Source organism: Gymnogyps californianus, chromosome 2, assembly GCF_018139145.2.
Source record: "Gymnogyps californianus isolate 813 chromosome 2, ASM1813914v2, whole genome shotgun sequence".
Classification (NCBI taxonomy): Eukaryota; Metazoa; Chordata; class Aves; order Accipitriformes; family Cathartidae; genus Gymnogyps; species Gymnogyps californianus.
In genome coordinates, this window is record NC_059472.1 from 133,391,550 (window position 1) to 133,463,638 (window position 72,089).

At 40.1% G+C, this 72,089-nt stretch overlaps 1 protein-coding gene across 2 annotated transcripts; it reads right to left on the reverse strand.

Moving 5' to 3' along the window:
• Positions 1-24,560: 24,560 nt before the first annotated feature.
• ABCB5 (ATP binding cassette subfamily B member 5) lies at positions 24,561-60,193 on the reverse strand. Of its 2 annotated transcripts, XM_050892838.1 has the most exons (29): positions 60,135-60,193; positions 59,378-59,472; positions 58,217-58,304; positions 58,045-58,093; positions 56,834-56,987; positions 56,341-56,407; positions 55,915-56,106; positions 54,615-54,786; positions 53,466-53,590; positions 50,875-51,049; positions 49,783-49,896; positions 48,826-48,936; positions 46,320-46,445; positions 44,832-45,035; positions 43,420-43,590; positions 40,648-40,809; positions 39,933-40,172; positions 37,786-37,932; positions 37,222-37,326; positions 36,367-36,444; positions 35,164-35,247; positions 33,004-33,207; positions 32,051-32,151; positions 30,546-30,686; positions 29,929-30,085; positions 27,993-28,190; positions 26,862-27,068; positions 25,723-25,869; positions 24,561-25,189 (listed from the first exon to the last, which is right to left on the reverse strand). In XM_050892838.1, exons 2-29 carry the CDS (start codon positions 59,424-59,426, stop codon positions 24,992-24,994), a joined length of 3,966 nt encoding a protein of 1,321 aa, XP_050748795.1. In that variant the 5' UTR covers positions 59,427-59,472; positions 60,135-60,193; the 3' UTR covers positions 24,561-24,991. The 2 variants fall into 2 exon arrangements, with proteins under 2 accessions (XP_050748795.1, XP_050748796.1); XM_050892839.1 differs by lacking the exons at positions 56,834-56,987; positions 58,217-58,304; positions 59,378-59,472; positions 60,135-60,193 and having other exon boundaries at positions 58,045-58,066.
• Positions 60,194-72,089: the final 11,896 nt, after the last annotated feature.

Sequence of the window (72,089 nt, forward strand, 5' to 3'; positions counted from 1 at the left end):
CATAGCCGGGGCAGCTGACCTGAACTAGCCAAAGGGGTATTCCATACCATGGAACATCATGCCCAGTATATAAACAGGGGGGAGTTGGCCGGGAGGTGCGGATCGTGGTTCAGGAACTAACCGGGCATCGGTCAGCGGGTGGTGAGCAATTGCATTGTGCATCACTGGCTTTTTTTCCTTCCCCCCCTTCCTTTTTTTTTTTGTTGCATTCCTTTTCATTACTATTATTATTATATTTCATTATTACTATTGCTAGTATTATATTTTACTTTAGTTATTAAACTGTTCTTATCTCAACCCACAAGTTTTACTTTTTTTCCTTTCCTTTCCTCCTCCTCACCCCACTGTGAGGGGGAGGGGGAAATGGCTGCGTGGTGCTGAGTTGCTGACTGGGGTTAAACCATGACGATAACCAAAGAAGAGAGACAAAGACTTCTTCCAAAATGCCTCTGACTCAGCGTCCTTCTGAGTTAACTGTTGTGAGTTAAACACTCCGAACAGTTAAGCTGTCCGGAGTGTTACAGTGAGGGCTCATCCACTCAGACGGCTATTGCATGGTGCCAGCCCCTGGCTAGATGAGCCAAGTGGAAATCAGTTTCAGTGGTGGTGAGGCAGAAGATATGAGAATGTTGTCACAGAAGAACAGTGGGCAGCTTTTGCAGGGAATGGGGAAATAATCCATGTCCTCATTACAAATCTATCGTAGAAAATGATAACTGTCACTTGTGTCTTCTCCCTGAATTTAGATTAAATGCATGATTCGAGAAAAGAGAAAGGGTTACATCAAAGACAAAGCACTTACTTTTCTGAGTCCAATGTGAACTAGCATCTTGTTTTCTGTGTCTAGAGCAGATGCAGTGTCATCTAATATGAGAATTTTAAGACTGCACACTAAAGGTCAGTCAATAGCCATTCCTGGTTTCTGATCCCCTGACTTCTGCAGATTTCCTCTTTCAACCACAATGGTAGCACTTTTCAGAAAGAAGAGTATAAGATCTATCATTTTTTGCACTGTGAACAAATAATTTTTATTAGGATCCGACTGAGCGTAGAGATAAATGGGAAGATCCCTTCAATTTCTGTAGAGTTCAAGTTGCAAAGGAACGGGATCTAAAAGTAATGTTTCCTTCTTATGTGATATTTCCTCCTAGAAACTAAGTATCAGTGCAAATCCACCCTAATTCAGAGTGTTTGCCCACTGGCATAACTCAACACATGTGAGCAGGTCCCCTGGCAACAGCAGCGACATTTATGAGCCTCAAGTTATACTTGTGTCAAGCATCTTGCTGAAGCAGAGCGCTGTGTTTACAAAAACATTTTGGAAGCTGCAATTTCCATTTTCGACACAAGGTGGCTGCAGAAAATCAGTGTTTGGTTTAACCCCATCCCTGTGTTTTACTGGTTTTGCAGGGAGGCAGATGTGACCCACTTGGGACTGGCATATACTCCACCCCCACCCGCCCCCGCCGCTGTCAGTCTCACTTTTCAACTGCATTTACATTCACTCAGCCACCACGTACCTTTGGACTTTGTTCTTTGTGCTTATTACCCAGTTGATCTCCCTTTCTCTATTCTCAGTGTGCTTCTGCACCCCTTGGTTTTCATTTCAGTGAGTTTAGAGATAAGTTAAATTTTAGAGATAAACTGTTTTATAGATAAGCACACAAAACTCCAGTACATACATGAAAAAACCAGCTCCTATTCAATACTGAATTTTGTGTCAATTCATTTCCAAGGAAGAAAGACATTTGAATATCATAACAGGAAATCCACTAGGTTAACATACATATTTTCTTCCTTTGTTGCAGTTACTACTTCTTCATCAGTTATATTTTCTCTGCCATGTCTTACACCTGTTCTAATTGTCATCCTAAAAGGATGGTTGCCAGGCTGACCGTGCCCATGAATTCTCAGAAACCTCTTAAGTTAAATGATTTTTACGTCATGTTCCCCCAGGGTGATCTACAAAAAACGTCACACTCTCTGTCAGAGTGCAAGATTGCATTTTATGGCCTTTCGTCTCTGATTCAGGCTGACACATAGGGCAATCTGATACCAGATTAATGAGTCTTTAGGTAATGGTTTGTCTCCTTTAGGTGGGTGTGCAAACATGCCTGCAGGTAACAACTAGGAAGTGATTATATACATACACATACACATACATATTTGTATATGTCAAGTGGTCACAGAGTGAACAACTGCCTTGTGCTTTTTCATGGAAGAGCACCTGGCACTGGAGTTTAGGCTTGAGTGTATTTTGCCACAGATACATCTGGAGAGAACATGCATGCCTTAATGGCTTCAATTCTGTTAACTTTTCTTATGCTTAATCCCATCTACATAAGTGTTACCCCAAATGACAGCATTTTCCATTCTTTCATTTAGCCTTTCTGGAGGCATCTTTATCTTCCCACCATTGATTACAAAGGGAGCCTAGATGATTAGCTTAGGCTAGACGTCAAAATTCTAGATGGTTAAAGCCAGGTAAAATAATGCCCACATGAGATGTAAAGATGATTAAGTTTAAACTTAGAATGATTTATAGGCTGAAATGTTAGAAACTGATGAATAGGTTGTTTTCAATGTTACTCATCTCCTGTGGAGAAAAAGTGATTATCACAAAAAACCAAGAAGGTAATTCTCAAATATTCATCTGCTTAACATAAGTAGCTATTATTATAGCAAGTTTTACAGAAAACTTGCAGCCTCCTGCAGTCTGCACAGGGAGAACTTTTTATCTGGCTGCATTGTAAATGTCACTATTTAATCTGTAATCTTGCATCAAGTAGCAAATCAAGCTTCAATTATCTCTGTGTATTCAAAATGCTCAACTCTACCCAGCAGAATGCTGTTCAGAGGAAAGGCAACCTGAGCTTTGGTTAGGCCTTAGTAACCGCATGATGTTTAGATGAGTCAGTATTTTGTGACGAATACTCCAAGAATACTCTCCTCTACTGCTATTGGGATGTCCCTATATAGGTTATACATTCTGTATTTAGCTATTTGAAACTAGAAATTAAATTTTCCATGAAATCACATAATGTTGTTTATGTTCCCAGTTAAATAAATATCTCACAAGTCATATTTTTGGCATTAATGGGTCTAGAAAGTGAATTTTACTGTCGCTTCTCACACACATTTCAAGCCATTTCAATTCTACTAGCACCATAGTTACACCAGACTGGAAAATATATGTTTTGATATGGCTGAGATTGCTTTTCTTTCCTGTCATACTTCAGTTCTGTTTGGTAGCTGACTGAGGTAAGGACAGTTAAAGGTGCAGTGCCAGTGGTGCTGGTGGGGCCCTTCCCTGACCTTATTTAAACTGGGCAGTGAGTAATTGCAGTGGAATAAATGTGGCTACAGCAGCAGTAAAGCTTTTGCGAGAACACTAATACCATTAGGTGATCTCAGTATCAGCTCTGAAGATTTACTCTGAAAATGTTAGGGAGTGCTTTTCAGATGGCTGAGCTACTGAAGAAAAAAAGCCAATCAAAACAAGATAATAATAAACCTACTTACCACAGGCATCCATATGATCCTTGAATATTTTTGTGTGTTAGTGGTTTTCTTCCCCATCATCAGGTCTATAGACTATTTATCCTGCAAAAATATAGTAATATTGAGATTATTATTTACTGGAAAATCTTTTAATTGGTAAAGAACACACTTTCTGTTGGTGTGGCAGCTATAACAAATTGTTAAAAAATACAACTTTACATGTAATATCCTATGAGCTCTTGTATTATACCAGTTCTGACATCCCCATTGCTTGTACTGTCCCTACTCCCAGCTACACTTGCAGTGAAAGGAACAATTGTTGAAAACCAGGGGAAATCTATCACAGAAAGAGATGAAAAAAAGATTGGGAATATTTCACCTGGGAGAGACTAGAAAGGGCATGATTTGTATACAGGGTACACAGAAAAGAGATTGGAAATGTCTTCGTACCTCCCTGTGCAAGAGCAGTAGCATAATTTCAATATCTAGGAACAAAATAACTGTCCATCTAGAATCCAACAAGAACGTTATATCTATTTCCAAAAATGGTTTCAAGCCTTATGTCCAATATACTAACCTACACTGTACTGTACTGTATGTGTCCTTTTGTGTGATTTTGCCTCTCTTTATCTACTTAAAACATCTGAGACAGAAGAATTTACAAGCCTGGATGCAAGTTCCCTGTTTTGGGATACACTTCCTTTATTCTCTACTCAGAAAGGGGAAATACTATAAATGAGTCATCTGATACAATGTACGCTTTCTACAGCACTGCTGTAAAGACAAACATTTCTTCTGTACGAAAGAGCTACAAGCATGAGAAATCACACCGCCTCTCCATATACAGGCAGTGCAGCACGCAGCTTCAGAGGGTTCTCCAAAGGCATCCGGAATTGCCTGGGGATGTGCAGAAGCTGCGTAGCAAATAGCAGCTACAGATCATTTCAAGAGAAATATTAGTTCAACTGCAACCAATTTCCTACCCTTTGCCATGGGAGACTATTTTGCATGAGCGACTATTTTGCATGAGCCTATTTTTAACTTGGATTATTATTTCTTTACTATGTTGTGATATCTACAGGAGTACTGTTTTCAGTTTATCAAAGCAAATGTTAACTTGGAAAAATGGACTTATTCAGACTGTATGTAAAGGCAGAAATAATACTGCTGCCCTTTATTTTAGAAGCAAAAACCATAGCAAAAGATATATTGAAAGCACTGGTGCAAAACATTATGAAATTAAAGTCTCGGGGACTGATAAGAAAAACATAGAGAAAGACCATCTGCCTGCCAACTTCTATGGAAGATGTAGCCTGTTGTGTTAATCACTCCAGGAAATCCCAGCTTAAAACAAAGTCCTCCAGCCAAGCTGCTGACTTTGCGCATGGTGGACAAGGGGGCACTCACAATGATTGCTCCTTTGGCCCTGAGCCTTTGCTGCTGACAGTTGTCGAGGGTTCCACAAGCACTGCTGAGGCTGTCCTGTGACATTGTGTTTGAAGGTTGAAGGGTCCTCTGAAACCAACCTCTTGAGACCTCTTGTACCTTCAGATCTGCAGTTTCTTACCTCTGTGTTTTGTCTCTAGAAGCAAATAAAACTACAAAACAACTCTACAGCATTGTTTTACAGAGTACGTTTATCCAAACCATGCTAGGAGGCCAGGTGATGCCCCAGCTGATACACCTGTATGAATGCCAGTAGCAACCATAGCTTTCACAAAGAGCTTCCCAGTGTGCTGATAAGAACAGTCAGAGGTATGGGAGAGGGAAAGGGTGGCAGCATAAAAAATAGCAAGCATTGCGGAGTAAGAAAAGCTGGTACACCTATTTGCTTTCAGTTATACTGCAGGGCAATGGGAATGGAATGAAATCTCCAAGGTAGCGCTTAAAAAGTGGTTGAAAATGCTTTTAAAAATATATGAGCGTAACTAACCCATGAGTTACACTGTCTAAATACTGCAGAACCATAACAACAGAGCAAAGATTTTAGTCTTGAAAAACTCGCTTGAACCAATTTTAGGATGATTGACAACACAAAGTTAGCAATAGATGGGATACGTTTTTAAAATTGAAAGACAAATGGAACCCTTTACTAGCTATCACAGTCCATTCCTCCATTGAGTTCACTACTCATCAGGATCATAAGTATGTTAACTGAAAAAGTTTAGTATGAATTTTATTTAGCTGGATTGAATATCCAGTGAAGTCAATTGGGCTGTAGAGCTCAGGGACTGAACCTGAAAGGTTCTTCTATTTAGAAGGAGCAAAAGCTACCAGGAATTGAACAGCCTTAGGGCAAATACTCGTCTCAAAAAAGATGCTATCAGTGAGCAAAGAACCTACGAGAAAAATATATTTATCACCAAATTTAGTTGTATTTTAGACATCAGGATCATAAGGATGAAATGTGAATAACCTCAAATCAAGCAGGTTCGGATGCTGCAAAAAATTAAGACTAGTATCGGGTAGTTCTCAAGACACACAGATAGAAAATGAAAGAAGCAGCAAGGCCACCATGTATAATTGCTTCCACCATGACTGCGTAATGTAGGCACGACCTAAACTACTAAGTCAATACCTTGTCTCAGCTTTCCAGGAAGCTGATGATGTCACATATGTGGGAAAGGCAGAGTCACAAAGGGAGCAGACAGCACGGAAATGGAAATGACCACAGTCACGGAGCTCATGGGCTCAGCTTGGGTAACCTCTATTCCGGAAAGGAAGTGGCATCTGCAGTTCTGCCTGGAGGCAGCCAGTCTGAGACGTTCTGGGTGCATCAGAGGCATGTTGCGTGCTTTATTGGGTGGAAAATAGATATTATGAGTATTTTTGGATGTGAAGAAACTGATTAGAAATGACTCCATTATCTTCTAGACTTATGTGAATAGTTTAGGCAATCCTAAATTTATTTTGCTGAATCAATGGTATGTGTAAGAGGAATCAGGGGAAAGTGTAATTTGTATTTAATTTGATAATCAGTAATTTAATTTAATGAACTCTTCCAACATCAGCAAAAATTGAATTTTAAATCACCAGGTTAAATAAAGAGAGCCTTTCAATACATAACTGAGGACTTGTTTAAAGTTTCTGGTGCAAATTTTCCATGTTATCCCAGGGATGAATATGACCTGCAAATCCAGGAAAAAAAAATATTAACTGGTGTAATACAAAGCAACAGGGTCACCTCCACCAGCATATTCCATTTACAAGACATTTCAGAATTAAATCTGTAATTCCTTTAAACTCAGATAGTGTATTATAGTGTATGAAGTTCTTGTTTAAGACTGTTGATTCATGCCACTACTATTGCCTATAAAGCAGAAGCTCAGACCAGAAATGATTATTTCATTGGTGCCTTTACCTGGTATTAGAGCACTTCTAGGACGGTTAATTTATAAATTACACATATATAAATACATCATCATAAGTGACACAACGCACATGAGGTGTAGGGCACACAACCTGACCTGCAAATATTGAGCTATGCTTAGAAATACACTCTTCTGAAAAATGCTTCTGTTTGACAGATATCTTTCCCTTCACTTTCCTCTGTAGTTACACTCAGCAGATTTGGTATAATGTATAGATTTTTTAAATGCTTCTCTAAGGTTAGTATCTTTTGTATTACTTTCTTTAGGTTCTTCCAGCTAAGATGGTTGCTGTCTCCTCTCATTTCACCTAGCAGTGAAGAGAGCTGGCTTTGTGCAAAATTCCGCTCTCTGTATTCACAGAGGAAGGATGTGGGTGTCCAAGCAGCAAATAAAAGTGGCAATGGCTATGCAACCTGCAACCTCCGATGCATTCAAAGCAGTAAAAGACAACAGTCATCTGAAGCAAGGAAGTTTCTAATGAATTTCTTCTGCAACTGAATCTTTATCCTCTTCTGAGGGAGAAGCTGACAGTCAAAAAAGACAAATGAGAAACAAGAAAACTGAGAGAAAAAAAAAAAATCTCCTTTTTCCGCAAAATATACTAACTATACTCAACTCAAGACTGATGTCTGTCAGTTTTATGGGGATTAATGATGCCTTACACAGAGCAAAGTCTGCCATGGGGAGCAAAATTCTGTAAATGACTTCAAAATTTTTTTTTCAATTGAAGTGATGGACCTACTAGCACCCTTTTATGTATTTGCAATAAAATAAATACTACTACATATTTATAATGTATTTTGTGTATTAGATACTTATATCACATGTAATATAGTAAATGTATTAAATGTATCATTGCATGTGATATATACTTATACACTGTGTATATGTTATAAAATTCATATTTTCTTCCAGCTAGATATCTATGTGTTTCTGCAGAAAGAGTACAGAAATTTGGGTCAGTATATGATATTTTCTTCATGAATTAATTAAATCCTTGCTTTTAGAGTATAACTTGTTTAAAAAAATAGCTGTGATCAATTTTTCCATATTGTGTAATGCATGCTTACAGACTTACTTTAGGCTTATGAACATTATTGTCTTTTGGTATATTTCCTTTAAAATACCAACAAATGATATTTCTTTTCTCAACAGATTCCACCCAGACCTTTCCTTTCCCCAAGATTAATACTCTTGAATCCTACAGCATTTGAAAATTCTAGCAACTTTCCAATCGATATGTTGAAAGGATTTTCTTATTAGCATCTTACCCATCTTTCTTGGTGAGATGTTTGGCCCCGAGCATATAATCAATAGTTTGCCAAAAAGTAAGTTCAGTGGGATAGCCTCTCAATTTTATACAGAAGCCTTTCTGGATTCATGCCTTTTTTTTTTCTACGGCTTAGTGAATTTACAAGAAAACTCTGATGGAAATAAACATTCCCCTGCTGCCAAAAGTGAATATAAAACTTACAGCCATGCACCATAAATATCAGCTTCCTACTTTAACAGAAAGTTTTAGATGATGGGGAAAATATGCCTGAGGACAGCATGGAGCTCGGAGCAGGAAGACATTTTTCTGAAATAATATAATAATTTATTTTTAAATGACAAGCCTTTTCTCTCCAGAATCATGACAGTCACTGTACTTGGATTATGGAAAGACATGATGCATTTTGGAATAAGCTTTTTATTTAGGACATTTCTTCTGCAATTTGCTTTGATCTCAGCAAAACACATGGGTGAGCATTGCTAGAGTGGGACCTTGTGTTTCAGTCCTATCAAAGCACATTCTTTGCAGAACATATTGGAAAAAAGCTAAGGAATTAAAAAAAACCCCACAACTGCATGTCCATCTCTCCTTGCAATAATGTTGTCCATCTTCAAGCCATGAGTGTCCATGCCAGCTCTCCAAATTCATCACAAGTGTCAGTATCTGTCAGGACTTTGTATTAGGGATAAAACCACAGATAAAGACTTCTTCCCAAGTCCAAGCTCAAACTCGTTTTGATACCTCAGGAAAAGACACCAAGCTAAGTTTGCAGCAAAGTAGAAAAGCTGTTGGACTAGCCTTTTATTGTGTTTTGTTTTTTTTTTTTTTCCTTACATTTGTCTCCATGTTAATACTACTTTAACAATTCTTTCACTGTCTGGTCCCCCTAATCCGCATGCTGGTGACTGGATGCTTTAGTTGATGGCTCTGCATGCAATACTGTGCTAGCCAGCTTTATCAAGAAAGGACACATGGGTGAAAAAGAAGCTAGGGAGGAGACATGAAGTGTTTTTCTGAACCCCAGCAAATTGTCTTTGTAGCCAGACAATTGCAGAGACTTTAAAAAGCCATGGTTATCTGCAGAATTGATGAAGAAAGTATTGCAATTAGACTGACATATATACAGAAATACAGGTCGTTTGCAATGTACCCTTCTGACTCCGGCTTCTTCCCTTTGCTTTATGATGGTTGATCATCTAAGCTGTATGTATTATTTTAGCTCCTAAAACAGTGACTCAGTTTATAATCAGGATTGAATGCCTCCAGTTTGGAGATATCTTTTAAACCCGCATGTCTGGATTCACAATACAACCAATATATGAAAGCTGTAGAAAACACTCAGATGAAAGTGATATTTTAATTTTAAAAAGAAAAAAAAAGGAAGAAGAGAATGAAGCTTCGTGAAAACATCTGTGAATTTGCTTTCCCTTGTCTTCAGCTCTGGCTCCAGGGATTCCTTAGTGAGAATGACACCTAGGAGGATAATTACTCATGAAAAAGGGACAGCCTTGTAATCCCGGGGGCATTATCATGTAGTGCACGCATAAAACTGTTCACCCAGAATAGTTCTGATGCAACAGGTTTACTGACCTGATTGCTCACTGGGGATTTTCTTGTATTGCTATGTAGGAAAGCTACTCTCTTCTTCTAGAGGCAGCATTTGTCTCTGCTTGCACTCTATTTTCTTAGTCATTAGCAGTGAATGCATCACCTACCACTTCTCCCTGGGCAACAGCAACGACTGCGACCACAACGGAAATCCAGTCTCCTCGCAGTCCCTTCCTTCTCTGCTTTTGTTACACAAGATTTCATAATGTTTGTGATGTACGATCTTACTCAGCTTAGGTTTCTTTACAGATAGCTGATTTAGATGTGAGAAGGTTCAAAACTCATTCATACAATAAAACTTGACTAGACACCACTTTGTTAAAAGAAACAGGTAAAATAGAAATTAAAATCCACTTTAAAATCAATTTTATAGGATCTCTTCTGTTTTTCCCCAGGCTTCTCTGATGGGACAAGGAAAGCAAACCAATGTCGCTTCTTTAAAATACCTCGTCCTTTAAGCTTTTCCCTACATCTCTTCAGAGCCACATGGTGCTAGGTAAATTGCTTGCAACCGAAATAATCAGAAATAGTTTCACTGAAAGAAGGCTTAAAAAAAGTAACAAAACTAACAAAATTGGAGATTTAACTTGACTTAACAATGCTCCTGAAATACTTGAGCACATTGTATTCCAGGAACTCAGTTTATCCTCTTGCATTGAACTGCACAGTTTCGGGTACAATTACGGAAATAGGAAAAGATCACTGGGAGTTAATAATAGTTATTGAACCATATGCTCAGCTAGAACCATTATTTTGGCCATGCATAAGCAGGCAGCTTTAGTTAGAAGCAAACCTCAAAACACTTAAACCATCCTACCCCAGAAAAGATGAGAGCACAATGTAATGGCAAATAAAAAAGGGAGTAAACCCACCTGTTTATTGTTCACAGCCAGGCAAGGAGAAGGTGATAAAGTCTCTAATGCCTACGTGTTAACTATTTCCTTGACAGCATCTTACTTACCGTTCAATGCACAGGTTTATTGACAAATAGATGCAGCAGAGGAACTGACTGCAAAACTCTCTGGGGCTGCGAGGAGAACTAGTTATCTTCCTCAGGAAAGTTACTCCTGTGGTGTAAATTTTGTCACATTGAAAGAGATGGGTCTGGCAAGTCAAGTGATCTGAAAACACTAACCCAGGACTTCCAAAATTCATAACTCTGCTATTGCCTCATGGGCTGGGAAATCTGGAGCTTGAAGATCACTGCAGTTCCCTGGGGCTGGACTTAACACACAGCCTCAAGGACTTTGCAGCCAAAAAGAAGAAATAGTTTTACTGGCAGCCTTGCTTCTAACTGTCTGTGCCTTGGAGAACCACTGGGTTCCCAAGAGAGAACAAATTCTTGCACTGAAGCCTTCCCCCTTTCCCCCCAACCCAACATGTCTCAAGACAACATTTTTTGCTACAAATGAAGGTTTACACAAGTGGAAATGTCTTAAAAAAAGCCCCACACCAAAAAGAGGGAGTCCACTGTGAGTGGGGATTGCATAAGCATGAACTACCTGCAGTTTATGCTGTGCAAAGAGAATAGGCCGTTCATAGTCGAGACTAAATTTCTTTGCGTCCTAATGGCAAGTTATCCAAGAAGCTCTTTACCTAGCAGTCTTGCCAGCTCGCAGGGCTTGTGCCCGAGAGCAGCAGTGTGCTATCGCAACAGCATGGGATGCTCACTCATGGCATTGCTAACACAGCCAAAAATATTGCAGAAGAAACAAACAGGGATTTGTACAAAGTTTGTGTGCCAATAGATGTCACTGTTGCATATCTTATGTAGCTCTATAGTTCTGGCGAATGCTATCTGACCTAGCTGTGCTGGGAAAGGTCTGTATATGTGTCCTATTTTGTTTCATAGACTCTTTTCTATGCTTTTTTATATATAAGGCTATCCATATGACAAAAAGCAAGTAAACTAGGGCATCTGCTGGCTAGTGCTTCATCAGTTAGATAGTTAAAAATAAGTTTTATCTGTCATGTAACAGTAAAAGTAGACTTTTACCATTGATCTGTTTGAATTTGCAGGCCTGGCAATTAGCAATACCATCTGTAATACAGTTGATAATCAGACTTCACAGAGATAACAGAGGTGAAACCGAGGAGCTGCAGAGTTGCACATAGCAGCCCACAGCCACTCTGAGGTCTCTGTTGGCACTGAGATAGTATCTGCTCATGTGCCGTGTTGTTGTGGGCACATGTAACTGAGAGCAGGACTTGGCATGGCTTTTTGGCAACCCCTGCGTCTGACTCATGCTCTGAGAGAAATACCAGAACACTCCTCTGCTAAAGCACCGGGAAAAAGCGATTCTTCCATGCTGGACGCATCAGCTGGAGACTCCGCTCTGCAGGGAGGAGAATTTTTCAGGGGGTTTTATTCTCTTGCCAGGGGTTTGCTTTGCCTTTACTTCCTGGATCATTCATCCTGGCCATCTCCTTTCATGCTGCGGTCCCCACTCATGCTCCTGCGTTTCTGGTTACGTAGCAGGGGAATCACAGAACATGTTACTATAATTAATGTGCCACTGCAGGATCCTGTCCTGCCTGTGCTCTCATTCTTGGCTAATGAATCAGCCCCTCTTTTATTCCCCCTTATGGCAATCAATGTGCATCAGCGCCTTTACCCCAAATGGTAATGTTTTTATTAAGGACATCGAGCATATCCCTTGCTTGGCAATGCCAGGTAGAACACAAGCCGTTTTGATCCTACCAGCGTAACCAGAAAATCCAAAGAGGTTTTTTGGCCTCCTGAATTTCCTGCATCTCATTAGACTGTCCGGCGCACATCTGTAACAGCTCACAACCAGGCCTGTCAGCACATGGCTCATTAAAAAGCCATGGCTGCCAGCTTCTTTTGGCCTAAATCCTTTCCTTCACGGCGTAATACAAATACTGGTCTGTGCACTGAGTACCTTCATGGGAGCTTGAGGGAAACAAAAGCAATCTCTTATCAGACAGTTCAGTTCTCCGTGGGTGTCAGTGTGTGCTGAAGTGCAATAGCCTTTGCGTGCCTCAAGAGTGGGGAAGTGGAAAATCCCCATGGATGAGACTCTGACCTGAGGAATTTGCTTTGTAAATTACATGGAAAGGTCCAATGGGTGAGAAGGTTTTCTTTTGTCCTCCTGTATTTTTTTTCCATTTCCTCTCCTCCTCCAATCATATCATATCATATCATATCATATCATATCATATCATATCATATCATATGCAACTTGCAAGATATATACTTAAAAAAAAAAAGGGAAAAAATATATGAGGCTTTAAGTCAGGGCTGTTATTTCCAATTCCCTTTTACTCTGTCCTAATTAAAAAACATTTCTGGTAAATTATTAGAATTTAGTTCTTGGAGCATGTGAGCTACTAAACTTACGTGAAAAGGCAGAATACCTCAAACTTAAGCTGCTTTGAAACTTTTGTCATCCCAGTAGCAAAAGCTGGAGGTACAGACTGAGTATCATCACCTTGCTCTGCTAATACTGCTCTTCCTCAGGAATCTCAGACATTTCCTTCATTGGGGATCCAGAGAATTTCTCAGGAAAACATTGCTCAAGACCTATTTTGCCTGAAAACATATTGATTTATGGTGACTTAAAAATATTTGATTGTCTGTTGAAGCATTAAAAAGCACTGAGAGTTTTGTGGGCATGTATTTAGGAAGGAGGAAGAGTGGCTTTTTAATACTAGCAAGTTGGGTGTTGGGTTTTTTTAAATAGTAAAAATGTTAAAATCAGGTAATCAAACCAAATATGGATAAAAACTTAGGTGACACCTCTTCTTTCTCCTCCAGACCCAGTTTGTCCCATGAGTGAGAATGTCAGAGGGGTAAGGCTTGCTCAGAAAGCCCATACAGGGCACTACCAGCAGCCCTGCACCCCAGCTGTCACCCATGGGAGAAGGGGGGTGGAAGGGGTGTCCCATCTGGGACAGCGCTTCAGGGGGTCCGCTGGGGCGGTGCAGGTGGTGGCTGTGCTGGGCAGGTGCAGAGCGGCACGGCCATCCTCGTCACGCCAAAATGAGTGTTTGCGTGGGGAGCGCTGGGAGAGGCATAACGAGGATGGGCAGCGGCTGTCAGCCGCCACAGCCAGAGGTCGGGGTAGCACTGGACAAAGCACAGGGGACCAGAAGATGTGGCTTCCTGTCATTGTCCTCCCTTTCCTCTTCCACACATCTGTCTCCATCCATTTTCCATAAATCTTTCTTTCCCATCCTGCCTGAGCAACTTGGTGAGCATAGGTGGGGTGACCATCAGGGTGCCAGGTGCTCTGCGGCTCAGCTCGACGAGAAGGGCTCTGCAAGGTGCACAAGCTCTTCCCACTGCCAATATCAGATGCTGTGGCCCCAGCCCAGCCTCCCCAGTGCAAGGGGGGCTTTTCAAGCGCGTTCCTCCCCGGCCCAGGTCATTAAGCCAAACCCTTTTCCCTGGATGAGGCAGGCATAGCTAGGGACAGAGCAGTCTCACTCAGGGTGTGAGATGGTGCTATGCGATGCACTACAGAGCATAATCAGAACACTTTGGGTTTTTTTTTAATTCATCTGGTTTTCCTCTCCTCAGCCTCCCTTTGCCAACAGGTTCCCCTTGTCACAGGAGTCACTTGCCAGACTTGCATCTCCAGTTTGTTAGAAACTGGACTGGGTGATCAGCTTTGGATGTATACGTTATTCAGTAAAAAGGGCAGCAGAGGTTAGCTAAAACTATTCACAGCTAAATATGGAAAATGGTTTTAGCCATGAAAGAATGCTGAGAAGGCTGAAGCTCTTCACCTCAACATTTCTAGAACAAAAAAAAAATTATTTTTACCTGCAGAAAATGTTTCTAATCAAGAATTTTAAAAACAGAAACAAAACTTTCAGTTTCTGCTTGAACAAAATGTTCAAAATATTTGGCTTAGCTGAAATAATTTTTTAGTGAATGCATTTTCATTCTGGCTTCTCCCAAAACAATTTGGGGGAGAACGTCTTTGCAATGGCTTCGCATTTGCAATTTGCTAGGGAAGAACTTGTCATGGCAGAATTAATGGTGTCAGGTAAGACCCTGAGCCGGTTTTGGAAACTTTCTGATACACATCCCGGCACTGATCCTGGCGTATCTAACAAAGTAACTGGTCCTGCAGACATAGCTCGCTTCCTTGTTGTCTCCTCAAGGCTCTCAGTGTGGTCTTGGGGGGCTGTGACAGACCCTCATGCTTCGAAACCTGGGACTGGGTGGACAGATTGCTTATCTCGGCTGTCGCTGGATGGAGAAAATCCCCTGTCTTGTGATCTGAGCATAATGAGGCTTCTGAGAAAAATATGACCTTTTGAAATCTCTACTACTAATCACCCAGAGAGCAACCATACCTGACAGAAATCCTCTTTTTTGTTAGTTTCCTGTAGCATCATTACTCACCACTTCTGGAGTTTGCTTATCCTTTTCATGTGTAGGACTCCTTTGTTTGAGACAATTATTGTGTTTCATGTGCTTGAAAGTATTCAGGCAGGACCGAAGCTGAACGGTGCTAGTAATTTCATAAACAACTTGGGGAAATACTTCCCCCTCTCTTGACAGGTCTGCCATTTAATCCAAAGCAAGATAGGACAAGTGAATGTGGTGAGCTGAAAGAGGGAAGGCCACATGAAAGATGTATGGCTAATGTCCTTGTAGAACATCATTTACCCCTTGAGCCTCATGAAATATTTCCAGAAAACACACACATCTGACTATCATTCAATTCAGCCTTTAATGGTTGCCAAGTTTTTTGGAAGGTTAAAATAGTGCAGAGTCCTGAGGAAAGATTTGGAGATGTTTCCGCTTGTGTGTATTCATCTTACCATGCACTTCAAATGTTTAAGGTTGGGGTTTTTTGTCTGTTTTATTTTTTGCTAGGCTGATCTCATTTTGGGACAGGATTCTCCCTGACTTGTCAGAAAGAAGCTGGCACATTTTAGAGGCAATTGTCTAAATAATAAATATGGAAACAATTATAGTAAAGCCCCTTCTGACTTTGACTTGCCATCAAACTGGTGTTACATGCAGTGACTGCATCTCAGTACTGGAAGTTCCCAGACATTTCCAGTTCTAACAGTCGACCTGGCTGTCTTTATCATTTCCCCCCCAGTAAATGAAACACAGCAAGCCACTTTTTGTGTACCCCTGTTTCCAGGGAAAGATTATCTCAAGTAATATGGTCTCACTAAAGCGGGCCCTTGCTAGTCTTAGTGAAGGACGGAGCTACCAGGGTAGCTTAGTTTCTACTTCTGTGGCAGTGTTTGCAGCTGAGACATCGACTAAAACACAGGGTAACCTGAGAAGAAATGGGAGGGTGAAGGAAATTCCATCAGATTTTGGGGAAAACAAATAGAACTACTGATGTAAAAAAATACATATATTATGCAGTAGACAGTTTTAAACAATATTCTGTTATTTACAAATCACACATAATCAAATAACACAACCTGTTATATGCAACATTAAAAAACATTTATCAATGCCTGTTTTCTTTTGCTTGTGCTTTTGGTTTTTTATTAAAAAACCTGAGACAGCTTAAATATGACTTGTATTAGCACGAGTTTATTATAAACACATGTGAATATTTATGTGAATGTGCCAGTCCTGGTGGCATTATGATTGAGTGTACTTAAGAGGAAAGAGGATAAAATACATTTTTAGATGTACTATACTCCCCATAAAGATGAAAACAAGCTAAAGAAGTCATGGCAAAAGCTGAACTTTAACGAAATGCGTTTTAAACCTCACCCACATAATACAGTTCTTTACTGATGCTTGGCAGTAACTATGTAATGATGACTAGGGTGGCATAAACTGTGCTGCTGTTGGCTTGAGAGTTTTTAAGGACACTCAGTATGAGGGTGTTGGCCCATGGCGGGTGGCACTGCTAGGCTCGTTCTGTGCTGAGCATTTTCTTAGCACTGACTGGGGTCCAGAGCAGCAGCGGGGCACTGCTGCCCCTGTGTTTTTCTGAGCACAATGTGCAATTGTGGGATGGCTGGGGGAAGAATGAAGTTTTTCTGAGAACTATGTGCAACTGTGGGATGGATGGTGGAAGAATGAAAATATGAAGCCTTCACAGGAAAGCTATACTTTCTGGAAGAAAGCAAGCCTCTGGCAAAGCAGCAAGATGAGGAGAAGTTTAATTTTGCTGTAAGAAGTGTTTTCAGAGAAGCTGGTTTGGGTTGTGTAGCTTTTCGTAATACCATCTCTCGTGGAAGCCAGGGGGCAGCTTCTGGGGTCCAGACAGACCTGCTGGTGCTTTCATAGTGTGAGCTGTCTGGGCTTTTCAAGTGCAAGGAGTTTAATTGCTTTCCCAGGAGGTATGGCTAAAAGGCCTAGACATAAAAGTTAACAAAGGTTTATCTACTGAAAAATGGAATAAATATGCGTGAGCAACTAACATCATGTGGGCAAGTGCAGTATGTGAGTCAAGAGTGATGGCTTAAGTGTCTGACTAAGCTGAAAAAAGAAATTGCATCATCAAAGCTTGATGACTGTCAGAAGAAAAAGCTACTTTTGAGTCTGCAAGATTGAACTAAAATGCTGAAAGCAAATGGAATTTTCCCATGATTCATTTGAATTTTTGCTTGGATTCTTTCCACACTTCTCATCATGAAGCAATCTCTAATGTATTGAAATAGACACAAATATATATTTTAGAAATATAAAACTACGTATCCATTTAAGTATACTCATATATATTGCAAAGTGTATGCTTTCCTCTCTTCCATAAATGGGGCAGATTAGATATTTTCTTTCAGAAAAAGTACATCCATAACTGTGTATTTGTGAGAAACAATTAAGAAGTTATAGATGCAAAGATTATTTAATGATGGTGGATGCAGACAAATTTATCAGAATCAATATACTTTATCACACTGTGCAAACAAATGTATAAGTGTAAAATAATTATAGCAAGGTACTAAGACATACCCCCCCCCCAAAAAAAAAAAAAAAGAGAGAGAGAGAAAGAAACATTAAAACATAACACTGGAAGAGTCCCAAAAGGATTGGCATCAATTCATGGAAAAACTTGCTCCAGGTCTCAAAGTACGTGTGAAATAAGAAATTGAAGAAAGTAGTCATGCGAGTCTTTATTGGGAACCCTATTTGTTCCAACTAAAACTACATTACTGAATATTAAAAAGTAAATCACATTACAGATGTCTCTTCACATTGCTCTTCCATCATAAAAGTGGCCCATTAAAATTTCATTTTCGTATTCAGTGTTGCTGATATACACTTCATTTACAGTAAATAAAACACATGTCCTGGGTTTATAACCAAGACCATTAGTGCTGTATAAAGTGATAGTTGTGTGGTTGAGTTTCCTCTGAAGCAACACACACACTACATTGCCAGGTGTATGCTCATATGAATAGCAGATGTGAAAATGTGAACTCCACTTACGATTTTTAGTGTGGTTTCATAAAAAACAGGCAATTGTCAGAGAGACACCATTTATTCTGATCCCTGAAAACGTTAACCCCTTGTTTAAAATTCCCATCATGCCATCCAAGAATGAAAAAAATCCAGATTCTGCTAATTCACTCATTATTATAAGCCATTTTGGATGCTTCTGCAATCTGTAAATTTCTTTTCCATCTTACACATTCAGGATAAATAATTCCTGTTTCCTGAATGTTTGTGCTTCACTCCAACCTTCTTGCACTGCTAATACCTAGACGAAGAAACTTCACCCTCCTGCGCTGCAGAGGCCCTTCCTCTTCCTCGAAGCACTCCTTGTCTGCAAGAGTGCGCTCCCCAGTGCCTTTCCAGTCAGGACCTCCAAAAATTATTTGCAGGACTGATAAGCTAACCTAGCAATCTCTTTAAGAAAGATCAGACATTCGGAGTGGAACTCCCTTCACCTAATGTAAATGTGTCATCTGAACAAAATCTGAGACTCCCCATTTAGATTTACAGTAAGAAATAGGTGCTTCCCTGGTGTAGTTCACGGCATGCTCAGACAGACATTTGGAAACAAATGAGTCATATCCTAGAGTGCTTTAAAGGCAATCTGATTGATTGCTTCAGCCCTAAATGTCTGCAGTTGAGTGGTAAGTGTCCCACGGCAGTGCCTCTTTCCCCCTTGTTTCCCTCTTGGTAGAATACCATGTGCATTCTCTGGGAATGCTGCCTGTGGTGGATCAAATACTGAGGATATACTTTTGCAACCAGAGGTGAACTTGAACAATTATTTCCACAAAAATGGCCATATTCAGGTCATTCTTTCAAACCTCAAGGACCATAACAAAAGGAACTATTCTAGTGGTGATTAACTGCAAGGTGGTTTTGCTTTGGACAACATAGGAGAGGGCAGAAGTCACAGATGATATTCATAATGATTAGAAAGAAATGAGGATGTTACTCCTATGGAAAGAGCAGAGCAAGGAAATATATAATGGTCAATTCAAACAAGTCCGCAAAATCTGTTTGTTGAGCTAACATGACTTCAAAAGATCTTTCTGTGAAACCATTCAGTAAAATAAAGATTGGCGTCTTCAGGAGAATTACAGGAAGGCTTAGCGAGTTTGCTTTGGAGCATGTGATACTGATGTCATTGGACAGGCTAGGGATAACTCGAGCGAATGTGTGAGCTTCCCTAAGGGCACAGCAAATTATTATTTCCAGACGGAAAGACATGCTTCAGAAAATAGTTTCTGGACATAACTGCTGATGCGCCAGGTAGGCAATAAATGCTGAAATGAGAAGATGACTGCTAGGGTCTCAGGTAGATAAGAGCTGCCTGCAGTCTAGATGACAAAGCACAGCACAGAGGCAGATGGAAGCAATCCAGTGTAAATTATTCACTTACTGAGAGCAATGACCAGTCTTCTGCTGAGAAATTTTTGTTAATTTTAGAAAGTAATCCTTTTGCATTGCTATTGCTTTTGGCACTTCCCCTCTCATCTCTGTCTGTCCTTTTGCATCGGATCACATGGTGCAGCATCTGCTGTGTGCACTAGGGAAGGTGCTTGAGGAGGAAAAGCAGCCCAGACAACTGGAAGAGAACAGTCAGGGAGAGCTATAACCCTGGAAAATGTCAGGGCGATAGGCAATCTGTGCTAAGGCTTATATATAGGGCAGCTGGAGGTTGATAAAGAATAGCGAGCCAACTGGATTCTTCCACCTTTGCATGGAAAACTATCAGTCCTTTACAAGTACCTAAGGATCAGGACTTAACAAAATAAGCCCCTCAAGTATATTTTACAAGAAGAAACTGTATATATGCTGTTTGTGGCCTTGTTGCCTAGCTATTTCTCTGCTTGCCTAACTATGTTGAAGATCTTAGAAACACCTTAATGTCTCAGACATGGAGAAGATGTGTTTTACAGAAGTCAAGTTTGTCTTACATACAGCAGTATGGATACATGGAAAGAGGTCAAGTAATGTACTGACTTTCATCCACTGTCTTGACCAGTTCACATACAGTTTGGATATAGCTGTAGTGACTGCCAAGCCACATTTCTCCAGTATAATCCAAGTCCATTTGCAAACAGAAGAGCTTGGAAATACCTTGGAAAAGCTGTCACTTTATTTCCTGCTTCAGCAAGACACAACCATGGCTCCAGATAAGCTGTATGAACTCTTCTGCTTTTGGTTGTTTCTCCTTAGAAAAAATGAGTTCCCTGTGTAGAGTGCCCGTGGTAGCAGGCAGCCAGTGAGCCCTAAATGCAGGCAGAGCTGGAGCATTGCTGTGACAAAATGCTTATTCATGGAAAGGGAGGCACAAGCCTCATCCAGAGAAGATATTTAACCCTTGAAATCCAAACTCCATCGGCACTAGGTTATCAGCTGTCCTACTGATATCTATATGGTAGGATCTAGCAGATCAAGATCTGGCTTTTTTTTTTACCCGTGTTACAAGGGCAGCTATTTTCCTAGAGCAGACACAGTCCAGGAGAGCAGTTTCACTTCAAACCCTCCAGCAATGTCAGGTGAGCAGACCTTAACGATCCCGCATAGTTTCTTAACATTTCCCTTACTAATTAGGTGAAATCACCAACCATTAACATTTAAATAGGCCCGCTCCCAAGTGTGACAGGAATTTTCCTACAGCTCAGTATGACAAGAGCCCTGCGAGCTCTCCCTCAGCCAGACACATTCCCACTGGCAAACACGTAAGTGAAAAGTCGGCGGTACAATGCGTGTTGATGGTAGCCAAGAAAGGACAGGTTAGGTATTGCCTGCCACAGATAGTTTAACAGAATTTTGCAATTTTAATTTTAAATTTTAAACTCATAAATCTAATCCAGGTACACACTGATGTACTAGTATTTCAGCTAACCCTAGAAGAACTCCAATTGTTCTTTTCTCCCCACTTTTCAAAAAAAGAAGATCGTTTCTAAAAGTACAAGGGTTGTGAATTGCAATTTTAACAAAAGCTTTCCTTCTTGCCATACAACCAGCATTATTAAAGAACTTCTTTATGAGGATGCATACTTTACAGGCTTCAGATGAATATAAATTGAAATTTTATAGGCTGCAGAGGGAAGCAGACATTTGGGAAAAAACATGTGAGGATAAACATTATATTAATTTACTGTTTTGCAAACAGCATTATTCCTGAGTTGCCGACAGGTATTTCAAACTGAAATAGCACATCCAGGAATGGGAAACATCCACACCCACTGGGACTGGTGCACTCCAATGCTCATACAAACACGAGGACAATTAACTCTTTGAGGCCATAAAGATAATTGAGTTCTCTGCCCTCTAGTTCACATGCTTCTGTCAACTGCTTATCCCATCTCTGAGGCTTCAGTCTGCATTAGTAATTAATGTTGTAACTAGACTTATGATTGCAAAGTTTTAATCAAATTTAACAGCTATGTATGATACTACAATGGAGTCAAGTAGTTAAGAAACACTCAATTCTTTCTCCAAAATCCCTTATGAATGCCTCCTCTGAAGTCTTCGCTCTCTTTTTTGGGACATCATACCTTAATAATTCCGTAGGAGGCTTAGATCAGTGCTGGCATAAAGCAAGTGTCTGGGCTAAGTGCTTCTTGTCTAGTCATGAATGAGGCCTTTGGTGTTCCTTGACAAGCATGGGCTGATATGTTTCCTTCATCACTATCCTCATGGCACTCATTTTAGGGATGAGGTCCCCAGTGACACCAGCAGTGACTCACTGTATTGTGGGCATGTTTGGAGAACACTAGCCCCTGCTTGGGAAGGGATAGGGAAGTCTTTTTTTAACTCTGGCACCTGGGGTAGACAGCAGCACAGGACAGAGAGTGATGGAGCCAACAAATCCTCTGCTCTTAAGATGTGTCCTCATAGGCTTTTCTTTTCTGTCAGGGCTAATTCTTTTGATCTCTATATCAGTCTAGGGTTTGGTGCTGAAAAGGTGCTTTTAACATACATTTGTCTCTGAATGTAGGTCTGCTTTTAATCGGAGCACAGCCAGTCTGCAAGCTCTATGGGCATATCCAGCTGGGAACGTGACTTGGATGGTCTGAAATAAACCATCAGAGCATAGAGTTTGTTATTAGTGCCTACAAACTGAGCATATTAATCTATTTATATCTCATGGAGTCAGTAAAGTCATCCAGCTCAGTCTGTCTTTTAGCAGACATGCAGTAGTGTGCTCTTTTGTCATTCTTACAGATGTTTGGGATTTTGCTCTGTTTCCTTGCTCACCATCTCTTTTGTGCTGGGTAGGACTTGCTTTTGTCTGCTGTTTTTCTCAGGTCTGTAGCTGATATTTTAAAGAGGGCTGTGATATGAGTGGCTTTTAGTATGTTTGTATTGAGATAAATCAGTAAAATATGTCCGTATGTTACATAACATCTCACTTGTGGACTTAAGTAAATCAACAGTATTTACTTCAATTGTGTTTTCTGTTTCCCCCTTTTAATCACGTATGAGCAGAGGACGTTCCCGAGGCAGAGCTGTCAGGCACTGCTCTTTCCCCACTTGGCTGCCACAGCCCAGAGCGGTGCACACATGCTCCCTCCATCACGATATCAGCACCTGCTACCTTCTGGCTCCAAGCGAAACCCACGCCTACCTTTCCATAAGGAACAATCCTTAACATACATAGCTGGTACTGAGTCTGTCCAGCTATTGCAGCATGAGAATGCTCTATGTAAACAAGGGTGAGGGACAAGCCAAAAGGGATGCAAGTGTAGTCACTTTTCTTTCCACAGTAGGTAATGATGACCTCTGAAAGAGCAAATAAGGGGAAACACAAGTCACAGAACTTATTTTTCTAGGCTGACCATGCTGCAGCTCTTTCAGCACCTTCCAGGTCAAATAGTGCATATTTCCTGACTTCTCTTGCCCCTGTGCTAGTAAATAATTCCAAGCTGGTGGGAAGGAAGCACGTTTTGAATTCTTCTCCGTTATCTGCATGGATGTGAATGCAGTATTTTCCACAAAGATGCTCCATTAACTAGCCCCAGATGTTAGATGATTCATTATGTTACAGAGCCTTAGCTTAGTGACTGTTATCTCCTCTATTTATATATTTAAATTGATTTCCCATTTTTACTTCATCTTACTTAATTGTTACTGCAATAAATTGTAATGAATTGTAATATTACAAAAAATTATTATTCATCACAATTGTAATGAAAAACATATATACATCTAACCTAAAAGTACGAAATAACTCTTTCTTTCCCCAAAAGATTTCTGGATTAAGAAAGAAGATACTTTATTTTCAAAACTGAGAATCAGACTCTACTGCTTGTAATTTTAATTCTAATGCAGAAACCAAACAGGGAAAAGGGAATTAACTGGAGCCCACATTGGATAATTGGGAATGTAATAAGGGCAGCAGCTCCTGTAATATCTGCCTATCACAAGAAAGTGAAGAAGTCACACAAGAGGGGTGCCTGAATGAGTGATAACTCCTCTTGTAACAGTCCCTGAGAAAAATGGTGTGAGCGAGAGCAACTGTATTTATTTTGGCAAAGCTGAGACCAGAATTCGTTTTCTTTTGTGTGTTTTATTCCCCTCATGGATCCTGATGCCGGAAAACAATTGAAATGAGCAAAGGAGATAGCCATTACTGTAAGTTTTGTCTGCTACAATTGAGCAGAGTTATCTGGAAATTATAAAGTCCTGCAGCTTGCTCCAGGCCATAAATCGTAACCCAAAGCCACGTGCAAAGCCTTGGAAAATTAAAATGCTGCAATTGAGTTTAACCAGCCAAAAAAACACAGCTGCTGAGTCACTCTGACTACACAGTACATATTCTTCAACTGTTGAAGGATGTATTGCAGCACCCTGAGGAATATATCAGAGGAATAACCAATTATTAAGGCACATGTGTAAACGAGTTTTGCCAACACTTCAATCTTTAAAATTATTCATAGAATCATAGAATCATTGAGGTTGGAAAAGACCCTTAAGATCATCAAGTCCAACCATTAACCTAACACTGCCAAGTCCACCACGAAACCATGTCCCTAAGTGCCACCTTTATTCAAAATAAAGGATCTTATATTGAAAACAACTTTTTAATTTCTTTTTTTTTTTTTTTAAGAAAAGCTATTTACATGGCTAACATGAGTCCACTCCAAAAGAAGCCATCCTAGCTCCCCCGCAAGACTTTTGAAATTACCCTGATGGATGCAAAGAGTGATTACACTCTGTTAGGTCAGCAACTGAAAAATATGAAACAAAACAATGGTATCTTTTATGTCAGTTTATCTCTATATGGAAAGCTCGTAACTATTACAATTATAATCTGAAATAGAATATTGAATCTCCAAGAAACGTGTGAAGCACAGTAATAGTAGAAATGTGGCATAAAGTAGGGAAAAAACCCAACAAACCCACACATTCAACCCCTTCTCTCTAAATTTAATACAAATGCCTTTATTTGGAATCTCAGCAATCAGTAAGAATTGACAGTCACCTTTAATTAAGAAGACTTTACGGCTGCATCTGGCTGGTGAAGAAACCCAACAGGCAAGCACAAGCACCAGCTCACTGCTTATCCATGATGCTTAACCACTGTCATACTCTGGTACTGCCCTGGTCTATGGCCAGGATTTGGGGGGACAGCGAGAGCAGGGTGCCCCACCTAAGCTGTGGTGTGGATGAGACTACTCTAGGTCTGGCTCCCTCCAGATCACACAATCCCCACAACTGCCCAGCAGATTCAGCCCCTGGAACTCCCCCGTGCACCTTCCATGACCCACCTTGCTCCATCAGCACAGACACAGCCAACATTAATTCTCTGTAAGCTTTTTATGTCTTCACAGGAAAAAAAAAAATCAAAACAATCTGCAAACAGTACTAATTAGAGATTTGTGCATTTACAAGGGCATAGTAGTGTCCTTCCTTTGCCAGTAACTGGCTGTGGGTGCCCTGCTCAACCACCCTGCCGTTCTGGATCACTGCAATGATGTCTGCAGTCTGTACGGTCGTCAGGCGGTGAGCAATGACGATGCAGGTTCGACCTTGCCGGGCGTTATCCAGAGCTTTCTGGACGATCTGCACACAGATGTCGTGAAAATGCTGTTAGCACCTGGAAAGCTTTCACTTGTCACAGGAACCACATTTGATTTCTTACTCTTTGTTATCACCTGAATATATCTCTCACGGATATACAAGTCAGTACATACACAAGACCCTTACTCAACAGAGTTTCTCACTGAGGTCAGTGAGACTGATGAAACGAGCATGCGAGATTGAGAAGTGGGTTCTTGGGCATCCAGTTTGGGTCAGAACACAAATTCAGTATTTACCATCAAATACAGCTAATAGGAAGATAGCTGAAGAGTATCAGCTCCCCATGGTGTTTTCTACTTAAAGTTTTGGGCTTTTCTACTTGTTTATTTAGTAGATATGCACAGCTTCCTAGTGTCGTTCAATTCACAGCTTGCTGCTTGAAAAGCTACCGTGATACACCTGCCCTGTTGTTTCACAGCCGAGCATTTGCAACATGTTTGCATTGATTTTATTCTACAGAAAGCAACTAGCCATGTACATAGACATATATATTTCACGTAATAATCATTACTCACCTTTTCACTTTCTGTGTCAAGAGCAGAGGTAGCTTCATCCAGAAGCAGAATGGCAGGATTACGGACCAGAGCACGGGCAATTGCTATTCTTTGTTTTTGACCTCCAGATAGTTGTGTTCCTTTCTCACCCACCCGGGTATCATATTTCTGGATGTTAAAAATTAAAAAAGAAAGCCTGTGAATACTCTTAGAGAAGGAAGATTAGAAAAGTAAAATTTTATGCATGGCTACAAAAATGATTAGGTATTTCCATCTTGAAAAAAAAGAATAGCGCAAGTGGTTTTAATAAGGCTAAGGTTTTATAAACACCTCTAGTATAAACAGTTATATATACAGCCACACATAGTTATACCAGGTCTGAAAATTTACTTCCCCAAAGACTGGAATAGGTCTTGAATGGTACCACCAGTGATAAAGCAGTAAGGTGTCCACAGGCATCTACCCATGAGCATGTGATCATAAGAGTAACTAGAGATTTAATGCTTACTGACGTATACATGAAGAACTTGATCCTGTGTTACTGTGAATAAAGAATCCCAAATGTCATTAGTAGTAACAAAGATGAAATATTTTTCAGCATCATTACATCATTTTCAAGTTACACAGAACTATAGCGAAAACAAACTATCAAAGCATTTTTCCTTGTTAGAACCAAATTTTTGGCAGGCATGAAGGTCAAATGCCACGTCATTCACTTTTGATTTATTGCCCCTTCGTATTTGTTAAGAAACATGCATGCCCATCCAATTAGAAATAGAGCATTTAGTTTTACTGAATTATTTTAGGAAAAAAATCGTCTTTCTCAGAGTAACTTGAGAAGTTTCAGCTGTCAAAGGAAAAAATCTCAATAAAATTATGAGGATTTATTTGTATATAGAGTGTCCTCTTATTTTTCCCCCCTCATATTCTGCTTTGCCTGCCACTATATTAATTGGAACATTGGCTTTTTTTGAACAAACTAAGAAGGATTTTAAGCTTGAAACACACTGACATTTTTTAAAATAAATTCTATACTTTTTCCTATTAAGGGAAACAAAAATGTTTATTTTTAATTTGATCTATGTAAGTGAGCATTACCTAGATTTCTCCATATCATTCCAAGGATCTAATCTCACTGTGAAGAGATCACTATCTCTTACCTCTGGCAGTTTTTCAATGAAGGTATGAATATTTGCTGCTTTAGCTGCTTCTTCGATTTCCTCCTGACTAACCACCCTACTGTTGTCTCCATAGCGAATATTTTCAGCAATGCTGCAGTCAAACAAAATGGGCTCCTGTGACACCAGGCCCAGTCTGGACCTCAGCCATTGTAAATGCAAAGATCTGGTATCAAATCCATCTGCTAACTAGAAAAAGCAACAGAAAAATGATGCCAAGTTCACTACAGAGCTCATCCACAGATACACACTGTAAACAGGAAACACAAATTGTAAGAGGAAACCTGTTACATGCTAGATTCCCAGCTGAAATCAAGTAAATTTTGCATGCAAAATGGAAAAGAACCGGCAGTACAGATGAAATATTTCCTTTCATTAGTTTTTAATTTTGTATGTGTTTTTGCTTCCATTTCCCAGCAAACAGAAACAGAGTGCAGATCACAGGCTGCTCCTGTAGTCCTTCCAGCCCTACTGACCACAAGAAGCACTGGGAACCTCACGGGAAAGCGTGTCCCTAAGAAGCTGAACACAACAATAAATATTCTCAGCTGTAGGCCTTTAACTCAATCTTAAAACCTCCCAGTAGGTTTCTTTGGACTTTCTATACCCATTAACAGAGATTGCGTCAAAAAGCCCATTGCAACCTTCTGACGGTGACACAGTAGCATCCCTATGGGATTATATTTGTATTATCTGAAGCATGTATCTATGTCACTAAAGTGTGGATTCACATCGGCGAGATGACTTACACACTGACAAGCAAGCGATGTGAACGTTATGCCCCTGTGTGACCAGGCTGTGAGCAGCTTTGGGGAGGCAACGCAGCCTGACACAGTCATTCTTTTCCCCGGTGAGATCTGCACCCTGAGCCATCACACCGTGCCAACATGGGTGCCAGCACTGGTACGTGTGGCGAATGCACGGGGCAGGCAATGACAGGGGTCCTGAGGTTGTCTACAGCTCCACTGGAGCCACAACTTCAGTAACCCACACCTCTAAAAAAGGCATCTCGCCAGAGATATTGCCAGGATTGTTTAAAGCCTCTGAAACCTTGGAAGATAAACAGTTCTGTAGATTTAATTGTTATTAATAGCCATACAAGTCTATTTTTACCACTTGTCCTTCCACAGGGTCATAAAATCTCTCCAAGAGCTGAATGGATGTGCTTTTGCCACAGCCGCTGCTTCCTACTAATGCCAGAGTCTGTCCTTTGTTAACCTTCACGTTGAGTCCTTGCAAAACTTGAACTTCTGGCCTTGTTGGATATACAAAATGGATGTTTCTGAATTCAATGTTGCCTTCAAAATTGCTCTGAAAAGTAATAGAGAGTTCACATGCTCATATTAGCATTTATTAGCTTTAACTATAATAACACTTGTAAGACTTGGTTATTAAAGTGAGAGAACTGACAAGAAAGTTTGGGAGGGTGTTTTCAAAACTGCTTTTGAAGTTCGTTTAAATTACATATTGGATTGAGTGTAGTATCATTATTTATGGGATGATCTGCAGATGTAAGTCACTAGGTCCTTCTGGAGAAACAGTTTTCTGCATCTCTTGTGTCTATTTTTCACTTCACCTTTGAAAAGAATATCTTTAGACAAATAAACAACATTAATATTTTTCATTTCTGACACATGTAATTGAGGCACTTCTACCCTTGATACAATCTATAGCATTTGCTTTCCTGATCTCACACTACAGGCAGCACAATTTGAAGGAATGTAACACAAGGTCAAGATCAGCTATTAAGATAGCAGAGCTAAATTCTTCGGTAGGTAATTTACAGGCATGTAGAACAAGCTGTGTTTTAAAAAGCAATGATAGTTGTTAATTAGCCATTCTAGCCAGGCCGATTTCCAAGCACAAGTGGAAGAAAGGGGGCACACTTTAATGCTATTGCCTCTCCTGCTGTTTGGGGCAGGAGCCAGCCCTATGCACATACTAGCAGCACCACTAGTATCAGTGCTCTCACAGCAGCTGATGATCTAATTTGATGGGCTCAAAGCCTTGCTTTGCTGAAGTCACAGGCGTCACTAGTATTCAAGTCCAGTCTATACTAGAAATATTTTCATTTAAATTTTATTTTACCAGGGACCTTCTGCCAAATCTTTCAACGACTGTGCTGGAGGACCCTGGTTCAAGAAGATATGTAAGTGTGCTCATAACTTTAAAAGGCTGAAAATCCTGTGTATAAGCTTAAAGTTATAGAAACTGGATTATGGCTTCCTGAGTAGGGGCTACCATCTAAAACCTACACGGGAAGTTCATTTTAAACTTAGATGAATGTGCAAATGTAATCCTTCCAGATCACGTAAACTGAAAGCATTTCATGCAGAAATTTGACAAGTGCTGAGGTGAGTTTCCTTAATGACAATTTTGGTTTAGAGGTGAGTTTTTGGGGATTTTTTGAGTGTGTTTTGGTTTTTTCCTTTTTCTTGTTGTTGTTTTTTTTTCCTTGTTGTCCGTCTGCCTCCCTCCCCCACTTTAGGGCAAAACAGATTATTCATTAAGTTAGTTTTGACTTCACAAGAGCACATTTTTACTTGTAACAGTTTCCACAGTTTTAAGAGGATGGCTTTTGGCAAAAGTGTTCTGTCTCTGAGGGAACTAGTCTCTCTTATCTACAAAAAGATTAGAAAAATGCATTTGTATTTTATTTCTCCTGTAAAGCCTTACAAAGACAATGCAACTGTTAGTGGAACTGACATTGTCAGTGTTTTCCTGAAACCATTTAAGATGTGGGTCAGTAGAATGAAAAGTATTTTTTTTAGCTCATTCAGAGCAAAACTGCATTTAAGGCTATACACTTCTGACTGAAAAACAGAAATAATATGGTCCATTAAAAAACAAAATTAATGAGTTAGTACCACTATTTTATATGTCTGTCTGTCTTTTGTGACACCCTAAAAAAAAAATGAAGCTATGAATACAGTTGCAGACAATGAAACATTACTAATTTAGTTTGTTTCAACATTTTTCTGAAAAAAACCCCAAAACCCAAACCCCCCCAAAAAACTCCAAACAAAAAAAACAAACCAAAACCCTTTACCAATTTTTCACCTTCTTCACTGTAACTATCAATTAGAGGTTTTCTGTCCAAAAGTTGAAAGATCCTTTGGGCTGACATTCTAGCTTTGCCATAATCTGGTGCCAGGGAAGCAGACTGACCAACATTCATAGCTGCAAATATGATGGAAGAGAAGACTCTAAAAACAAAAGACAAAGCATCATTCATTTCAAGTAGAACAATGCATTGTTTTCCTCATGTGTAAAGCGAACTTTCAGAATAGAGTTTTTTAGCATCTTTAGATTATGACATTTCTGGAGCTCCTCACCCCTCAAAATCTCATTCAGTATTAGGAAGTTCTATTTGTTCCTATAACCACTTTATAGACGAGCAGTGGTGTCACATCACTTCTCTATGCAATACTCTCTGCTTGGAAGGAAGGTCAAACAGCAAAGACTTCTCCAGAGTAGGTGTGCTGAGCATGGCCACACACCTTTCCCCAAAACAGCCCTTCTGCCCAAACTGTGCTCCCAACCAGACTGAATTCCTGAATCTTTATGCCCCATTACCTCTGTAATTTGATGAAATAATTTGCATGCATTGAAATTGCTATCCCATGTATTTTTTTTTTTTTTTTACATTTTATAAAGTATACTCACATAAATACATTTTCAAAGTTGCTCAGGCAATGGGCAATGAGCCATGCCCCAAATCTGAAGACTGCCGCGTTAATAAAGTAGTTTGCACACTGAGCTACTCCATAGGTAAATCCATAGAAAGGGGCTTTTGTCAGAGAATCTCTGATAAAGGAAGAGATTTTCCATAAATAACTTGTAAAACAGAAACAGCGGACACTGGCTGGGGGATGGCCAGATTTCCAGGTTAAATTTCTCAAGCAATACAGCTCACCCCCTGAAAACACAACAAATCAGCCCAGAACACATGCACACTCACAAACAACCCCTGCCAGACCCTAAAAGCACCCTGCATCGTGACATGGAACTGCCCTTAGGACAGAAAGCAATGAGATCCTTCATCCTCAGTTATGCTATCTTGAATCTCTTTGCTTTTCTATAGCAGGGCAGGTCATGAGAGCAGTTAAAGAAAAAATAATAAAATTTAATAACTACCACATATGACCCATTTTATTAAGAAAACAAGCAGGCTCCAGCCCAGCCTAAGAGCTGCCTGCGGGCTTCCGCCAGGTCTTCCCATCCGAGCAGAGACCTCTCATCCCGATTTGGAGCAGGGACGTATTGCTGGGTATCCCCGCAAGGATTCAGACTAAGCCTCTATTTCTCAATCCATCCTTCTGGAGAAGTTTCATTTTGTGTAACTAATTGAATGCACACTGAATCAGAGTCTGGAGGACTCTCTGCCCTCATGGTTTAGGATGCTCTCTGAGGAAATGGAAATCTCCTTTCTAGTCTGAGCTGTAAATCAGAGACCTTTGACAGTCCAGGCGAGCATCCTGCCCGTATCTGGGGTATTACCAGTTCACCAGCCACTGAATTTTAACACTGTTTTGGCTGAGGACAGATTATACAATGAATCATTTTTAATTCCTTCTTTTGCATTAGTTACCTCGAAGGAGGAGAGAAACAAATTAGATTTTTAGGCTATTTTGTTTAAGTAAAATGGAGCTAGAAAAATCTGGCATCCCTGATGATTTGAATGCGTTTCAGTGCAGACGAGTCAGTGGGATGTAGCGGGTCAAACAAGGGAAACATACGAAGTTCATTTCAAGGTTTTAAAGTCATATGAGGGGAATAAAATTGATTTATGTTATAAAGGGTGTGGTATAGGAGTTAACTGTCAGTTCCTGAGTTAACTAGTATCAATGCAATACACTGAAATGGAGTGAACGTATGTCCTATATTCTAGGCATACACAGGAAAACAGAATATTCTGTACCACATATGCAGAGAATGCAGTTTATAAAGTGTTTGTATAATGAAAAGGCAAATCCTTCAAATGTTTTTCACCCTGCATTTAAGAACGTATATTAAAATATACTGAGTGAACAAATTTCAAAACTATGTAATCAGCTATTGATATCCTTCCCAATCTTTTGGGTACTGGATAGTTTGCAAGAAATGTATTTATAACAAATCTGAAAGACTAAAATGTACAAAGAAAGAAGTATTAAAGAAAAAAATCCCACCTATATGGACCATTCAAACTAGTAATGTATCTTTCATAAAATGCTTCTTCCCTGGTCAGTGAAGCTACAGTTCTTATGTTTTCAACTGATTCTGTTGAAATCTAAATTGGGAGATAAAACAAATAAGAGATAATCCCTTACAACTGCAATCTACAACATATCTCCTAAACACTCAATCTCTTCTCTAGCGTTTATTGTTTTAGATCAGAAAGTGCTTGCTTAGGAGAGGAGATCGAGGTCTATTACCAGGTGAACGAAAGCCCGGAGCAACGAGACCGTTCATCCCACGGTCACAAGACAAGGCGGGGCTGAAGCCAACAATGTATTTAAGTTCAGAACCTTGGGCCAGCATGCAGGAAGCATCAGCAGCCCCTGCCCTAACCTGTGGGTTGTGATCCTGATGAATTAAACCATATTTAATAAAACAGGAACAAACCCCAGTCATCTGGACACAGCTTGCACTTTTGCATGGACTACTGCTGTCTCCTGGAAGAGTGCTATCAGGTGAATGAAGGCAGTACCCTGCAACTCCTGAGCACATTAATGGTTTGCATTTTATGACGGAATAAAAAAGCAGCAATGTCAGGGCTCAGTGGCTCAGCCCTGCAACACTTCTGGCCACAGCACAGAGCAGTGCAGAGCTATGCTGCTCACCCTAGGCACAAGGCGCGCCAGTGCTGGGGCTGCTGCTGTTAAAACCGTCCCTGCCCAGAAGTCCGCTATGGCGGCTTTCAAATGCATTTTTATAGCCTAATTTACAGATGTTTTGTGTTATCTATGTTTTGCTTTTCTTGGGGATATATAAACATTCCCTTCATCCCCCACCCTGTCCTGTCCTCTCCTCTCCCCGCTTCATTTATCTTGGATAATTGAGTCAGCTGTAATATAGCTACAATGTTGTCCTTAAAAGTGATCTCAGACCATAACCCTGTAGTTAAAATTGGAGAACTTACTCTTCCAGCCTCTTCCAAAGCTTTTTGATCTTTTGTGGCATGACCAGACACAGAGCTAACTCTTGCAGCATTTGTAGCAATAACAAAAGGAATGCAGGCCAGGATAAGCAAAGTTAACTGCCAGCCATATACAAAAGCAATAACGATGGCAGTCAGAAGGGTAAAGACAGTCATAGTCATCAGTCCAAGCCGGCTTCCAGTTGCCTAAGAAAACCCCAGAAACCCCCAAAATATCCATCATTAGATTTTCTTTTTGTTACTTATATCACCACTTCAAATTGCTATATAGTCAAGGCCAGCGGTTCAGCTGGAAAACGAAACCACACGTGGTCATGTACGTGGACATTATGCACCTACTTCTGTAACTGTTCCTAGATGTTCCTCGTACCTGCCAGCATTCAGGCCTTCAAGTGAGGTTAAAGTAGGCTAAACAGTTGGTCATGGTAGTTGTTTAATGAAATATGTATCTGGGATTTCCCGCACTATCTGAGGCACAGAAGACTGTGGCCACTGTCATGGTAGGGCAGGTTGGCAGTTGGGTGCCCAGCATTAGGCAAGAGGGGTTTTGTTCTAACAACAGCCATCCATTGACCTGTCCCACTAACAGTGGTGGAAACTACTCATCCTCAGGTTCTCACACTGCTGCACCTGGGGTTGGGTTCTCAGAAAAAAAGCTGGATTTGGCCACCCTGCAGAAATGCTTTATCTCAGTGGGATAATGAGTGGGAAAGATGAATTCATACTGAAGAACTCCTGTCTCCTCCCAGCCTATGTAAACTTTTCATCAAGAACTTCTAAAATGAGAGATGATTATCATCCAGCATCCGGATGGGCTCTGATCTGCAGAAAAAAGGTCTGAAAACAGCCCTGTGGAAATAATTCATCTTCCAAAATTTGGCTTGATGGAAAAAACAAAAATCCTTGGGCGGGAAGCAAAAATTCTTGTCTCTTTTGCCAAAGACTTTCCTGCCCTGAAAAGACTTTTCTTGTTCAATAAAATTTAAAATAGTAATAATTAAACCAATGCCAAGGTGAATTGTTGCCATATGTTCTAGGGGCTGCACATAAAGATGGATTTGGAAACTTCAGCCAGCGCAGCATGAGGCACGGTACTTACTGACACTCTGTAGCACTCCAGAGAACACAATAGCTTTGGAGACCAATTCATGCCCTCAGTTGGCTTTTGTAGTTAGGGGACCCTGTGCACCCCTCTTTTTTACTGCCCTGACAGGGTGATATAGTTCAACGCCACTGAAGCAAACTGGAACTTTAAAAGATGAAAACGACTAAGTTTTGTCAAAGACTGTTTTCTAACTACAAGCCCATAAGGAAGGACAGCAGGAGAGAGAAACAAAAGTCTACGAAGACTGAAAAATGTAGGGATTAAAGGGTTTTTGATGTACAAATTTGAAGGAAACAAAGACATCTTAAAACAAACCAGTAAACTTTCTCCCCACAAGTTCTGCAGTGATTTCTTTTTTTCAAGGAGAAAGTAAGAAACAGAGAGACATTTGGCAGATTGTCAAGAACTGCTGATGAGGTGAGCAGTAGGAGGAATTGTGCAGAATTTGCCATATTCTCCTGCCAGTGTCCAGGAGTCACCTCTCCCATACCAGCGCCTTGAGTCATTCCCTCCCTTGGCCATCGCCCTCCCTGGTGTTCTTCTTAATGCTGGGCTATTTCTTACTGTTTGGTCTGCTTGTGTGTGAAGCATATTTGGTGGGGATGGGAAGAAGAATTCTCTTCATTAAGGTCAGTAAGGGTTTGTATCATCTGCAGATGCAACCTCTTCACGGCACTCAGTTGACACCCATCAGAGCGTATAAAAACCTGGGGTCCACTGATTCTTGTCCCCAGCACATATGCAGATTTCACTTTGCATGGTGAAGTGGTCTACAGTTATATACTTAGCTTAAAGACTTGCAGGGAGGGAAATGAAAGGTACATGAACATCTGCTGGATTTTTGATATTCCCGTAAATTATCAGCTGGGAAGCCATTTCCAAGGTGTCAACAGCATGCTATCTAAATGCATTTGCCAGTCTGTAGGGTAGATTTACTACCTTGTGTTCTGAAATAATCTCAGTGTCCCTTGCCAATTGCAATTAATATTTGTAAGGAAAAAAATATGTAAAAAGCACACAAAAAAGAATCAGCATACCCCTTTGACTTGGGAAGCATCTGTAGCAAGCTGAGTTAGCAGAACACCAACAGCATTTTTCTGATCATCATACCATCCAACCTCCTGCAAGAAAAGACTAACTTTTGTTTCAAAAAATTACATGTTCTTACCATATTTCAGATTTATCAGGACTACTAATAAAGTGAACAAACATTTTCAGCTCAGGTAGCGTACAGGGAAATGGAAGCACAAGTCATGATGGCTAACTGCAATATCATTCCTCTATAGGCAGCAGCTTCCAAGTAAACTAAAAGAAAAAGCTTAAGAAGTATTATTCTGTTGTGAACATCTAATTGTTCACAACCAAAGTGTTATTAGCTGTGATGTTCTTCTGAATGTGCTTATTTAGAAACTTTTATTATAAACCCCTTTTACTCAGTCCTTCCTTGGGCCTGAAGAGGTTAACTATTCTCTTCTTACAAGTTACCTATTCCATTAACTATAGAATAACAATTGCTCATCTATATTTGTACATACAGAGAGGAAATGAGGCCCTTTTACCTCCAAAGGCTATGGCAGGTTTTTTTTTTTAATCACTAATTTTCCCTCTCCTAGTCCCTTTCAGAAGTTTCTGTGAACACACAGGTTCTTGTCCCCAGTGGGGATGTGGGGTGCCAAGTTATGCATTCTCAAAACTTCTATGCAAGTAACATGAAATCACACAAATTAACAGGAAAGATTTAATATAAGTAACTTTATTCTTCTCATGGGTAATTCTTGATGCAATAGGGTAATTTGAATTTTTTGCAGTAAAAAAAAAAAATCAGATTGCTACGGATTGCAGTATGTAGATTTAAATCTAAATAACTAAACAGATTAGACTTAAAATCTATATATTACATACTTGCATCATGATCACCCAAGCAAGGGAAGATTAAACTTTTTTGGTCATCCTTGCACACACAGACAGCTGCAAACTGTGTGCATATCAGCATGCCAGAAACATGCACATTTGCAATGACACTCCTTCTAAATTAGACTATTTGCAGTAGCAGCACTGAGCCAAATTGCACATGGATTAGGAGAGTTTCAGAAAAGTTGTACTTTTTCCTAAGCTAGTGGTAGAAGAGATATGTTTTTGTTTTCTTTTCTCCAGACCACACAATTAAAACCCAATGTGTAACTTGTAACAGTCTGCAAAAGACATCTGGCTCTCATGATACCCTAGCTGCATATTCATACCTGCCGAAGTAATGCTCTGAAGGACAAAGAGCGCAGTCTCATCGTTAGTATTTCCCCAGACTTCCCAAACATGAATCCCTGGGGGAGGAAAGAGAGTCGCATTTTCTCATCTGATGCTTTAATCCTGTTTATAAAGCCACACAACAAAAGCAATGACTCCTACAATCCCCTGCGCATATGTAAGTCTTGGAGAGAGTGCCATTCATATTCCTGGAACCTGAAACACTATTTTCCCACAGAAAGGAAGCAACATGGCAAAGAAGGCAGGAGCTTTGTTGTAATGCCTTATTCGTATGCCCCAGCAGCACTAGAAGATAAATCAGCCTATCTAGTTGTTGGCTTCCCTACCCTGACTGCTACCAGAGACATTCACTCACAGCAGTCATATCAATGTATTTTATGATATGGACATCAATGTGCAGTAACAGTTTCCTGCAAGCTGTGGAGCAGTCATAAGAGGACAACAAACGATGGAGTTTGCTTGATGGTGTGAAAAACACCGTCTGCTATGGAAAGAGTCTATTTTATACTTACTTTGGCAAGAGCCTACAGACTGTCAATGAGAAATGTCAGTCTTAACTTTGACTTTTAAGGCCAGACCCTCAACTTTGATTTCAATCATGCTGAATCCACATTGCCTTCAGTAGCTTATTTAAACCAACAGCAAGTATGGACATATGTCTTTAAGTAAACACATCCATAAAACCCACATATCTCAGGAAGAACCCTGGCACTTCTGTGTGATTTTGTAAGCTCTGATTGGCGTTTTGCTTCTCAGGCTACATTGATATGAGTTACACCTGCAGCCTGCTGGGGAGTTAAGAACTTCTAACATTTCAGTGTAGTGACACTTACTTGGATTATGTATGCTGCTAAGGTAATCACTCCAAGTAAAAGAAACATTAAAGAAAGCACCAACGTGTTTTTATTCCTCTTTTCTGGATCTGTTTCTTGAAAAGCCTATGCAAGAAAAAACACAAAAATGAGTACGTAGACAATGAGTGCCAGTTACATAAACTAGCCTTCATCTCAAGAAGCTTGTCTACTTCAATTTCTCTCAGCAAGTATCCTGGATCCTGAAATCAGTCTGCAGTCAACTTTCTGTTGAGGACCAGAAGACAGTCCAGCTTTCCATTTAACCTACATCTCGCTAATTTGTTCCCCTAGCTCCAACTATTGTTCCTTCTTTCCTCTGCTAGTCAGACGCAGTTCCACCAGGCTCTGCCTCTAGAGGGTCACTTCACCAACATTTATCCATTTTTCATTGGATCCATTTACACAAGTGAATCCCACCCAGAGTCTTACATAGGGAGAACAGGCTGAGTATGAGGGAGGCTCAGGACTGCAACATCCATTTGCAAAAAAAACCAAAAAACCCAAAACCCAAACAAAAAACCTCAAAAACCCAACAAAACTTACCCCAATGATTTTTCCAAATATAACAGCGAATGCAGGATGGACCCCACCTGAGACGGCAGCAGCAATCACTCCCAGCAGTACATACAGCCACTCAGGTTTGTTCAGAGCCAGAATTCTTAAGTAAGGCACAGCAGGGAGATTTTCTTCCTACAGGAAAGGGAAAGGTGCAGGTTTTCCTTGGAAAGTTGCAGAACATGAAATTCCCCAGACAGTGGGTGTTCATTAGGCTTCAAGTAGTGAACTGTCTTGGTAAACTATTGAAAGCCCTCTCTGTGCACTCAGAGTGAGCAAACATGCTGGATATCTGCAGCTTTGCTGTTTCATATCCTAGAACTTCAACTGCACTGTAAAAGTTTGGAGGCAAAAAACTTAACAAAAGGCTAAGTCATGAGGGGAGAAGGGCCAGGACAGTTCATTGAAAGTCAGATAGGACTGGTCACCATGAATGGCAACTAACACTTGAATCTTTATAAAGAACTAAAAGTCTCACTGTTCAGAGCACAGAAAAGATCCCTCTGGTTCAGCTAAATGCTAGTGGGCTGGCAGTAATACAATTGGGTAGAGAGGTCATCTTTCTCTTTTGCAAACTATAGCCTATGCATCATTACCACAAGCATGAAAGAGGCATATGTAACAGTCAGTTAGCCTGCATCTCCTTTGAAAGTACAAAAAATGCCCTGTTCTGCTTTACTAATTTATTCAAGTGCCTATGCCTCCACAGGGGGAGTTCTGGAAAAGCAAAAAATGAAAACATTGGAAATGAGACAAAATATTAGGCAGAATTACAAGTAAGTTGCTCTTGCTTCCTGGTTATTTTATCCCATGTTTCGGATGCTGAATGAGGGTCTCTAAGCCTCAGCCATAAAAGTGGGCTGAGCTTTCTGAAATAATTACAACCACTGGATGCTTGATTTCTTAATTTTTTTGTGAATGTGATGAATACTGAAGCCTTGAGCATGAACACCCACTACTTCCTCTGAGGTCTTAAGCAGTATTAATACACAGACAAAAAGTATCTTTTGAAGTTGCATAATTTCTTTTTGTGATAATAGGAATGGATCCAGCTCCTTCGTACTGTTTGAAATATGTATTAGCTGGAAGCTATATTTTAGTGAGAAGGAGTATCGATAGATACAAATTACACTAAGGCTTCCATAAGTATTTAAAAAAATCAGATGCTGTATTACAGATGAGATCCTAACTTCTATAGATTTAAAAGGATCCATGGTTTTACTTCAGGATTTACATTTTATTTCTTCACTTCAAGGGTCCTGAAGCCAGGTAAAAAAAAACCCCAACAAACCCAAAAATGCCGAACAACTCTTCCAATACATTTCATGCAAAAAAATGCTGTAGTTCAAGCAGTACGAAATAGGAAAAAACAAAATCAAGTTTCTGTTGAGCTGCCTACCCAAAGTCTGATCCCAAGTCCACTAGAAATCTGCTCCTATTGATTGCTATGAGCAAGTTTTACTCAACTTTGACAAAACAAAATTCTGTTTCTAAAACTTGAACTTCCTATATGATTTTTATTTCTATACGACATTTGTCAACTAAAGTGTTTTATCTGAATAAAACCTCCAGAACTGGATGTTTTAAAGCACATACACAGAGAGCAAGCGAGAGAGAGAATAATGGTTCTTTTATTTAGAATACACTTCAAAATGTTAGGGTTTTGGGTTTTTTTTTTTCGTTTGACATAAATGTAATATGATATTCCAAAGTGCCTTAAAACTTGGTATGTACACCCCGGGGATTACATTATCCACCAGTATTTGCAACAGTGAGTACTATGAAGTAAAGAATCCTGCAAATGAAACTCACAACTCGTTTTAATTAGATAGAATTAAAACATCAGTAACACTGAAATAATACACTTAATTTTATGACGCATGACAAATGAACAGCACAAGTTTTTTCCAGCTCCACACTAAGTCAATAGTGTTAAAGTGAGGTTTTTTGGTAAGACGTACATGATTGTCCCCATACTGCTAGGACAAATACTCAGCCTGGTGAGTACTGACTGTAATAGCACCAGAGTAAAGGTTGCATGGCAGCCAGCTATCTAAAAGTAATTAAAATTATGTGCTTTGTGTTTATGCTTACATGTTATCATTAAAATTCTAAACTAAAGTTTTAATACCAACCTCCACCTCTTTTTTTTTCTTTTTTCCAGAGGACTTTTTCTTACAAGAGCACCTCTTGCTTTTATATCTGCTGGATCTTCTTCGAATGCTGCCTCTCCCAGAGATCACTGATTCTTCGAAATGGTCTTGAAGAGTCAGCTCCTCCACAAGATCATTTCTGTCATTTTCCTCATATTCCTCAGCCCCTGTGTCTTCACTTTCTTCTGGTGTCCCATCATCTTGAACATCATTGCTACTACCCTAGTGAGAATTCAGGATATACAATTACAAGGCGTTTTGAGTAGGGAGAAGGAAGAGCAAAATTTTTTTTCTCATGAGTACTGCTGTTTCAGTCATGTGATCACTGTTGCCTATGGGCCACATATATTTCAGTCTGTAATGGCAGAGCAGTAGACTATTTGGTCCTGATTTTTTTTTTTTTTCCTCTTTTTCTTTAAGCAGTCTATGGAATCCACCTGGAATCTAACAATTCTGTGGTTATGTCATAATTATGTAGTCTGTGCCTTCAACTCACTTATGTTTTTGACATATTGGATTGTGTAAACGTGGAACACTTTTATGGGTAAAACCCCCAAGAATTCCAAGCCTGTGTCGGTGCCCAGACTAGAGTGACTGAGCAGCTGCCAGCTGGACAACATGCAGGAACTACAGGGAGAAAATGGCTCCACATACCAGCATTTCACAACTTTGTGAAAATAAATAAATTTGCCCTTACCTGCTGCATTACAAGAGAATAGTAGACTCCCTTCTGCAACATGAGTTCACTGTGTGTTCCTTGTTCAACCACGACGCCTTTCTCAAATCCAGCAATAGTGTCAGCAGTCCTGATGGTAGACAGTCTGTGTGCAATCACAATGGTGGTACGTCCAGTCCGAGCCTTACAGAAAAACAACAAAAGCAATTTACCTTAAAATGTGCAAGAAAACAGCACAGAAATAAAACAAAGTTATTTTAGGCGTTTGTAATATAAAATAAATCCAAACTTTAAAAAGAATTCTTTCTTCAAAAAGCACAGATTTTTTTTTTCCTGGTTTCATGTCTCTTGTTTAGCAGTCTAAGGACACTTTCACTTGCCTAATTCAGGCAGAGAAAGCCGCATTAATCTTATTAGACAGGCAATGCAGGTATTAAAGGCTATTATTAAGGTTATTTGACTTTCTACCAGACTTGAACTGTTTGAGCTAAAGTTGCCCATAAAGTGTTTCCATGTGTATGCATGCATGGGAGGGAAACGCAGTGAGAATAGTTAGATCTTTCTTAAAATAAAGCTAGGATAGCTAGTATATAAAGAAAGGATATTTTCTTTACATACTGTCCATGCATATTTTTGGAAGTGTAACATTAGCATGACTTCTGACAAGACTTAGCAGTAAAACATAGAGGAGTGGAGCACATCTGGGGTCAGAAATGGGTTTTAGCCACTCCCTAAAGCTCTCTCCCAGTCTTTTGAAATAAGCTACATCTCAAATCAGGGGCTTGCTGGGATTTGGCAGGGAGAGCCGCTGAAGCCTCAGTTCTGTAGGTTACATGTTCCATCCCTCTCCAGCTCCAACACGCAGACCAGTGGCACGCAGAGTCCTCATGCAGCAAATGAGCCCACGCCAGCTTGCGGCTGCTGGAGAGAGCGGCTTCCCTCCTTGCTGACGCCTGGAGCAGATGGTGGCTCGGGGGCAGGAGGAGAAATCCAAGGGGACCTCATGCAACAAATATGTTCTGCAGTCAAGGAGCCTGCTGGAAGTTACTTGCTACAGAAGTTGTACATCATATGGGCACAGGAACAGGGGCATGGAGAAGATGAGGACAGTTTCAGTAGATGAACGCTTCCATGGAGATTTGGATTCTTCCCCTACACCTGCCATCAAGTTCTCATGGATCTGATGCAAGTCACTCAAAGCCTGTCATAGGAGGTCTGCCTTGGTGCAGTTTTCATGCCTGTGCCCTAACGCGCAGAGGTGTGGAGCCTTCACCACTGCAGCTGGGAGCTGTCATCAAAACAAGCAAAATGCTTTAAAAGATGCAGAGTTATCTGAAAAACAGCAGACTACAAGCATCTGCATATGACCGCTCAGAAACGGTGTGCATTTGTGAGGTTAATATGTCTGCTCCTCAGCTGTAAAAATAACGAACAATATTAGCAACGCTTTTTCCACTCAGGGATGTTGAGAAGAAATTTGGAAATCCCATTTGGGGACTACATTGATGGACATCAAAAAGCTGTGAAAAGATGAGTCAGGGCTCATTTTGGTGTGTTCTGGGAACACGTTGAAGGGTGAGGAAGAGTATATAGAACAGTCCCCTTAACTGAGTGATCTCCCTCCATGTTATGCACTAAATGAAGCAATAAGCTTCTGGAAAAGATCAGTATTTGATCATGGAATTAAAGAACATCCAGAAGAAAGCTAAATTACAGCTGAAGCAGCAATCTTTTAGTGCTTAACTTTGCAGCAATAATACCATTTATATACAAATTAGATTAAATGAATATTATTTTTTCATCCACATGTTACCTCAATACTAATAATATCAGTACAGTCATGTGAATATAACCAACAGCTACATTTTACCTCATATTTAAACTGACTGGCAATGAAGGTGGTAAATTCTGTATTTCCCTTGAGTCATACTTGTAACTCGTATCTCTCTGTGCATAACTACTGAAATGGAAGGCAGGATTTTTCACTTAGCTTTTAAAAATTCATTAAAATAAATATTCGATAAATGAAAAAACATTCCAGCCCAACCATGAAGCTCTTTTTTAATCAAAGCCTTTAGGCTCCACTACATCTTGCCGGAAACTGCTGAAGAAGGAGGGCTGCGAGGAAGGGACTGTGAGCTGATGGGACAGAGGCATGGGCATAAGCTCTGCTCTGACAGCTCTGCTTTTCAGTACCGTCCACCCTAGAGCTGTGGGGCCGATAAAAAACATGGGGCGGGGAGTCGGGGAGAGCAGAGACTCCGTATTTGTAACTGGCTCTGCTTTTGTTCTGTGATTTGCATTCAGTCTCCATAAAGAAAGAAAATGGCTAAATCCCAGGAGCTTTCTGAAAATTACGAAGCAACTGTTCAATGAAGAACGAATACTAGGAATATTATACTATACATTTCTATTAATCTAACTGAAAAAGGCCACTCAGTCCTGATACCTGGCCTTGATAAGATGCCGTCCATGTTTCACCAGCAAATGAACAATTGTGATTTGAGGAAGGGAGTGCAGGAGACCTAAGTTACAGTTACACATGACTGTAAGTGTCTTGGCAATTAGTAATAACGCTAAAAAAAAAAATCCCAAATAGACATGATTCCTAAGTAAAATTTTGATCTTTATAACTCCCTGTTAAAACACTGAAATTGAAACATCCGTCCAAATTTCATTTTCCACTGTTCTTGATTCCAGTGGAAATCTGCACTGAAAATCGCATGTTAATTTTTCTTAAGTGCTGTTGCACCTTTTCATGGAGACTGGTAGCTTCCATAACATGACTCCTACCTTATCGAGAGCTGCTTGCACTATGGATTCACTCTGAGTATCTAGTGCAGATGTAGCTTCATCCAGAAGAAGAATCTTGGGATTTCTTGCTAGGGCACGGGCAATAGCTATTCGCTGCTTCTGGCCTCCACTCAGCTGAGCCCCTCTTTCCCCTACCATGGTGTTAAATTTCTGAGAAAGGAGAAAACAAAACAGAAGTTGTGGGACTTCTCAAATGAAATCCTCACTTCTCTGTGCGATCATAAGTACTCTGCTTCTAGACAAGAGGTAGCTTTATCCAGCTGACTTGAGCATGGGCAGAGCAAACATGCAACTACGTCCATCCATCTAGCCCTTAGCCAAGTCCTCCTACCTCCATTACATACTTTACATGCCTAACTTTGAACTTATGGTTCTTTAAAGTCTTGCTCTTTACTGCTTGCTCAGAAAGTGCTCCAAACCCTGGGTTTTCTCAAGACAAGCCTGTAAAAAGCACCTCTGTATTTACTGAGGACTGTCTACCTTTCCAACAGGGTTGGGATCATAGGCACTCACCAGGACCCATAATGTTACCCCCTCTGAACCTGAGACACCCTCCTTGGAGCCATGGCTTGGTTCCTACTGACTGTGTCACTCACTCCAAAGTGGCAAGTCTCAAAGTCCACTGTAGTCTTTTATTATATAGCTGTTTAAGAGTAAATATGATCAAAAAACTCTTCCTGAGAAGAAGGAACCTTGGACCAGAGTGACACGCTAGAAATGGCACATGCTTGAGAGACGGGGGCCGAGCTCTCTGAGGTAGTAGAAGAATTTGAAATCAAATCCCAGGTGGGCACTTTTTCCACGTCTTTTTAACTGCACGACCAAAAGGAAGGACGTATCATCATCCATTCCTGAGGATGTATTTTGAATGACTGATCTCACTTCCCACCCCCACCCTGAAAGGAGTAAGGCACCTACTGCTAGGAGAACGCTCAAAGCTGTGAATCTCAGGCAGAGGGAGAGCTCAAACTCCCACCTGTTAAAAATGGCCTTGGTTCAGGGCATACCTGTTTACTTCCACCCCCCATTTCCTATTGAACGTGCAGACAGCTCCTGACAAAGGGTTTTGGAATTCTGGATCTTCTCTTTAAAAGCCCAACTCTTCCCATGCCTCGTGAGATGGGTAGGGATGGTAATACAGCTGTGAAGCTTCCCTTCTCCTGAGTTAAGGCATTGACATTTTTTCCAGACTTAGGCAGAGATCCTTTGAGGGCAACCAAAGGCACAATATCTAGTCCAGAAAGTCCCTGAACTGAAAGCTGCTGGAGATAATAAGAGTATTTTGGGAAGTTATACTACAACTTGAATTCCCATGCTCTCCCTCTCAGAAACAGGACACCTGCCTAAATGGACCTTTCGTTCTTACACTCAAAAGAAGTTCATGAACTCACATCAGGCAGTCTAGATATAAAGTCAAAAGCATTGGCTTCCTTGGCTGCTTGCTCAATTTCAGCATCAGAAATATCTTCTCGGCCGTAGCGAATGTTCTCAGCTATTGTTGTTGCAAACAAAACAGGCTCCTGGCTCACAATACCAATATTTTCTCGTAGCCACTTTACATTAAGTGTCCGAATATCCCGACCATCTAAGGTAATCTGAGAGGAAAAGCATATGTCAAAGAAGTTGAGGAAATGCATTCTGTTCATAATAAATCAATGAATTACTATTACTTGACTTAAGTATCAGCTACAAGGACAAAAAAGAAAAAAAATTTTGTCTTTAGTAGAAAACTATGTTGGGGGAGAAGTTACAACTGTAGTTTTTCCATCCACTGCACAAGCTAGGAAATGGTGAGGAGCAGCATAAACAGAGAAGACATCAGGGTCTGGGGTGTGTGTCCATGTCCTGCACCCCCCCCCCCCCCCGCCCCATGCTGTCCAAGCTGGCTTAAGAGTTTTCCAGCTTCCCTGCATATTTTTTACCCTTTTCTCATGCCCCTGTGCCAGTTTGCTGCCCTCGCAGTTGTGGCTACACAATTGCTTCTGTGGCTGTGCTTTACACCAGATCAAAGAAATAATCCAAGTTGTCTAAAAAGGAAGGGAAAGTTATTTTTAACCTAGATCATTTGCAATGTGGTCCTATTAACATTGCCATTAGCAAAGGGGAGGAACAGCAAACTAAGGCATGGGGGCAGGAATGAACAGCCACAGAAACACTAAGTTTAAGAAACAACTATATTGATAATAGATAACCACCTTGATACTTATGTAGTGATAGTTCAGCATTTAATATTTGAAATGCTTACCTACTTCCAACTAGCAGTAACAACTACTAAGTAACATTCTTCAAATATTAAGTATCAAAAGAACATTTTCCTTAAAAATATATTGTTTATTTTTCTCCTTTTTTCCTTTGGAAGTTTCTTATGAGAAGCATTGACCATTTACTGACCAGATCTAGTGTTTAGTGGTAGAGCAGACATACAATGTGTAATGATGGAAACTTTTGCTGTGAGTTAGCAGATAGAGAAAAATGAGCCAAGAAAACAACCATTTAAAATATAGGAAAACTCTCTCCAGGTTTTAGTTTATGTGCAATGAAAAGGAAGCAAAATACAGCAGAGCATTGCTTAAAAAGGTTTACAGAACCTTAAAAGCCAATTGTTGATGAAAATAATTTTAAATTCAGATTTTGCATCTACTCAAAGATTTGTGGTATTTACTACTTCTGGCATAGTACTGCAAGAAGGAGGAGAATAATGAAGCCAAGCCAACAGAAGATAGTTAATTTGAAATTTAAATTGTGGAAATGCTGAACTATGCAGAGATATGCTCAAATTCAATAAAAAATAAAAATAAAAATCAAGGTTCAGTCAATATGGGAAACTTGTGCTTATCCTAATAGCTCTCAGTTTTTACAGTTCACTTGCAGGCACTCACTTCTCCCTGGACAGGATCATAGAATCTCTGCAGCAACTGAACAGTAGTGCTTTTTCCACAGCCACTGGCACCAACTAAAGCAATGGTCTTGCCGGTTTGAACTTTCAAGTTTAGACCTTTGAGGATCTGGGGGACAAAAAAACCGACCATATATCTTAGTTTGACAAGTTTGGTTAAAGAACAGTCTATCAAGGTAACTGTAGCAATAATCAAGGCAGTAGTAAGGGGCGCAGTCTGAAGGTATGGCAATATGAGTAAGTTAATTGTACCTGGGAATATTCTGGGGCAGATATGAAAAAGCCTGCATCTATGCTTGTGAAGCGTATTGGCCTTCGAAACAAGATGGCTACATGCAACCTGCCTTTTGGGAATGGTCCCTGGATCCTTCTGGCTACCAAACTACGCCTGGGAATTATTTGAGAAGATTGATAACTGGAACAGGCCAAGTTCATGCCAAGAAACATTTTAAGAGTTCCCTTGCATAGACCACTGCATTCCAGTGCCTGGGAAAATTCCCCAGCACACTCAAATCAACTAATATAGACACAGCCACAGTATTCTAAACTTGATAGCTCATTTTCTCCAATTTGTGTGATCTGGTAGTAGGCTCGTGGTCTTAGGTTCTCCTGCTGTCCTCCGTTTTCCAATGCTTAGACAATGGCATAGCACTTAGTTATGAATCTCACAGAAAAATATTTCCAAGGTGCTAAACATTATTGCTGAGAAACAAGCCTGCTTTCTTCTATTTTTAGAATATAAATGGCTGTTTTGACAAGGTAGCTGCTAGAAAGCCCTTAATAAATCCCAATCCTTATTGTTAACAGCCTCAACAACCTGGGGAGTAGTTACAGATTAATGATATCTTTGTTGCCACTTTGACATTTAGGAACATTTTACCTCAAAAGATGTCCATGTCATGTATGAGTAATGCTGTGTAGTTGCCAAAATATTTGGCTGCTATGGGAACTCTTCTTGTTTATACCAGGCTGATTTATAATTTTGCCTACACATGTTTTTGCAATGAGAGATTAAAATAGTTGCAATATTGCTCTCCTCTCCCTGTGTTACATCCAGCAGGGTATGTATCTCCAAGAAGCTGATATCCTGGTGCCTGCATTATCAAGCAAGAACTATTCTGGATACCATATTTTCTCTAGATGCAAGTAGTCACAACCAGCTAATAGGCTATTTTTAACTCACTTTTATCAGGTAAGGCGTTGGCAAGATTAAAACTGACAATAACTAGACTCCTTAGATCTCTTTGATTTGGTTTAGCCTGGCCAGGGGAGATTACACTGTGTTGCATCAATTGCTTGAGAGATTGTGGACAACTTCTACACATCTTTGCTGATTCCTTTTGGCTCTATGAAATAACATTGATACTTTTAGTAGGGAGAGCTGCTGACTCAGTAGGTTTGGGAAGGATGACAAAATATTTCTTATTTCCCTCCCATTTGGCTTGTAGACCCATAACGTAGCTCATCGTAAAAGCATTTTTAGGAAGGATGAAGCGTCTGCCCTGTCAATTCTGATTTCTGAGCCAAGAGTGAAAGAAGATGCATTGCACCAACTTCAGTTAGGCAGAAAGCCTAGCTCTGGGTCTATCCTTCAGCAGCCCCAGTGTCCTGGAAACAGATTTGATACATGATGGGACAGACCTCAGATGACTGAAGTGGAAGAGCCAGCTGAAGAAATAGCCACAGTGATATGAACTTTCCCATTTTCAACCCTTAATTGGCACGTCCAGCTTTTAATTGCTGACATTTGAAATCTCTATTTCTACATTTTTCTTCATCAGGTAACAAGAGCAGCAAATCCCTTTTCCATTCACCTTTGTCAATGTCTTCAAAAGATTATAAACTGTTGAATATGTTAGAGAGGTCAAACCAACTTTATCACCACAAAAGTAGATCACCATGACATGACATATGTAGCTGTCATGGCTATGGCACTGCACAATACAGTTACTAAGGGAAGTTCAACTGGCAAAGAATAGGGACATCTGCTTATTGAACAGCAATTTTAACATGTGCCCAAAATAACATTTGACTTCCAAATGTGTATTTAGGATGATATGTTTCAATATATTTCATGGCATATTGTTGTAAAGCCTATCTTACAGTTCATTTTTCACATGGGATATCACAGCAACTCAGAACAAGCAAAGGACTGGAAAGAGCAACTTCCTGGTTTAACTGTGTAAGGTCTGGAAGTTTTAATGACATCTTGAAAAATCTTATTTGGTTTATCAGAGCTCTTGTTCACACAAATGCAAACTAGGAGCAACACATATTCTTCTTAGCTTTGTCCAGCAGAGGAGAATGGTGAGCAGGTAGCCAGTGGCAGTAGATCTAGAGCTTTGTCTTTGGACATTATTTTTTTCCCAGTAGTGCACAATCTCCCAAGATAGGAAGGCATTTTGCACTCAACAACAAGATTAGAGAAATAATACTGACATAGCCTTTGGAATTTCAGTACAGTAGATTAATCTAAAATGAACACTTACTTTAACATCAGGTCTGGATGGGTAACTGAAATGGATGTTTCTGAATTCAATTTCTCCTATGAGCTTGTCTGGTTTGTAGCCTTCCTTAGAACTGCTGTCTATGAGCCGTTTCTGGAAAGAGGTTTTTAAAATACATTGCTGGTTATTACACTTTTGAAACTGCTCTTTCAGCTGGATACATTGTTCTTTCCCTTACTTTCTTAGCTGCTGGTTTACAGTGCAGTAGACCATTGTACTCGCGAGATGCTGAATGCAGGGGAACGTCTAACTGTGAATTCTGCTTTGACAAATATAGCACATTTTCAAATGCAACAAAATCCACAGCAGAAAATCTGTAATTGCAGAACTTAACCGTACTATCTTGCAGCCAAAACATGGCCCTCAGTTATCCGTATAGGAGGGTTTTATATTCACATCAAGAACGATGTAGCCATTTCTGCATGAACTTTCTAGTCCTACTTGTTTAAAGTGTTTTATATACAGAGATATCCTTGCATAACACAGCAAGACCAAGATAATAACAATGTGGAAACCCTTTTTCATAGCAACATCAGCACTGCAGCTTTATACTATTATAGCTTTCAACAGCACTACTAATCCCCTCCTCACCATCTCCCCCCTCCCACAAAAAACCCAGCTCAGCTGAAATTGTGCATACTGCAAGAAAATAGTATAGTGCCTTACTCCTTTCACTCTGGAGTTGCAAGTCTAATATTAGAGAAAGACCTCATCCATAAATCTCAGATACACATGCCACATTTCCCAACATTCATTGTAACAAATAAAGAGGCAGTTTTCTTGATATGAATGGAAATATTATGAGTTTCAGTGGTAGGCATCTATAGAGTTTATGGTTTAGGAGCTTTTGAGTGTTTTTGTTACATCTCTCGAGGACAAAAAAAAAAGGGGGGAAAACTAAGTCTGGTTGAAAGGCTTTTTTCCTACTCAGATACTTACCTTATTGATAATCCGATATACTTCATAGGCAGCCCCACGTGCATTAGCCACACTCTCCAGGTTGGGAGCTGCCTGGCCCAGGGAGAAGGCTCCGACGAGCACAGAGAAGAACACCTGCGGGAGACAGAGGGAAGCATCGCAGTTAACAGTGATTACAGAGTCACCAGTGCCCGGCTGCTAAATGTCCAAGTCTTTCTAGTGCAGCCTTTCCAGGAAAATTAAATACAAAAGCGAAAGCTGCATTTCACAGTCGCTCCTGTCCACTCCCCATTTCCCTGGGGTGAATGGTAACTACTGACACATGCTTTAGTGACATGAATGGCTTTTCTTTTTGGTGCTCTTGTATGTCCTATCATCTACAAATAGAATGAGTATCTTTCTCTGTTGCTTTCCAGATGTTCCCAAAGTTAAGAGGCTTGCAAAATTTAGTCCAGATTTTCTTAACTGAAATCCCACCTGTGGGACCAACACACAATTAACTTGACGTGCTGTGAGGAACCATACTGAGGAGTCAGGACATCAGAAGTCACTTGAGCGTGAAAGTTAAGCATGTAGCCAAAATTTTGGTGGCAAGAAGATAGCTGAATATCCTCAAATGAATACCAACTTAGACATATTGGTAATGTACAGTAAACACTTGCAAGTAAACAACAACAAAATGCAGAGAAGACATTGTGGTTAAATATGTTAAGGAATTCACAGTACATATTCAGCACACCAATGGGATTCAGTTAATCCTAGTGTCTAGCTAGAATTTTGTTGGCAGTCCAGGTTACTTGTCTTTGCTCCCTAACCACCAGCTCTAGGTTGTTCATCCTGCCCTACAATAGGGTTCAAGACAAGTGAGAAAAGTGCAGATAGTTTTGCCTCTACATTGATTAGAGCGGGAATTCAAGGTGCCGTGTTCAAACTTGTTATATCAAAAGCTAGCTGAGGTGAATGCCTTCCTTTCAGTTCTTTTATACCAAGTGACTCTCTAACAGCTAATTTAGCAAGCACTTGGCAGAAAACAGAGATAATTATATACGCCATTTACATAACTATTTTCTTGAAGTTACAGAGCATTTTTCAAAGCTGCATTGCTGTACTTACAATTAACACACGGCCAATGTCATAATTTTCTTCCTCAGCAGTGAGGGTGGTTCCATACCAAAATGCAAGGGCATAGGATCCAAAGATAAGAAACTGTGAAACACCTAGAGATGTGTTGGTGGTAATGCATTTTTTCACTCCAACACTTCTAGCCACCTCTAAGTTAGCATCATATCTGAAAGTGGATAAGGAAACCATTAATTTGACGGGTACCACATGCCATTCTGACTGATATTTCCCAGTGCCCTTTTTTAATTAAAAGGATTTCTGCCATAAGAGCAATTAAAGTCTCACAAAGAGAACACAGATTTTTTTTTTTGATAGAGGACTAGTAGGGATATAATTCCTTTGAATAAATCTGCTCTGACATATGCTGACAACATTGTCATACCGCTATGGAAGACATATTTAGAAAACAATTGAATAGCATGACTTTGTTATCATGATGGAAGATAACGATACCACTCTTGAGCCGTTTGTTTGCATTAGTCCTGAAAGAAAACCTTGAAAAAGTTTTATCAACACTACCTATCAAAGGTAAGGTTTTGTCTTCCACATTTAAAAAAGGCAAAACAAACAAAAAAACCCCTAGGCCTTATGGATGAAGGCAGGTAAATGAATAGAAGCCAGAGGTCCCTCTGACGCCAGAGTTGTTCTCTTATTGGTCATTCTGGGAAGTCAGGAATCTTTCCCTTAGGTCGGTTTGCTGATTAATACAGCAATATAGCAAACAAGTGGACACAGAAGACCAGCATAAAGGCTGACAAGTTCAATGCAAGAATTATTTCTTCTAAGGGAGTTCATATTCTTTCATCTATAGTTTCCAGCTAATAGCTTTCACTTATTCAAGCTCATTAAGGAAAGTATAGCCTAGGAATAGTGTATCTTTTTACTTGTCAGCGACATGCTCAGCAGCTTGCACTTTTTCCCTAATACATATTTTCTATACAAAATATCCCCATAGTAGGAAGACATGAAATTCAGTCAGCTGGGAAGGAATCTTAAAACAATGTGCATTAATTTCGTTCATGTAAATTGCTCACGTGTTACTGATGCTGTATTTGTTACTCAAATATATTTAAATGTTTTGGCTTGGTTGTGTTCTTAAAACCAAACCCTACCTTGGAGTCAGCAGCATCATAGGTCCTCCAGGGAAATGAGAACTGGATTTAAGCAATGTAACAAGTACACATGATCACTCAACTGCAGAGGAAGAGCCAAGCCACTGCCAGAAACAGAAAACGACTGAAGGTCCCTTGCAAGCATAAACATTTGTGGTCAGTGGAAGCACTGTGCAGTGAAAGGTTGCTTTTCCTAACTCTGAGGCCAGTGTTTCAAGAGCTGTGTAGGAGTCACAATCCATGGTTTGCAAAATGCCCTAGTCAGTCCCTGCTAGGAGTTTGTCTGTTCCTAGTAGAAGATGTTCCTAGGAGAACCACCAGATCCATGGTTTTTTTACATTAAATGGAGGTGGAGCTGTGGAAGAGGCTCACTGGTCAACCATGGAGGAAAGGAAAGGCCTTACTGGCATGGACTTACCCAGGTATCAGTTATTTTGTCTCTAGACCTCAAAAAAAAAAAAAAAAAAAAAAAAAAAAAGAAGAAAAAGTAGTTTGAAGCAGCTCCTACCACTGGATTTTCAGACACTGGTATTTGCAGGGACCAAGAAAAAGATGGGAAGGAGGGGGACAACTGATCTAGGCCATCTTAGGGCTTTTTTTCCTTTACTGTGTAAGCAGAAAGGGTCTTGATATTGTTGCAACTTAGGGACAAATCCCAGTAAGCAGAATACTGTGCTATAAGGTAGTCAGAGCTCAGCCCTTGGAAGGAGACAAATGCAGGAGCAGGCTGTAGGACCCAGAGCTAGGGCTAACATCACCTTAGAAATTTTGCACAAGACCACGGCAAACATGAGAGTTGTAAAAGACAGAAGAGATTCATGGATCGTATGGATCAGGTCTTCTGGTTTGCCTTTCCCAACTGCATGGTATTGGTGATGCCCTGTATTTGTATACTCAATGTTATTGTTTATGCTTGTTGAGTTATCCAATACATATGTGAATAAATTTGTGGTCAGCCATATCCACCTCACCTTTTACATGTGACTAGGGCCAACACTGGGTTAGGTCAACTACAAGTGTTATTTGCAAATCATTAAAGTAATAAAAGCCAGTGATGCGATTTTACTTAAGGCTGTTATCCACTGAAGCTTAAATATAAGCTCATTAATCAAAGATCAGAACAGCAGTGCACATGTTCTAGAAGTTAAGCAATTAATCACATGCTTTGCTGCATTTGACTACTAGGTAAAGATAACCTTCCCATCACTTTCACTTTAAATTCAACTCCAGATCTCAATCAGAGGAGAAACATGAGTCTATGCTGCAGTGATAACACCAAGTAGCCTATATTCACTGACTAGGTCTATTTACACATCTTTATTTTCAGGTGAGCTGTCCACTTATAGAAGGATAAAATGACACTAAAGGGAATTTTTTTTTTCAAAAAAAACCCCCCACAAACCACAAATGCAACCCACAGCCAAACTCCTTTTCCATATTTTAAATATAATTATTATTTCAAAAACTTACTTTGCTAATGCCTTCTGCTGTCCATTGAAAGCCAAAACAGTCCTGATTGCTGTCAAAATTTCTTCTGCCACAGCTCCTGCTTTGGCATAAGCAGACAGCTCTTTAGCAGTAAGGGATGCCAGGAGCTGGAAAGTTGCAAACCAGATGTTATTGCAGCCTACTGAAAGGGTATGCACACTGTATTGGTGAATAAGAATGATCAGTGTTCAAGGCACAAGACGAGGCTTTGGGAAAAGGGGGTCAACTCCTGTCTGTGCCCTGAATTTCCCCAAAATCCAGCTCTTTCTCTCATTGTGTCCTCATTACAGCGAAAGACTACACGAGCATCAGATGAGCTTCATGACTGATCCACTTTCCTCGCAAGCTGAGGACAGCCTATGAACTACACTATGATGTGTGCGGGGTCAGGGAGGTGTGCCATAGCTGCTCTGGGGGGTGTCTGAGGTGTTCAGAAACTACAGCATCAGCAGACATTGAAGTAAGCAAGGTAGTCACATTACAGCTTCTAATGTCCTTCTTCCTAGCTTATTTGAAATGCTTCAAGTAGAAAAATACCCTAGTATTATAAGTAAGTAACCACTCAGTAATACAAGCCATACCCATTAATGTGGTTACAATGGATTACAAGGGGAAAATGTTTTCCTATCTGAACGGGAAACGTCTCCAGATATTTCACTAACTTATATCACTCCAGCCTGCAGCAGCTGTATATGTCCTAGGGTCTACTCTGTACACAGCATGAAATTTGGTAAATTATTTGCAAGAGATGTGGTATCGTATATATGCAGATGGAAAGAGCTTGAAAGGCATTTGTGTTAAGAGGGAAGAGTGAGGGTCACAAGCGCATGCCTGGGCTTCCCCAGTGCTCTGCATGAGGAAATTGCTGTGCGAGGAAGATGCTCTGATGCAGATTACCCTCCTGCCACGTGGCACAAGGACAGAGTATGTGGACAGAAGGAATATGACTTACAAGTACGTGCTTGGGAACCCAGAGAAAAGCTACAGGAGTGGAAATCATTAAGTAAGCATGGGGCCAACCTCCCAACTTAGAAACCACATTAGGTTTCTCCCATTCTCTCCCCCTTTCCTGTGCATAAGAGTTGTAATGTTTTTCTGGTTTGCTTTGTTTATTAATCCCCACACACTTACAGTTGACCAAACTGCTGCTGATGCAGCAAGCAGAGGGCTGACTGACAAAATCACCAGTGTCAGCTTCCACCCGTGGATGAATCCTATAATAATCCCTGCCAGAAATGTGGCAAAAAACTGTACAAATATACAGATCTTGTCTCCGATGCCTTCGTGGATGGTGTTGATGTCACTTTAAATAATAATAATAATAAAAAAAGATTTGTTAGCTTTGAATGCCTTTCATTCTAACTCCCTCCCCCTCCGTTTCATGCTGTGTGGCCTAATGTCAGAAGCTTTGCCATTTCCTAACTGGCACAGTGAAATTTCTAACCACAGCTACTGAACGGTACCATTAGTCTCTTGTGTGGCCAAAACACAGCAGAAACCTATTTTTTAGGACTCATTTTCTGTATTTTCCATCATTCTCTGCTGTTTCTATGCCCTGTCAGTAGGTCACAAATGACCTAGTTTCCTTATCCAGCATCCAAATGGAGCAATACAAGTAAACAGCCTCCTCACCTCCCATGACCATCTCCAAATGATTCCTTCCACGCAGCTCTCTGATACATTTTATGTTCTTCATTTTGGCTACAGACTCAGACCAAGCGTTATCCCCATTCTATCAGAACAACCATTATTTGGAAGAACCTCTGTTTTTCATACAGACTTCCTTCCCCATTTTCTCCTCCCAGCACATAGATATTAGAGCTGAGAGTGATTTCATTTAAGCTTCTTTTACACCTTTCAGGACACATCTCTGTCTGAAGCTACCTTAAAATCCAGAAAAAAAAAAAAGAAATCTGTGTTCATGCATATAGTCCCATTGCATCTTGGGGCATACAGTCCTCATCCCTAAGTCTATTTAAGTCTATGGAAAAGCTCCAAAGACTTTAACTGACTGGACGGAGTCCAGCCTGAGATCTGGCTGGATGTAAATGCAAGCTCATTTCCATTCAATAAAGTGTCAGAGCTTTCAGTGTTTGTAAACTAGCTGGAGACAGGAGAGCTGTTTATCTAGTACTGTCTGCCACGTACTTCATGGACATTAGAAAGCCAATGTCATGCATTTCACAGCAAAAACCCTTCCAACGCATATATCACAGAAACTGCAGAAATGAAGCTGAAGAGGTTAATGAATTTCTCCCTCAGAGCTGTAATATTTCACATTTTAGGTTTGGGTTTGTTTGCTTGTTGGTGGGTTTTTTTTTGTTTGTTTGGGTTTTTTTAAGGTCTCTATAGGCTATTCCGTAGAAGCTAAATGGCCATTTTCTTTTAAATGTCATACTTAGGAGGATAAAAAAATGAACAGAGCCCTCACTCTGTTAGTCTGGTGTTCAGCGTTCCTATCTGGGTAGTATCAAACCAAGCCATCTCCTGATGGAGCACCGCAAAAAAGAACTTCTGCCGGATCCTTGCTGTCTGCCTCGTAGCAGCAATCAAAAATGTCCATACTTGGATGGTGCTCAGGATCAACACAGCACAGCCAATTCCCACGTAGTAGTAAGCGAACCTGTGATAAGGGAACAAAAGGCCGTATGACCCCACTGTATCTTGTGAGAGAAGTTAGACACACAAAGCAACAATTTGTCTTCATTTACCCCATCAAAGTAAATACTGAAGCCTGTGATACATTATTGGGAAGCCTTTTTGAGAAGGCAAACATTTGGCTTCTGCTCAAAGGGATAACATGGTAAAAGAAAACCCCCCAATACTCTGTTAATAGAATAACTACAAAGACACTTACTTTGTCATTTCACCTTCTATATCTATGCCTGGAATTGATGGGCAGCTGGAAGTATTTACTGAAGTATCTGTGGGGGGGGAAAGAAAAAGTAGTAATATTTGTGAAAGTATTATATGTAGAAGATACAGTTTGGGAATGTTTTGTATTTTGCAAGTGGGGTTTTGCAAAATACAAAATCATTTGGCAAATACACATTTATTTTTAAGGAACTTCTAGTAATTAGTGCCTGATAACTGATGATATAGAAGGTGGTCACGCTCCTTACTATCTCGCCAAAGTTGAAGTTCATTCATAAAGAGCACATCCAATGCACTGCTTTTGTCCTGGTCTAGCCATTAAAGATTAAAACAATTGGGTCATTTGCAGCAGGATGAATTTTGCTCATTATATACTTGCTTAGATGTGCGCCAGTGCATAGTTTGGGGGAAAAAAAATCTTAGCCCCTGTAGCAAAACATAACTGGTATTGGAGAAGTCTAATTTTAACTTTTTACCTTCTGACACATTTGATTTCACACCGCTTAGCACAAAGCTGTTTGTCATCTCTCCAAAGACAACGATCATAAGCGGCAATCCAGTACCGTTTGCAACAGCTGCAATCAAACCAACTACCATCAAAAGGACATCCACCCAATCAGCATAGCAAAACTATGTGAGCATTAAAAAAAAAAAAAAAAAAAGAGAAAAAAAAAGAGTGATGTTATGCCTGACAGTTCATGTATTTGTTACAGTACAGCACACTTACAGAACATGCTTTGTTTCTACCTACGTATTCTAAGTAGCAACAGCACTCCAACTGAAGGTAAACTCAGGACATAAGAATTTTGTACTAGGTCCCATACATCTTTAAATCAGTACTCAGTAAGGCTGCTAAGGGAATATTGGCAGGACACATGGTTCTTCCCCAACTCAGCAGGAAAAAAACCAGAGTGTATGTCCTACATATTTCTAAGTGATGATCTTCTCTGCACAATATATTGCATTTTGTGTTCCAGTAAGTTACATATTTACTAAGATAATGCCTTTGAAACGTAAACAAGAGTGAGTTATTGACCAGCACCTGGGTTATATCTACCAGTAGAAAATGTTTGCAGCAGAGATTGTATCTTAAGGCTTGTCTACCCTTGAATGTTTGTTTGGTTTAAAGAAGGATGTGAATTTAAACTGCCATAGCTATTCCTGGATGTGGTTAATCTGAAATCAGAACATTTTATTCCTGACTGTCCTAACCCTCTTCCAAAGTGTAAATGGACATGGAATAAACCAGAGAAGAATAAAACTTTTCTTGTTCTAGAATAAGCAAGTCCACATGTAAGAGTTATTTGGGAATAGCTGTTGTATGGAAAAACGTCAGAAAACCATACCACTGGTTCTCTCAGAGAACAGATCCCGCAGATGTCAAACACAGGATAAATCCTTTATAAATAGAGCCAAGGCAAGGGCCTGTGCAGTATATATGCCCTAGATCAGCCTCAGCAGGGTTGAGCTTCATTCTCCAACAGCACTAAGGTTGAGCTGCTGTCAGTGCTATACACTGAGGGGGGGAATCTGACCTAACAGGCCAAATTTTAAAGAGGTCTAGCATCAGTAGGTCCCAGGCTTCTTCTCCGGTTTTTGATTGCCTATTAATTGCAACTCATAAACAACTCACAATGACAAATAAAGAAAAGAAAACATAAGGCAGACCATCAAACTGGACACTAACCAATTCAAAAATGCCAACCACCTGTTTCTCTGGCTTCTCATTTTCCTTCCTAGAAGAAAATACAAAAGACTAATTAAGATGATTTTTTTCTAGCAAAGCCGTATTAAACTCTCCCCCCCCCCCATACGCCTAGTATACCAGCAGCCAATGTGTTAAGTTCAAAAAAACCTACTTTTTTTTCTTGGGCTTTAACTGGTCACTTTGTTCAAGATTTTCATCATGTTGGAAAGAAGGGTTGTCATATCCCTTGCTTGCAGATTCTGTGAAATAAAAAGCAGACTTTATTTTTTTTTTTTAACATATTAACTCATCTTTTGTACCAGTTTCTTGCAACTTTCCATGCTGATTCTTTTGCATTCAAAGCTTAAACACTAGTTTTTCTCATGTTCTTGGAATAGCCTGGTGAATTTTTCTTGAAACTTCCTTTTTCTTCAGTTCATCTCCTCTACTCCAGAAAAAAGCTTCCAGCGCCATTTCTGAGATGGAAACAAACTTCATTTTTACAATTAAAACATATTTATACAGAAAGGCTATAAAAGACTAAAAGCAAGAATTAATTAATTCTGCAAATACCTACACAACTGAATGCGAACGAGGAGAGGCCTAATGAAATAATTTGAATTGCTTATAGCGAAGGCTATAATTGCTGTAGGTAACACGGAATAGATGCGGGTTAACTGAAGAATCATGTCTTTGCCTGTAATAACCATCTTCATTATTACTTTGTATTGCAGTAGTTGCCACGTGTCCCATTTCCTTTGTGCTAGGGGCTTTAGAAATCTACACAAAAGAGGAATCCCACCCCAGAAAGCTTATGTTTCTAAATGCGTAAAATTAGGTGTAATAAATGGATAAAGAAACTGATGAGCAACCACAGTAGGGAGCCAGCTGTGAATCGCATGGGGAGAAAAGGGTTCCACACAGCAGCCACCCCCAATTTACATTTACCTTAACTTTAACTGCTGACTCACTATGAATAGAATTTTCCACATACTGTTTTTAACGTCAGTTAGTCTATAAAGACTGGTTTAGACAACCATTTGAAGGCAATAATGTGCTTCCACCTTACTGAGCTTATCTTAGGAGCATTTTCATGCCCAGGCTAGGACCCACCTAAATAGGTTTGCCCATGTAAATGAATTTTGTTGAACTTGGTGGAATGATTCATGCATAAATGTTTTCTAGGTGGTGGCTATAGTTCACTGGAAACTCATTGTGTTATCTCCTGTAAAACCACTGTGGCAATCAGCAAAGACTTATAATGCACCTTTAGATTTGCAGCTGTGGAATATATTCCTCAAATGCACACGTGGCTTTCATGCCTGTGGCTTACCAGCATCAGAGAGGTCCTTTTCTGTAGGATTTACAAAACAGTCCTTCATTGTTCTTTGTTGTATGCTTATGAGATAAAGTCACATTAATCAAAACCTGCATTAAAAAAGCAACAAAACATTTAGAAATAGTAGATATTTAAAGAGTTGACATTAAAATATTTGTGGGTTTTTCCATAACTCATTACATTTTGGTCTCAACATCGTCCTACTTAAATATAATGACTAAAAGAAATACATAACAGCGTGATAAAGAACTACATTTAATGAGATATTAAGAACAGCGCAAACTATTACAATGGAACCTAACTCAGTAGCCTGTTTTAGTAGTCTTTTATGCTAAATCCCTAGATCATTCATATACAAATTATTGTGGATGATCTATTACAGAATAGAGGATTTCCCTCATTATCTTATGTTTGATTAAAACTTACTGGACAGCCATAAGATGATCATGATTATAATGATAAAGCTAAAGATACATGTACGCATTATGCCATACACCAACTAAGCAAGATTTAGAGGCAATAAACGACTGATGCTTCGTTTCCTGAGGCTTTCCTTCCTGATGTATCACACGTTCAGGTTTAAAAAAAAACAAGCAAAAAAACCACACATGAATTTGACGTAGGCTAAAATAATAAGGATAAAAAAATGCATACTCAACTTGACACGAAAAAAAAATTTTCTTTTTTTAAATATCCTTTTTGATAGATTTCTGGCTGCGGTTCCCCCCCCCCCAATGTTATTTCAACTTACCTTTACAACCGACGCCGTGCCCATACGTTTGGGTGACTACGGCCCCTTACGGCCGCCCCGGCAGTGCGGGGCGCGGTGCGATGCCCCCAGCCCCGCGGCGGCTGCGGCCGCCAGCCCGGCCCGGCCCGGCCATGGGCTTTATAGCGGCGGGCGCTGTCTGCCTGCCTGCCCGCCCTCCCGCTGTCCTCTTCCTCCCTCTCTCCCTCCCTCGGCTCGGGTTTCAGGTGAAGGTCGGTGCCGCAGCCGGGCGGGAGACGCCAAGGAAAAGGGGCCCCCAGAGAGATTTCGGTCGGTGGGCTCCTGCCTTTAGCAGCCCCCCCCTCGGAAAAGGCCCGCAGGTCTCCGGCCCTGCAAGCCGCACACGGCGAACCGCTCGTCCCCGTTATCGGTGTGTCTCTTTCCACCTTGATTCTCACCGTTACTAAAACTAGGAGAGTGTTAGTTTGGAAAACTCTGCTGATAAGCAGAGGCGAGGGGGTATTTGAAGAAGAGACACTTGTCCAGTGAAAAATTCAGGCTTGTGAAAGCTATCTGCAAGGTCATGCCAAATTTGGGGAATTGCTTCGCTGCATATGGTGAATTTCAACTGAGAGTAAAGATATACTGGTGAGTTTGAACTAAGAAATGTTATTAAAAGAATTGTTTTCATTTCCCACTTCTAAATGACATGGAGATCAAAGCTAGCTAAATTCATTATTGTTTTTAGAGAAGCTAAGCATCACATTTTGCTCATTTAGTTTCCACCTCTTCCCCACAATTTGTGTGGGGTTTTGTTCTGGCAAAAGTAAGACTGTTTCTTGTTTTGAGTTAGCTCAGAGGTTTTGGGGTTTTTTTTCCCCTCTGAAGAAATCAGGTAAACAGATTTTCTGCACAACCCTAAAAATAACAGTTCTTCAGCTTCCCTACCCGCATATATTGGAATCTGTATCATTTGCTTCCAGTAATGCCTTCAGTGTTTATGAAAAATTAACTCCTAGTTATTTTCCCATCCACTCAAATGCCATTATGCCAAAGCCGAGTCCCAGATAATTAAACTAGTTACTCAGCTGAAGTTATTCTCAAGTAACAAGTTCAGGACTCAGCCTAATTTAAGCTTTCCTTTTCTGCCTTCCCCACAGCATTCAGATTACATTTTACATGTTGGTTACAATGTCCTGAAAGAACCTCAGAAGAAAAGGCATTATTAGGTGTCATTGTCTCCTGCCCACTGGGACCCTATATGTTCAGTGAGATTCAAACTCCTACATGTCAGACCTATTACTTTTTTAGTACTTTCTTATCTCATTAGCATTACCCAGGGTTTATATTACCGACTCAGCATTGAGCCTGCATAACGCACATCCACAGCTGTGTTCTCTCTTCCAGAAAATTAATGAAAAGCTTTGGCTTCTGCTTCCATGAAGAATCTGAATTTACAGATTTTTAGGAGAAGAGACAGAATAGCAAGCTGAAGTACTTCACTGTCCCAGCCCCAAGGTTCACAGCTGTATGCAGTATTTCCTTCACCAAAGGCAACAGGTTTTTTCTTATTCATCTCAATGGGAGCGAGAACAACTCCTCACCATGTCTCAGTTTTTGTTAAAGCAGGTGATTAACTGTTATTTTCAGAAGAAACTATCATCACATTTAAAGTTTTAAACATAGGGACATCCCACTTAGAAAGCAGATGCCTGGATTTGATGCTAGGTGTGGGGCTGACAGAGCACATAGATAGCAAAGTAGAAAAAGGGAGGTAGTAGGAACCCAAAAAACTCTCTTGGACCAGTTTTCAGAGCTGCTAAGTACCCACACATCTGTCCTGGTTTTGGCTGGGATAGAGTTAATTTTCTTCCTAGTAGCTGGTACAGTGCTGTGTTTTGGATTTAGTGTGAGAATAATGTTGATAACACACTGATGTTTTAGTTGTTGCTAAGTAGTGCTTATCTTCAGCCAAGGATTTTTCAGTTTCCCATGCTCTGCCAGCAAGCAGGTGTGCAAGAAGCTGGGAGGGAGCATAGCCAGGGCAGCTGACCCGAACTCGCCAAAGGGGTATTCCATACCATGGAATGTCATGCCCAGTATATAAACTGGGGGGAGTTGGCTGGGAGCTGTGGATCCCTGCTTGGGCATCGGTCAGCGGGTGGTGAGCAATTGCATTGTGCACCACTTGTCTTTTCTTGGGTTTTATTTCTTTTTTTTTTTGTTATATTCCTTTTCATTACAATTATTATTATTTTATTATTATTAGTGTATTTTATTTATTAAACTGTTCTTATCTCAACCCACGAGTTTTACTTTTTTTTTTCCTTTCCTCCTCCTCATCCCACTGGGAGGGGGGAGGGGGAAGCGGCTGCGTGGTGCTTAGTTGCTGGCTAAACCACGTTTTATGTTAAACCACGACAACATCTTACTTGGGATCACTGGCAGCTAGGAAGTGTTTGGTACCTCTGAAACACAGACACTTTCACTTTTCAAAGCTTCATTATCAGTTATTCACAAACAGCAGCAATAAAGTGTCAATTACAATTCAGATCCATTGCTCTACACACTGCATACCTGGTAAGAAAAAGCCTCAGAGTTCCTCTGCACAGAAAAGTCAGTCCAACAAGAGCATGCGAGATGAGCAGGGCAAACAACTGATAGAGCAGAAAAGAGAAGCATGGGGTGCTGAGAATAGAGTTGTTTGCTTTTCTCTCCCCCCCGCTCCCCATTTCTTCCTTTGAGAGTGATGTTATACTCTATGCAGGTTAATGAGCATCTCCAAAGGGGGGACGCTCACCCCCCCAACCATAAACAAACAGATTAAAAAAGAAAATGAACACAAGAAGGAGTAAGAAATAGTCTCCCGGAAAAAGATTCCTGATCTAACCTACTGAGAAACATGGACTTGTAGTCTAATTAGCTAACTACTCTGTGCTTAAACAAAAAATAAATTAGCACAATCTGACATTTTTGTAGAAGCAAAAGTTCTGGACTAAAACACACATGTGTCAAGCAGAGAAGACTCCCATCAATAAAAGAAGGCAGAGAAGCAACACAAGAAATGGTAGTTTACAGTAATGCCCTTGTAATTTGAGGGGGGGGGAACAACATGACATTATGATAAAACATCATAATGTGATTTGGAGGGGAAATACTATTTCTTCTTTTATCTTCTTTTATCTTTGTGTAACTTTGGAAAATACTCACTGCATCTGGAAAGTACTCTATTCCAAACAGACAATATACACCTATGCCTCCATGTGTTTGGTTCATCTGTCCAAAAGTGGTCAGTGACAGGAAAAGCAAAATTAAACACAGTCAAGTATCATTAATTAACACCAGCCATAACTGACTGAACTAGAAAAGGTATCTACATTAAAGAACTATTAACTTAAGCACAACATTAGTAAAAACAAACACACAAAAAACCCCACCAAAAAAACCCCAAAAAACAAGCTGGAAATGAGAACTCATTTCCCCATCAAAGCATTAACTCTGAAAAGAATACAATGTATGGTATGCAAAAGTAGTAGACACCCAACTTTACTGGAATATTTCCTCAAAAACACAGTCAAATACAAAGAATGTGTATTGTATTTTACAAGTGTCATAGCTGCTTACTGCTTTTTGACTTCTGCAACAGACCAGAAAAGAACCAGCAAGACACCCAGCCTGCACCCACAAGCCATGTGTGGGGAGTCAGGGCTAGTATTTGACCCATTACCTTAATCACAGCGGATCACCTACCTTTTCCATGCAGCTGAGTTGTAATTAACAGAACAGAGCTATAAAAGACCTTTGTCTTTACTTACTGCTCTTTGGTGTTAGTTGCTTTGTGACTTTTGCATCTGTGTTATACCTGTGATTCAGCCAGAAAAGACTTGCCAGAATCACTTCAAAAATAAAATAAAAAAGTCCTGTTTTCTCATTTATTTGTCAGAAATAAGACCAAAATGGAACATCGATACTGTAGGTCTTGTAGGTTTTGTGGGCTAGTCACCATTAGTTGCAATTAACTCCCACATATCTACAGCAGTACAGGGACATACATACTGTACCCAAGCTCAACAGTAATATTATTAACAACCGCTGGCAGTAGCTGTAGTCACGGCACAGTACTTGAAGCCTTACTCTGAGGTAGGCTCATATTTTGGTGGGCATAAAAGGAGTGGCTTGTTATCATCTGAAGTTCTTCACTGAATTCACTGAGTAATAGGTTATGGATGTTGGCCATTTGGGTTATGAATATGGGGCTTATGAATATATCCTACATAGTTAGCTTTTGTCGATATAAAAATTAATAGAAAGATTCTGCCTCAGCTTAATTGATATCTGGGGGGCGGGGGAGAGGTAGGGTTTTCTCCATCACTGCCTGACTGATCCAAGTTGGGCTGTACAAACTGGCAGTACCGAGTACCCACAGGGAATGAAAAGGACTATCTTGTGGAGCAGCTGTGGGCTTCTGTGTCTTTCAGAGGAGAGAGTTTTTTCCTCGTTCTCTGTCACAGCAATCCATGCTGAACCTAGCTGGGGTAGTACAAAATAGAAAGCCCACAGTTTCAGAATACCAGCTGGGGCAATGAGAGTGGGGTAAATTCTGTTGACTAAGGTAAGCTTAATTACCCATTGGTTAAGCTAGTCAAAAAGTTTGGGGATATTAATCACATTTGCAAAGTAGAAGTTAAGAAGTTTTCTAGTTGCTTTACAGGGAGCAGCTAACTAAAATGTTGTAATTCTCCAATCCAAAGCCAAGTTAGATGTATACTACTATAGCATTGGCAACTGCATAGCTGTCAGGGATTTGGTGCAACGGATGGAGAAAGTCTGGGTAGAGGTGAGTGTTGGAAGAATTAAAAATCAGGTAGAGTAAAGAAATGTGTCACAACACTTGAACTTTCTGAGAAATTGTCTATGTTGTCAAAAAGTCCTGATGCTGTAACCAAGCAAAACAATTATTTTTGGTTTTCTGGAAACTGGGGAGCGGGAACATATCTGATTCTTTTAACTAAACAGAGTTACGTCAAAGATAGCTATTTAATCATAATTTTTTCTAACCAGAACAAATTGCAAGAATTTATTGAGGCTGAAATGGTTTTACAAGTTCTCCATAGTACACATTTTCTCAAAGAACAAAACCAAGGAAATGCATTTTATTCTCTCCTATGAAGTTTGCACGTCTGTTTTAGGAGAGACTTAACTGATAGGCATGAAGAATTTGCAGATTTCTCAAGTATTTACTATGATTCTTCTTGCCTTAAAAAAAAAGGGTCAAGTCAATGTGGTTCATATTGCTTTCTACAAAAGATGAGAAAATACCAGTTTTTTTTCTTCTAGGTAATAGAGTGATAGAAGTAATAAGATCATAGGAAGCACAGAAGGTGGTCATTCTGCTGAACACTTCGTATACCTCAAACAGGAAAACTTCATACATTATCAAAATGGTGACTTAAGCTGATAAAGACCTATAGAGATAATTGACAGGACTGAATGTCAAGTTATACACCTATTTCAGAAAGGCAAGAAGGAAAGAAAGGGAAAGGGAGGAAGAACTGTCTTATGTGAGCAAGTTACTTATTCTAGGGCCTTCCCTGTATCAGGAGAAAGACAAACCAAGGGGTTTTGGTCCATCAGGCCAGAAGTATTAGGAAGATGATATTTCATTAGTCCAGCTAAAGGAAAGGACTAAAGATTCCATTACATGCCTGGCCAGCTGTTGGGCAAAACAGGCAAGAGGAAAAAAATGCCTCTTAAACTCTTGGAAAGTGCCAGGAACAAAATTGTCTTTCATGAGGTGAGAGAAGTAACTGGAGATGGGCTTTTCTACATTTTGTCCTCAGAAGTAGAATGTGATCAAGGAAGAAAATTTGCATGGAAGTGATGGTGAAATTATGAAGTTCATGATTCTTTAGAAAAAAGAAAGGAATGGCAACAGAATAGAGAAAATAATTTTGACTGTAGGATTATTGTTATTCATGGAAAGGCAGTCTAAGGGCAAAGGGGATAAAAAGAGTTGGCAATTAATACAAACTTGTTATGGACTTGAAACACCAATAAGAGGTCATTCTTTCATGCAGAAGCACGAGATCCTTGTGTAGGAATAATCTATCAATAAGTAGAGGTTGGATATGACTTTGTAGGCAGCTTTTCTGCAGAAGAGCATCTAGGACATATACTGGATGGAAAACTGAACACAAGGTAACAATGTCAAACTGCTGTGAAAAAAAGCAAAATTCACAAAAGCACAGAAGTCATATGCGAAACAGATGGAGTAGTGTTTTCTCTGCGTAGCACTGTTAAGTCCTCAGCTGGAGTGCTGTGTCTAATTTCAGTTATTTCAAGAAAGATGTGGGTGATAGGAATTATGGAAGAAAGTGAAATTGAAGTGGTATAAAAGACATGACCTCTGAGGAAAGACAGATGGAATTGGGTTTGGTGTAGTGAAAAACACGCAATTCATTTTAGAAAAATATGAGAGACTGTTGCAAAAACAAAGTAATCCAGTGTCTTCCATATCTACTGTGGCACTGTGCCACACTTTACAGTAAGAAAGAGAAAAAAAAGATATTAGGAAAATGGCATTAACTCTATGGATAGTTAAGCACTGGGCCAGATTACTGATGGAGCTGTCAGCATCTAGATTGTTGATATTTTTTTTCTTTTTTTTCTTTTACTTTCTTTTTTTCCTTTTTTTTTTCTTTTTTTCAGGTCAAGTCAAGCAGTTGTCTATAAGGAAAAATTTGGTATAGATGATTTTGCCTTGAGGATTGGGGACAGATGAAATTGTCTTCCGAGATCCTCATCGGCTCTATTTTCCCCGTTGTGTTGATAAACATAATGAAGGGCAAAACAGAACAAAGGCGGTACGTCTTGTATTTTGATTAAATACATGAGGTTAGGTATAAACTGAGTCCATGGAACAGCTGGTGACAGTTCTGGTGAAGGTGAGAGATGGGAAATTGGACAAATGGCAGAGTGACTTCACTACCTAGTCCATATCCTGGGGTGGGTCATTGACATGGCGTATATATTAACTTCCAGGCTTCTTTTTGGAGTGAACCAATTAGTTCACTTTCAGATGAAAGTGGGGTTTGGTTTTGAGAATAGTTTATTCCTGAGTTTGCTCCCGGGAACTAATTTCTGTAGGACAGTTTTGGCTCTTTCCATCTTCTGCAGTCCTGGAACATGGTCCTTGTGCCCTCATTTCTGCACACTGTTATAGTATATCCTGGAGCATGCAATGCATATCTTTCACTTTGGACTATAAAAATATCTCTCTGTGTTTTTGCTTTCTGTGTAGCACCACTGTGACACAGCTCAGCACTCATACACAGCACTATGGACTATTAAAAGACAAGAAGTAATCAGTATGTCTTAGGGTTTTGGGTGCACCACATGAGATGCAAAGGAAACTCAGATTAAGTGGTAGGCCACAGAAATGTGGCCAGTCCATTCCAGAGGGGCTATTTCTGAGCAAAGTGGATAAAAGCTGTTGAAACCATGAAGGCCATGGACCTCCTCAGGAGTTAGATATTTTTAGCAGTGTAGACATAACTACTGATACAGTTTGTTCACTGGTAGGATTTCATAGTGTTTTAGTAACATAACCCTGGGATGAATGAAGTTGCGTGGGTGGAAACCTCATATTCTGTTTCTGAAAGGTCTTATTCAAGGACTCAGTCCCATCTCACATCAAGAAGTTAGGTGATGGTGAATTATCAACAGTTCACATATGAAAATGTGAAGAAAATATCAGATATCTTTACTACAAGGGTAGCACCAGCCAAGCCCCTTTCTTTGGCCTGAACAACATTTTGAATGTGCTGTGCAGTGCCGGACAGGGTGTGTGCAGCACAGAGAATTTCAGTTCATTTATTCTTTAGTCTCAGACTCTCGGAGGGAATTACCGAGTGACAATTACTTTCCTTTAAATATTTTACTTCTCAAAACAATGCCGAATCTTGAGGGCAAGGACCTCTCTCTCTTTTGCTCTAGCCTCTCCCTCTCCAATAATCTAGCACTTTGTACATATATATAATTTAAATAACATGGCTGAATCAAACAGGTGTTATTCATACAGGTAGCATGTGTTTACTACTGAATGATGTTCTGATTAAATATTTATATGCTCCCAAGGGTCAGTGAATGTGGTCCTTTTCATCTAAAGGAATCAGTGTAAACATCCCTGCTCACCCAGCATGCACTTCATGACTCTTATGAGCACATCACTGAGTGTTTCCCTTGCCAGGACAGACCATGATTAAAATGGAGGTTTTTTTTTTTTTTTTGCAAAGATGTGCACAGATAGTGACCTTCCACTGATACTATTTAATCTAGGAAAAGGAAAGTTTAAAAAGCAGAGGCAGAAGATAAGTGTTTGAAGATACATGTAAAGCATTTAACCCTAACTAAAATAAAACTCTTAAGACGACAAATAAAAATGGACTTCCTATTTAAATAACATATATGGACACCTCCTGACTGACGGAGAGGGTGGCTGTATCAGGACTGGGCTGGAGCTGATGCCATGCGGTTCAGGAGCACAGTTTTTCCTAAATCACCTGCTCCCCCCACCAGCTCCACACCATGGTTGTCCCCTCTTCTGACAGCTGCAGCACCTGCTTGTGCAGCTGGTATCACCACTTCCCTCAGTCCAAAACCACGTTTTCCCTTTGTTTAGAAGTTCCCAATCCTTTTTCCACGCCTTGGGTATTGAAAATCCTAGCTATCCCCTAACATTACACCTCATAGTCACCTCCAAGCTATATGGTCCCCGAGGGCACGAATGGGAAAAGGCATCCTAGGATTAATGAGGAATTATCTTGGAACAGAGGAGATGGGGCAAATTTCTGAAGGCAGCTGCCTTGTACTACTTGTGCACAAACTACAATTGATCACCGGAATAAATCACCCTAATTATAAACCTGGCTTAAATCTCTTGGGTTAGAGAAGATGTTACTTCTGCTCATAAAGTTGTGAGCTCAATACTTCTGCTCATTATGTGGTCACAATATCGTTTTCCCTTGGAGTAGTTGGATTTTTTCAATGACAGCCCATTTGCATGTACTTGGCCATATTCTCTTCAGAGGAAAAATATTTTGGCACTTCAGACAAAAGCAGTAGGATTTCTGCCAACCGATGGTTCCTGCATTTCAGACTGCCATGTCTGCGGTGGCTAGTCCTCATGCTGGCTACCATGGCACTGAGTTTTGGTTCAGAGGGAACAAGACTGACTGACAGGGCTGAGGGAAGGAACAAAGTATTACACCTGTCCGTCGCATAGATAGCTTGTGATGAGAGGCAGAGCAAGAACTCCATGTCCCAAAGCTGACTTAGCCAAATCCCAGTGCTTAAAAGGAAGATGCTGGCATCTTCTAAATATCCTCCCCTTTTGAGTACCATGTGGTAGACTCTCAGTTATCACTACAATCTCCTTTTTCTACTTATTCCTCCTTCCACTCGAGAAGTAACAGTATTCACTGACCTTACTTATCCGCATACGCTGCAGACTGGGATCTAAAACTACCTCCTTTTCCCGAAAGTTCCTGATCCAGTCCTTCAGCTGACAGGTGAGCACAGTTTAGGAGCATGTTTTGTCCAGTGTAATCTTTAACAATTTACACTCACAAGAGTGAAGGAAACCCTTCACATGGACCGGGGAGTGCTCAGGCAACTAAGGGAGCTAGTTGAGATACAGATCCAGGTTTTTGTCCTGCTGATGTAAACTCTAGATCAGGACAGTCTGTACTGTTTTCATGCAGTGCTGAACTTTTAGCTCTAACTGTGTTTGCAATATTAAACTAGTTATGTAAGTTTACATTTCTGTATGCATCACTGCACAGTCATGCTTAGGCTTTCACCAAACTTTCCTTCTGTTGTACTACTTTCTAAACAGATTACAAGAACTCTAATGAACTTCTGGTTGGACCTAAATTAACATGGGCATCAAAAAGGTCTGATGAAGGATATTTCCTTTTAAGGAGGAGTTGGTGCTTCCAAGGTATGCACAAGAACATACCTGAATAGCTCTTAAAGATTCAGGAAACGATTAGGCTTTTCTAGTTAGCAGCAGCCTGTCAAAAAAGATTAGACTATCAGAGACTAGCTTTTGAAATATATTGATCTTCCTTTATGTGCCTTTGATTATGAGAGAAAGGGTAGGAACATTGAAAAATAACTATAACTTCTGCCGTATATTTTTAAATTCTTCTTTATTCTTTTTAAGAGGATGTCAGATTATCTCTGCTATAATACCAAAATCTATCTGAAGCTCCTGAATGGTCTCGTAATTGTCTAATGAATGACTTAGTACAGGAATAAATTCAGGTAGCACATCAGTTAATTAAAACTAGCCCATAAAATAACTTATGTTCAGAGAAGCAATACTTCATTTTAAGGGATCTTTAGCTGCATCGCAGAATGACAGTAAAACAGACATTCTGAAAAGTAATTATTTGGGATCAGTTTCACCAAAAGTGAACTCAAAGAAAAAGAAGAAATTAAGTTTTAAGATGGTTTTTACTCAAATATTACTTTGAATTATTAATGGATACAAATTTGTTTAGGTCAATGAAAAGGAAAAGGAGATTTTTTCCTCCTGTTCCTCCTTATAACAGTCTATGTCATTCACTAGGAGCCAGTTGTACTATTCTGATGAACTGATGCTTATGGAAATAATTAGAAGAACCCAGCTGCACTACTCATTACTAAATACCCTTGAAGTCAATATGCACTGTGTGTTTCCTTTTTGATGTCATTCAAAAAAGCTTTTAATGAATTACAAGTAAATTCATACCATATGTCCAAGACAGCAATCAGGAGGAGCTTTCAGACAGTATCACTGTAAATACAATGGATTTTTTTTTTACTCTGTTTATACTGGGTGCTATCCTATAACCAATAAGAAGACACAATCTGAACATTTATCATTCACTTTTACACCTCCAAGCCATTTGTATTGTAATGCTGTGGAATAGCAACATTCTGCAACAGTCCCCTAACTATAAACCTGGTAAAAATGAATCTAGGCTCAGAACCCAGTTATTTCTCCTGAGAGCTTGGTGATTTATTGATTTTTTAATCAAGAAAGCTATTATTGTCTCTTTTCCAGCCTCAGACCCCAGCATGAGCTTATGATAGCTTTAAACAGAGTCCAATAGGGAACAATCCCTCCCTCGCCAAAAGCACACAAAAGTCCAGCCATGGAGCAGGACAAAGTCAAGATTTACTGAAGTGCTAAAAATGATCAAGAGGGAGGGTGAGCAGCTCTTCTCCACCAGCAGCTCAGAACACTGTGGGACACACAACGTTTAAATTCCTGCTCTGCTGGATGTGGGTCACGGGTTTGGCTCTGAGTCTCCCAGAGGAAAAGGGTGCCCCAGTGCCAGGACGCAAGCCCCAGTGCAGCAGGAGAGAGGAGACGCAGTCGTGCTGGTGGGATGTCCAATAGCTGGCAGGGCACTTCGAGTCCTGCTTTTGGTCCAATTAATGCCGAGTTATGTACACAGCATGAAGCGGTTTTACAGGCGAGATTAGACACCTGGTGATTAGCAAATTCTTGCTAGTGAGGGAGGATTAAAATTCTCTTTGGAAAATTATGGGTCTGCACTTGGCTCTTCTACAGCCTACACTGGGAATGGGATTCAGCTGACAGACTCAGATATCTACATTTATGTGACTACATGTCGATGCCTGTAAATGAACTGTATGTTCAAATTCCCATTATAGTCAACAGGAGTCTAGCCAATGATGTAGATATCTACTTTAAGGTAGGCTGACCAGTTTTCTGCACTCTGGATATCTCACTTCATAGGCTAGATCTTCATTGACAGTAATGGGAGCTGGACACCTTCTTTACAAGCAGACATCTAAAATGATGTGTCTGAATGTGGGAACTGTACCCACCTTGAATGTAAGAGGTACATCATGGCATTTTTGCAAATGTCAACCCATTTTTTCCCAGGTGAAAGCCTGTAAAGAAGATGGTTCAGGACAGTC

Excerpts from the sequence above, each read along its gene's own strand:
- ABCB5 (XM_050892838.1), bottom strand. The coding sequence starts at position 59,426 with ATGAAGGACTGTTTTGTAAATCCTACAGAAAAGGACCTCTCTGATGCT. Across the intron at positions 56,988-58,044 it reads TGGTTGGCATTTTTGAATTG|TTTTGCTATGCTGATTGGGT; the intron begins GTTAGTGTCCAG and ends ATGCTCACATAG. Across the intron at positions 36,445-37,221 it reads TAGCAGCATACATAATCCAA|GGATTCATGTTTGGGAAGTC; the intron begins GTAAGTGTCACT and ends TTCCTCCCCCAG.